Raw genomic sequence first — 72,089 nt, 5'->3', positions numbered from 1 at the left:
ACATTGGACAAATTTATTTTTTTGCTTTTTAATTAGAAAATTTTCCAAACTATGCTACAGAACAGAAAATAGGATAATGAATCTCCCATGTGCCCATCACCCAGTATGACAGGCTGAATGGTAGCCCCCAAAGACACCTGGGTCCTTAATCTATAGAATCTGGAAATAAAGTCTTGAAAATAGGGGCACCTGGTTGGCTCAGTCAGAGGAGCATGTGACTCGATCTCAGGGTTGTGAGTTCAAGCCCTACGCTGGGTGTAGAGATTACTTAAAAATAAAGCCTTTAAAATATATGTGTGTGTGTGTGTGTGTGTAGATATATACACACACACACAGAGATATACACACACACATATATATGCACATACATATTTATATGTTTATAGAATCCAGGAGTATTTCTTTATATAGAAAAAGGATCTTTTCAGATGTGCTTAAGTTAAGGATCTTGAGATAAAGTGATTATTCTGGATAATCCAGGCAGGTCCTATCACATAATCCCAAGTATCCTTATAAGAAGGAGGCAGAGAGAAATTGGACTTCAGACAAAAGAAAAGAAGGCCATGTGAAAGAAGCAGAGAGAAACAGGTGCTGTGTCGTCAGCTTTGAAGATCGAGGGAGGGGATCTGAACCAAGGGATGTGCTTACGATGCAGGCAAAGACCAAGAACTGGATTCTTGCCTCTAGCCTCCAGAGGGAGTGTGGCCCTGAGGACACCTTGATTTCAGCCCACTGAAAGTGATTTTGGAACTAACTGTAGGAGACTAAACGTGTTATTGTTGTTGTTGTTGTTGTTGTTGAAGATTTTTAAAATTTATTTATTTGAGCAGGGGAGGTGGGGCAGAGGGAGGGGGAGAAGCAGACTCCCTGCTGAGTGTAAAAAGCCTGATGCGGGGTTCAATCTCAGGACCCTGACCTGAGATCATGACCTGAGCTGAAGGCAGATGTTTAAGCAACTGAGCTGCCCAGGTGCCCCTAAATGTATTGTTTTAATCCAAGTTTGCAGCAACTTATTCAACAATCACCAGCACAAGTCAAATCTTGGCCACACATACTCCCTCTTCTCATATTTGTTTGCTCTATGCCAATAATATATAGTACGTACACAAATTGGAATAACAACTAAGTGTATTATTAAGATATTATTAAGACTAATAATTTATCCCATAAGAGCTATAGAGTCAAAGTACTGTACTTTCAAGTCATTTGAAATAATCCTCTCTGGTCAAGTCACAGGTCTAATAGACAAGTAGCTGTGTTTATTTCATTTTATTTTCAATTTTTAATTGTTTTACAGCTATGCAAAGGCATTACATGGTTTCAAAGTTAAACCTGCCAGAAAAGCACATTTAGAAAAGTCTGATACCATTTCTGTTTCCTCAACTTTACCTCTCTCCCATTATATGTAACCAATTGTACTGATATTTATCTTTTCATTATTTTTTGTTAAAAATAGAAATATTTCATTCTTCTGTCTTTCCTTAGATAAGGTGCCATTTTGCACTTTGCAAATTTTCACATAACAATGTATCCAGGAGATCACTACACAGAAATACTTAAAGATGTAGCATTGTTCCTCATTCCTTTTTTCCAGATACATGGTACTTTCTAGTGTTAATTAATTAAACCCATAGTCTATCGATGACAATTTGGTTCATTTTTCACCTTGTCTATTCTAATGGGTGCTGCAATGGATCATTTGTGTGTAGAATCACTTCATGTTTTTGTTAGTGTGCCCTTAGGGTAGATTCCTGGAAGTGGTTATAATTTTGACAACTATCAATAAATTCCCCTCCACAGGGGTTGTGCCATTTTTCATTTCTACCTGCCATGTATGAATGGGCCTGTTCACCAGCAAGCTGTGTTGAACCAGAGCAATGGTACTAGCAAGCAAGTGATCAGTGTGACTGAATATTTCCCCGAAGAATTAAAAGAACTTAATGACAAATCACCTCTATAAAAAATAGATCACAGCACAGATAAAAATGTGCCAGAAAATGAAAAAAAATGACATAAAGAGGTGAAGACTACAATGATCACGTTCAGAAGATAAGCGGAACAAAAAACAAGCTTGTCATAGAAAAAACAGTTATTCACAAAAGTGAAGACAAGAGACAAACCAGAGGACAATCAGCAAAATAAATGAAAAGGTGCTTAAAAGAAGTATAGTAAATAAAAGCTGTGGGGAAGAGACAAAGGACATTCAACCCATGCATATTTGATGACTTTGAAGAGGAAAACTCCACATACAGAACAGAAAAAATATATAATTCAGCAAAGTTTTTGTAAAATGGAGGCTTAATCTACTGATTGAAAAGACAGACCATATCTCAGAAGAAACTGATTTTGGGGCAGCTGGGTGGCTCAGATGGTTGAGCGTCTGCCTTCTGCTCGGGTCATGATCTCCAGGTTCTGGGATCCAGCCCCACATCTGGCTCCCTTCTCAGTGGGGAGTTTGCTTCTCCCTCTCCCTCTGCCTCTCCCCACCCCCCAGCTCATGCTCTCTCACTCTCTCTCTCACTCTCTCTGTCAAATAAATAAATAAGATCTTTTAAAAAAGAAAAGAAGGTAAGTGAGACAAATCTATTTATATATAAGACTAAGCCTAAAACCATCTTGAGATTCTGGTTATCAAACAGAATGTCAATGCCATGAAATCTGAAGACGAGAAATAGAACCATCACATACGAAAGTAGGGAAGTAAAGACGGGGGGAAGTGGAAAACGAACGTGCAAATAAACAAAGGGTTTCATCCTTTATAAAGTCTTAAAAATAGGCACGAAGAATAATAACAGAACCCGTCAAAATTGGGTTTATTAAATTATCTTGCTTTACGACCATGAAAATACTCCAGATAATTATAAAACAAAATTAAATTTTATGAAACTAATACTTTGATAACTAAAGCCCGGATCTGAGAGCTGATAGATTAAAGGAGACTTAAAACATAGTAATCCATTGAAATACATGGATCTTATTTGAATCTTTATTTAAACAGGGTCTTTATTATATCATTTATGATATAATTGGAAAACGGAGTAGAGGGAAGGAAGGAAGGAAAAAATGGAAGGGAGGGAGGAGGAGGAAGAGGAAGGAAGAAAGAGAGAGAAGACAGAAGAATGTGGAAAAAACCTAATTTCATCATAATGGGAAATCAGTCAAAATTAAAGCTTTAAAGGATTAAGTATACACAAAATTATAAAGTAATCCCTAGAAAAACTAAAAACTGCGTATGAAGATTCTGAATTACTAGAAGCTGTGTGCACATGAGCACACACACAGCTGCACACACAGGAAAAAATATTTCACTTAGCGAAATACACTAAAATAAAGGAAAATAAAGGACATATTAAAAAACCAAATAACGTAACATGACTAAGATAAATGTCATCATATCAAAATTGTAACAGGATAAACTCATCTATGAAAAGAAAAGCTCTCAGATGGGATTCTAAGTGGAACCCAACAGAATGATGCATATGTCAGAATGGTTGAAAATCAAAGGCACACACACGCAAATGCAGACCAGGGAAAGCAAGGGTCATGGTCCTAGTATCAGACGAGGTGGGATTCAGGTACCAACGTGTTAAATCCACCAAGAAAAGTGCTTTAAGAGGCAGATCTTAAAGTGATGCTTATCGGTGTGCTACATGACATCGGATCAAAATGCACAGAGAAAAATCTACACAAAACACACAAGAAATAAAGGCACATCAGCAAAAGGAGACCTACATACGTCTTTCAGATCATGACAGGTTGGGTGAGAAAAAAAAAATCTAAGTCACATAAAAGTGTAGATCTGATTAATTTGTATCAAACTCTGGACACTAAAAACTAAGCCTTCACCTTCTTTTCAAAGCCTGTGAATATGAGGCATTCTATTTATGGGAATTTACCCTGAATATCACAGGGAGAAAAAAAGAAACCACATTCACAAGAGTATTCATTGTGATATTATTTGTAATAGCAAAATGATGTAGAGAATCTAAATCCCATACATCGGGAATTGAATAAATGATAATGGTCATCCACTCAATGAAGAAAGATGCTGATGTAAAAAAAAAAAAGAAAGAAAAGAAAAAATCTGTATAAACTGATATGGACTAATTTCAATGACGTATTGTTAAGGCTGCAAAAGAAAAATCCACGATACAGAAGATATACCATTTGTAAAGGAAAAGGGGGGCAATAAGAATCTACTATATATGTGTTTATTTTTGCATACAGATAAATCAGAAGCTAATACAATGTGTCACCTTCTGAGTTTGAGTGGGAAGACAGAAGAAACAGGGGTGGGCAGAAGTTTCCTCAGAATATACCTTTTAAAATAGTTTTGACTTTTGACCTATATTAATGTTTTGCATCTTCAGAAAACAAAAGTAAATTGATACAAGTGGGAAAAATCCTAAAGCTTTAAAAAAAAAATGAACCTGACTGTGGGATCACTAGATAATTTCTCAGCTAAATTCCATCGAAATATTAAGCAAGATTAATGCCAATGCTATTTCAACTACTCCAGGGCATGGCAGGAATAAGAAGTAAGAATCTTCCACATTCTTTTCATAGAGCATAACACTAACATCTGACAGAGACGGCGCACAAAAAAGAAAATTAGAGAGACTTTCAATTATGATTCTCAAAATAAAATTAGTAAATCATTCATATTTGAAAATAGGTTTTAGCGTCACATTAAAATAACATTACCTGATGAGCAGGTGGGATTCAGAGCAGGAATACCGGGAAGTTTCATTATAGGAAGTAAAATAATGTATTTCAGCATTTTAATAAATCAAAGTAGAAATAGAAATAAAATTATCATCCCCATAGGTGCTAAAAGGCATTGGATAAAATTCAATACATATTTATTTAATAGAAAAGGAGAGATGAGTAATGTCTTAATATTGGAATAGACTATATACATATTTTTTTTTTAGAGATGGGGAGAGAGAGGTTGGGGGAGGAGGGGCAGAGGGAGAGGGAGAGAAAATCCTAAGCAGACTCCACACTCAGCATGAAGCCCCACACAGGGCTCAATCTCATGACCCTGAGATCATGACCTGAGCCACCAAGGTGCCCCTAAAATATATACATCTTAATGACATAAATGTGCTTATTTATTTATGTGTCTCTGCAGAGTTGTATCCCCTGTAAAAAGGCATTATCTGATGACATGCCAAGAGAAAGCCTCTTTCAAGACCTGGTCAACCAGAAGGTCCCATATTCCTGAGCAAGGTGGTCAGAAAAGGTTTAGGACACAGCATAAGTCAATGAGATCCTGGCCCTAGATTTTTGCTAGGGCTCCTGAGAAAAAAGATTTCCTCCCCTAAAGTGTCAGACCTTCAAATTGTGTATATAGGCACAGATCAAGCTCTGAAAGTTTTGTAGAATCCAACCGGACTTGTCAAGAGAATTGGTGTTCAGGGATTTATATCAAACCCAGATGTCGACATATCTCAGCATAGACTAACCATGGTCTAATTAGCCCATTTCTAATAGGACTAGAAAGGAATTAAGCCAGATTCAGCACTTCTAGAATATGTAAAAAAAAATTCCTGTAAGTCAGCAAGAAAGATAGGAAATACAATATAAAAAAGATAAAGGATATTAATAGTTTAATTCACATAAAGACTAGCCCAAATGATGTTCCACCTCTCTAATTATCAGGGAAAAACAAATTAAAACACTATTGCACTGTCTTGAGTTGTCAATAATTCAATAATTAGAAACTAACCACACACTAAAGTCTGGTGAGGATGTTGGAAATTCAGAGTCCTCAGCCACAGCTGGTGGGATACCAACCCTGCTCAGCCATTGGAGAGCAACCTGACAGTGTTCTTGTAACTGAGTACTTGGGATGCCCTAGGGCATGGCAGTTCCAAGCCTGTGTGCAAGTACCCCCCACAAAAACTACCTCACAAAAGCAAAGGGAGATGTAAACTGGTGAGCAGGCAAAGTATTGCTTCCAGGAGCAAGGGGCTAGACATCTAGGTGTCTGTCCAAATGTAAACTGTCAATAAAATAGAACACTATGCAATGGTCGGGGAATTAATTAGCTTCATGGATGGATATCAAAAATACTCTGTTGAATGAAAAAGGAACAAAGTGAGATTTAAAGCACAATGCTATTGAAGTAGGTTTTTCAAAACACAAAGCACTATGCGTTTGAGGCATATGCATACATATAAATAAAATGATGGTAGGCCAGTTGGAAGTGTCTATGGCAAGAAGAGGGGGAGGAAGAAGATGAAGAGGAAGGAGGAGGGGGGAGGGAAGGAGGAGAAGAAATGAGACTGGGTATCATAAGTGAAGGGAGAAGTAAAATTTTAAAAATTTAAAAGCCACCTACAGACTGATGTTATGTCATAAACTGAAGAACATAGCCAACTAGATTTATATGAGGTCAAAAAGAATAATTTTTAGGTTATGAAACCCATTCAGTTTTTTTAAAATTTAATTAAAACGCATATAAAGTGATGATAGTCATGATTTGGAATTACAAAAAAAAAAAAAACCAATACCAAAAATAATCTTCCAAAAATAAACGAACAGACTAAGGATGGCATACTGGCTGAATGAAAGGTTCTCAAGCCATTAAAACTTACTGTTAAGAATAAAAGTTGCAAATTAATATATGGAGAACCAGTTTTGGAAAGAGAGTGCAAAGTATCATATTTCACCTGAGTAAAATGTTAAACAAAAGATAAAAATGCACACAATAAAAAACCCACAGAAAACTTCAAAACTTGTGGGCCTTATGGATGCCTGTGGGATTATGGATGAAATTACCTTTAGTGACAAAAAGTTTTTTAAAATAATAACACAAATATGAGAATGAATATTGACAAAAACACGAACTAAAAAGAAACGGAGAAACATATCATAATTGGTTTTTATAGCAAGCTTCTCTGGGTTTTAGCTTGCTTCCTCATCTGATTGGTTTTTTAATTGTGGCAAAATATACATACCATAAAATTCACCATCTTAACCATTTTTAAGTGTGCAGCTCAGTAGCATTAAGTACATTCACATTGTTATACGACCATCACCTCCCTGCATCTCTAGAACTCCATCTCTGTACCCATTGAACAATAATTCCATTTTCCCCCAGCTCACGGCAACCACCATCTACTTTCTGTTTCTATGAATCTTTTTTTTTAAAGATTTTATTTATTTATTTGTCAGAGAGAGAGAGAACACAAGCAGGGGGAGCAGGAGAGGGAGAAGCAGGCCCCCCGCTAAGCACAGAGCTCAATGTGGGACTCGATCCCAGGATGCTGAGATCATGACCTGAGCCAAAGGCAGACGCTTAACCAACTGAGCCACCCAGGCGCCCCTGTTTCTATGAATCTTTGTCCTTTCGTGTCTGGCTTATTGCACTCAGTGTAACAGCATCAAGCTTCATCCATGTTGTAGCATGTGCCAGAATTTCCTTCCTTTCTAAGGCTGAATGATATCCGATTGCATATATGTACCACATTTTGTTTATTTATCCAGTGGCTTGCTTCCACCTTGGTTATTGTGAATAATGCTGCTCAGAACATGGGTGTGCTCATCTTATTCTTAAATGATAGCATTTGGGCTTTGATCAGATCCCCCCAAGCAACTCCCTCCAGAGAGATTGAAGGCACAGATCCTGGAAGGACCACAGAAGAGATGTGAATCAGGATGACAGAAAAGTCCCAGCTCTTAAATCCAAGAGGCACACACATGGTTGTTTCTATAGGTCTGTATATTTTAGATATTTTATAATCAAATAAGATGTAAAAATATGTAAAAAGTTCAGTATGATATAAACTGCCTTGCACAAAGCCTGGGCATTAAGAAACCGTCTTCCACCCCTTGCATACCTCCCAGATCTTCAACCGTATTTCATGGCGACCTCAGGCTCATGCCATCCCCCCACCTGTCACCACCTGTCCTGGTCATTCATTTTTTTTACCTGTGACCAGACAGACATACACTGGCTACTAAAACGGCCAAGCATTGGCTGAAGCCAGCCATCGGTAGGGAGCTTTTTGAGGACAACCGTCTGGACCAAATCTCTCTGCAGAGGAAACTGAGAATCTGAACAGAACAGCCACAGCAGGAACGGCCACCACCACCCAGAAAGAGAACCATGGTTGACTGGCTGGAAGTGAGACCCCGCCAGGCACAGGTCCTTGGCCCAAAGGCCCTGGGACTACTTGATGGCATCTCTTAGCAAGAAACACTTGCCGCGGGGCGCCTGGGTGGCTCAGTCGTTAAGTGTCTGCCTTCGGCTCAGGTCATGATCCCAGGGTCCTGGGATCGAGCCCCGCATTGGGCTCCCTGCTCAGCGGGAAGCCTGCTTCTCCCTCTCCCACTCCCCCTGCTTGTGTTCCCTCTCTCGCTGTGTCTCTCTCTGTCAAATAAATAAAATCTTTAAAAAAAAAAAAAAGAAAGAAACACTCGCCGCCGTCACCTCCCCCTCACCTGCTAGAATGGGCACTTTCCAGCAGAAAGGTTAAACAATGGAGTGCTTCCACCTTGACCCTGAGCCTGTGGCTCTGCAGGGCTGCCAAGAGCCCTTTAGGGCTGCATTGAAAAGCAACGAAAGCGGGAGAGTCTGCGAATCTTCCCTCTCTCTTCTACTGAACAATTCCCTTCTCTTCATTTCCTTGTCCCTGTGGCCTTCTCATAGGGCTCCAGGACTGTGAGCCCAAGATAACAGTGTACAAGTGAATGCGTTATTAGTCCAGCGGCCGGTTGGGGCTGCACCTCGGGGCAGAAGTCTAAGCATTTGAACCCCTGGTCTCTGTTTCACCCCCTTGGTCCTGTCTGATTCTTTCATTGCAAAACCGGTGTTGCTACTGCTCTCTCATCCCTGATCCTTGTCATCCCCATCATTGTCACCTTCTGATCAGTGTCACTACCCACTGCAAATGTGTGCGGAATGCCCAACCCCTGATGGCCTCCTGCAGAGCTGAAGAGTCACCCCAGCAGCTCTGCCTCGGCAATGCCTTGTAATGGAGTTGATAATGCAACGTACACTCGGGAAGGAAGAGAGGGAGAGAGAGACGGGGAAGAGGAAGGAAGGAAGGGAGGAAGCGAGGGAGGGAGGAAGTCATACTAGGTTCCTAGTTTTGGGGGCTCTGTTAATTCAACATACTCTTCAGGTTCAATGTCAGCGTGGAATTGGAGGGCTTTAAATGACATGAGAATTCCTATGCAAGTGGAGAGTGGGAGGTGAGGTCACAAGTGCTCAGTTTGAAGTATTTTTCCACATGTCTAGACCCCAAAATGGGTTAATACCACGGGCTCAGCTGCCCGACTGCCTGGGTTTGAAGCCCCGCCATGTAACTTAATCATTGTGTGGCCTTGAGCAAGTCATGCATCTCTTTAGGTCTTGGTTTATTCATCAGTAAGATGAAAATAATAAAATAAAAATTAATAATAATAATAATAATACATACTTGTGTGAGAAAAACTCAGTCTTTCCTCCCATGCATTGCCTTTACTCTTACACTATTCCCACACCCCTGACACTTCTGACATGGTGACCGAGTGTGTGGCGTTTTCCCCACACCAGGCAATTCTGGGACACGAGCTGGGTCCACTCAGTTCTGGCACTGTGTGCCTGGAAACAGCGCCACAGCCCCCAGGTCAAGGGCACAGTCCCACGAGACTGCCCACTCCACCCCCCCCTTCAGATGCCAATTTCAAGTAGTATGTTCCTAGGCTACCCACAAATTTCGTTGGAGTTGGCTATGAATCGGAAGTTCCCATGACCTCCTCCCCCTTAGATTTTTTTGCTAGAGCAGCTCCCAGAACTCAGGAAAACATATCTACCAGTTCATGGAAGGATATGGTAAAGGATACAGATGAACAGCCAGATGAAAAGACACATAGGGTGGGTGGGGTCTGGGAGCACAGGAGCTTCTGTTCCCGTAGAGTTGGGGGTCCATCGCCCTCCTGGGACATGAATATGTTTTCAACCTGGAAGTTCTCCAATTCTCCCACTATTGGGATTTTATAGAGGTTTCCTCATGTAGGCATGATTAATTATTAACTCCACTTTCAGCCCCTCTATCCCTCTCTAGGGAAGGTGGGTGGGGAACTAAAAATTTCAAGCTTCTAATCATGGCTTGGTTTTTCCGGTGACCGGCCAGCCCCCATCCAGGAGACCACCCAGAGTCACCTCATTAGAACAAAAGATGCTCCTAGTGTTGTTATCACTTAGGAACTTACAAGGGTTTGGGGATCCTGTGTCAGGCACATAGTTAGCCTCATATAAGCGTTAGCTACTATTCTAAGTATATGAAAGAATAGTGCTTATACTAAAAATTTCAGACATGGTCTCTTGGCATTGAATTTTGATTTCCTAAAATATATATCCAGATATCAAGGGCCCCCCCCCGAGAAAGAAATAAATTAAGAACAGTAATAAATGCTTTCTTCTCAAGAAACTGCATCTTTTATTATTTAATTTATATCATGGATCATGAAATGATTTGTATCTTCCTCATCCCATTTTCACACAGGCTTGGATACTCACAGATCTGGAAGTAAGGATTTGGGAACTGATCTCATGAAAGTTTCCTGTCTTGGTCTTTTAATTTTTCTCCCCATGAAGCTCAAGGTTACATAGCTGTTTGAAGACAGAATTCTGCCTAAAATTTCTGACTGTGTCAATCATCCAATCAAGCAATTCTTTCTGCTATAAACCAGATAGCTCTTTTATTTTTCAATAATAAGAGTAGAAAATTGTGATAAATACCCTCTTCATTCCATACAGTACTTACTGCTGAGAATAACTGAATAAGCTTTTTATCTGATTCTTAACTATTAAAAATAGAATGACCCCGCATTCTCCCCACCCACGCCTTCCATGCGTGGCAAGAATATTTCCTGCCCAATATTAGAAAATACCACTAAATTTTTGGGTGTTATGAGGGAAATTTTAGGGGTGAGAAGAATGTTCTAGATCTTGATTAGGGTGATGATTTTACAACTATAACCATTTGTCAAAGCATGTTGAACTGTATACTTAAAAATGGTTAATTTTATTGTATGCAAATTATTCCACAATAAGGCTAATTTTAAAAAAACTCATAGAACAGAGTTCTTAGAATGTGAAAATTTGATTAAGTATAGACATTATCTCAGTATGAATATAAATCATAAAGGTAATAAATCACCACCTACCAAAAAGACATGGTAAGTTCTAGAGTCTAGAGCATTAAAGGGAGGGCATAAAACAGGTCAAGCTTGGGAGTAAAAATAGCAGGAAAAAATAGTATAAGGCTAACAACCCATAAAATTAGTGACTACCACCTGGTGAAGGTCTCCAAGAGGCGGGCACCATCACATAATACAGGTGCATGTCCGCAAAAGATGAGAATTTAACACACTTTGCCTATAGCCCCAATGATATAAGTAATATGTAACCTTTCCAGTATGTGATAAGTCTCTGGCCCTGATACTTTCCTCAATAAATAGTTTATATTACTTTTATTTTTTAAAAGATTTATTTATTTATTTGAGAAAGGGAGAAAGAGTGCATAAGCGGGGTGGGGGGAGGGCGCCAAGGGAGAGGGAGACAGAGAATCCTCAAACTAACTCACCGCTGAGTGACACAGAGGGTGGAGGGTAGATCCCAGGACCCCCGAGATCACGACCTCGGCTAAAATCAAGAGTCGGACACTTAATCGACTGAGCCATCCAGGTGCCCCAAAAGTTTCTATTACTTTTAGATGAATGTGGTATTATTCCTGTGAATGGTATATTTGCATGTGTGTTTCACTTCCAGTAGATGAGGCATGTGGACTTCAGATAAGCATTGCCTAAGAATAGCTGAGTTTGGCATAAACCTGTCTCACAAAAGAACTGTTATGTTGAGTTCTTGATTTTCTCGCTCACAAGAAAGATGCAAGCTGCAAATGGAATTCTCGTGATTTCCTATAAGGAAATCTGAAAGATTTGCTTGTAAATGAATTAAAAAATCAGATTTACTTTAATAACTTGAGGGCTTGGCTGTTTGTCCTAAAGCTATCAAATGAGAGGTGGTGTGTAGAGGTGTCGAGATGGAGAGATGAACAGGTGCATGGTGACCTGTGAGGAGTCAGGATGGACAGGTATACCATGAACTCACTTTTCTCTAAATATTTGGCCCACACCCAAGTTTTGTCATTTTATTGTTTGACCCTTTCAGGGAGTAAAGTCCTTGAGTTCTTAACCTAAAGGCTTGCAAATTCTTCTAAGACTAAAGCTGGAAAATAAAGAAAAGAAACCTAAGGAGACAGGATAATGTGCATTTTGGCAGGTATTACGTGATGACCTTTCCCTAGGTCATAACGACGCGGCTCTCTCTCTCGATGCAAATGAACTCAATTCAAAGGGAATTTGCAAAGGTTAAATACTACAAAAATGAACTGAGAGTGCTTATTATAATACACAGAGTTATTATAAATATATGACATCTTCTCGCTGAAGCTTGTTTTTCAATGTAATCGAATTAGTGGAATGAATTTTGACTGGAAGGCGAGGGAGACTCAGGAATGTGGTCCTTTCACACTTGCCCTCAACTCTCTGGACACAGGATCGTGGCTCCTAGAACGAGGTCAGATCTGCAGAAGGCACCTGGCATAGTTAACAGCTGAAGTGGCTTAGAACTCCGTAATAGGCACGACCTGGGATTTTTCTGATGAACACCATCTAGAAGCGACCTTTTCTTTTTTCCTGACAAGCTACCTCTCTTGCAAACCACAATGTGGCAGGAAAGTCTCTGCTGCGGCATTCTCCGGAGAGAAGTCTGGCCTCCTACCCCAACAGGCTGGGTAACCCAGCCCCGAATTCCTCAGGTCAACACGGTGGCTCTTGAGCGCTTGAAATATGGCTGGGGCAAATTGAAGTGTGCGATAAATACACTGGGTTTGGAGGACTTTATAGGGAAAGAAAGGATGTCAAAGATCCCATGATATCAATTATATGTTGAGATGATCCTCTTTGGGATAGAGTAGGTTAAATGAAATAGATTTCTAAATGTAATTTCACCTGTGTCTCCTTATCTTTTACTGTGGATATTAGAGAATTTTAAATTACACGTGTGTCTTGTGTTATATTTCGTTGGACAACGCTGTCCTCAGGGGCTAGCTGCGGCTTTGCCACTCTCACCGTGGCCAAGGTTCCTCGGCCTCGTTGCTTCCATGCTGCTCAGTTGTCATCTTCAGAGACTGTCCCCTCAGATCTAGGAGGCTGCACCCGTGGGGTATGAGCGGTGCCTGCTCAGGGATTTGGTTTGGGATTTGCCTGTCCCTTTCCACCTAATTCATGCTTCCAATCACAGCTCTGCATGTAAGTCGTAATGACCTCCAGTTTCTTCCTGAGCTTACTTACTACTCCTTTTTTCCAGCATGTTCCAGAGCTTGGACAACCAGCTTAGCAAACCTCAGCTGAGCCTTCACACCACTTCCCTTTAACAAATGGATCTAAAATAAAGTATTTAATAGGAGTCCAGTTGAAGAAACAAAATACAGTAGGGTGCCTGGGTGGCTCAGATGGTTGGGCGTCTGCTTTGGCTCAGGCCATGATCCCAGAGTCCTGGGATCGAGTCCTGCATTGGGGTCCCTGCTCCCTGGGAGCCTGCTTCTCCCCCTGCCTCTCTCTCTCTCTCTGTGTCTCTCATGAATAAATAAATAAAATCTTTAAAAAAAAAATAGACTAGAATAAACGCATAGAAAAAAATTCTTTTTTTTTTTGGTCTAGATGAAAATTTTATGCTACATAGTTTTCCTTTGATTAAATATACTGTTTCATTTTCCTCTCCACAAAGAAGAATACCTGAGGGGTTTTTTGTACACTTACCTTCTTAACAAATCCATTTTCTCCTGGAACAAAATCCGGCCCCTTTCCATGACCCGCTAGTTCCTTCCTGCTCTGGGGCCATCAAACACCCATCAAATTCCGGGCCTTTCCGCTTCTCAAAGTACACCAAGGCAAGCCTCCAAACTGAGCTCCTTGATCCCCTGGAATACTCAGCTTTCCTGCCGTGACCCTACCCTCCCTCCTCTCTTCCCCACCTACTTATATTAGATGAAGACAATGCAACTAGTAATGCAAAAGAAATCAAAGGTTTTTCACAATAAAATAAACAGATAAAAATCTCATAGGTGTCACAAAGATTTAATGAGTGACACTCAAGGCTAGAGTCCTTATTTAAAAAAAATGCATACCCTGCACAAAAGATCCTCCTCTGGGAAGAACAGAAGGATGGCACCCTGTCCTGGGAAGTTAGTTATATCTGTAAACAAAGCAGAGAGCTGAGAAAAGAAGCTAAGTGTGGAAACATTTTTAAAAAGGGTAGTGGGGGAGACACATGAAAAATGTTTTATTATGGTGTTCTATTAACCAACTGGCTGTGGTTGATACTTCAAAAGTATCTTGTTTATTTACATATTTTACTTCTTAAAGATTTATGTCATCCTCTGTAAGTATCTTGTTTATTTATTTGCTAAAGATTTTGTGTGCACAAGCCGATCCTTTTGACATTATCCTTCCTCCTGACCAGCAGGACCCATGGTTGTTTGGTAGCCAGACTCTAGCTCAAAAGGTCACCTCCTCCGGGAAATCTTCTCTGATGCCCAATAGCCACTCTCTACCACAGCATCCTCCTGAGGTTTTCTGTGCAGCAGCCCCATGAGGTAAAAAAGATTTGCAAGGGGCACCTGGGTGGCTCAGTTGGTTAAGCGACTGCCTTCGGCTCAGGTCATGATCCTGGAGTCCCGGGATCGAGTCCCGCATCGGGCTCCCTGCTCAGCGGGGAGTCTGCTTCTCCCTCTGACCCTCTTCCCTCTTGTGCTTTCTATCTCTCATTCTCTCTCTCTCTGAAATAAATAAATAAAATCTTTAAAAAAAAAAAGATTTGCAATACTGTCATGCCTCAAATTAAAATATTCTTAAAATTACAAATACAATGTGTTATTTAATAATCAAAGAAAGCCTTTGTTTAAGTTTAATACACTTTTGTTAGCCTTGTTGATAATGGCCATTTGGTTGAGGTAATATTACTCATTAAAACACTAATACAGTTTAACCTGCAGGGACAAAATCTGTGAAGCCTTAAGTGGAGCCCCACTTGTGGAAAATGCAGGTCCCATTAGTGTTGGCATTATGGTCGGCCATGTTCCTCATGTGAATACCACCTGTCTGTGTGTCCTGTGATCCTCTGTTCGAATCCTGGCTTTGCCCTCTTGCAGCTGCGTGACCTCGTGCAAGCAGTCTGACCTCTCAGGGCCCCAGTTCCACATCTGTGAAAGGGAGTCCCAATACCCACCTCTTAGAGCTGTTGTGTGCGAAGACTGAGTGAAAACCCATAAGGCCCAGAACATAGCCCGGCACACAGTAGGTGCCGGAGACACGCTAGCTATCCGTGTCACACCACTGGAAGTTTGCACACCCTGAAGGGACCACGCGAGCTGTCTAGACGTCAGGCAACTTCCACAGAGCCCCAGGGAACATTGGTTGGCTGTTTTCTCCACGTATGGAAAACATGGCTCCTCAGCCACGGGCCACTTCCAGGCAGGGCCTGGCTAGGAGCTTCCTCCTCAGCCCACAGCTGCTCTTCTCAGAGAAAGGGTCACAGAATCACTCATTCCTCCCCCACGTAAGAAACTCACCAGGCCAGAGACTCAATGCTTCTCCCCACTACATCTTCCCCGTGGGAGAGAATTGACCCAAACAGCACCACGGCCAGCCAGCTTCTCAGTCATTCACCCTGGGACCCTCTTGAGACCGTCATGAAGCAGTCACTTTATTTTATTATTTTTTTAAGGATTTTATTTATTTATTTGACAGAGAGAACGCGCACAACCAAGGGGGAGGGCCGAGGGAGAGGGAGAAACAGGCCCCCTTGCTGAACAATGAGCCTGCCGATGCGGGGCTCGATCCTAGGGCGGCTGAGATCATGACCTGAGCGGAAGGCAGACGCTTAACAGACTGAGCCACCCAGGCACCCTGGAAGCAGTCACTCTAACAAGGTAAAAACAGAGAGAGGCTGCAACCCATTTCTTACAGCCTGGCTCTCCCTGATTGCTGAACCCTTTCCATTAGCATCAGTGGGCTTCCTATCACAGAGAAAAACACTCATTTATTAAATTCTTTATGCCCGTGTTCCCTAAGAAGGAATCATGCACACACACACAGAGGAGAAGACACACGGACACCACCACTGCCTAAAGCCTAAGATATTTATGATCTTAATTTTGGTGCACAGTGGGATAGAGCAGTGCAGATTCAAGGCTAACGGAGTTGTGTCCCCTGTACTTAGACCAAGAGGTGGTAGACAGGGCATTGCGAAAATGAACAGAGGCAATTCAGGAGACATCCACACTTTTGTTTCTTTCTTAAATTATGGGATCATAATGAAGGGCAAGTTGGTCTTAAGAAGCAGACTTCATCACCCACGTTGGAAGACCTCCTTTCCATTTGCAAAGTGCAAATGTTCCTGTGGCTAAATGATGTGTTCAATTACTTTTGCTCCACACTCCAAACTATGTATGAGACCCTCTCGGGTGTAAGTGAAAAGCAAATTTGGCCCATCACAGCTGACAAGAGTCAACTCAAGTAAATGGCTGGCTCACTAACTGTACACCCTTCCTCGGAGTTCTGATCCCATTGCTATTTTTTATTCTTTAAGAGTGCTACGTTAGGACTCATAAAGAGAGATGTACAGTGTAACCCAAACAGACCTCTCCGGTGTTTACATATCACTTTCGACTTTGTGACGGATACTCTCTTCTAAGGAAGCTGTAGCAATTCATTTAACACGCCCCGATCTGGAACTAGGGGAATATTAAAAGTGTCTAGCACGGTGCTGCTTGCATGGCCAGAGCTCCAGAAGTACTTGCTGATGGGCTGATTTGGAAACAAAACACCGCCCAAGGACACACACACGCAAGTCTCCAAGCCGCTGGGGGCACTGCCGCTGTGCTGTAATTGTCTCTGCTGCTGTAAAAGTCTAAGTGAAAACTACCCCATTAATATTAATTCCCAGCCAGCATTCTAAATGAATGAGGCAGCTGCACCGGGTGAGTTTCCTGGCTGTGTGTTAATTATTAATTTTTTTTTATCTCTTAGATTTAAGGCAGTTGGAAAAAAATATTTAGCTTCCTGTTTTTCTGTTTAATTAAAATCAGTTTCCTGTTTATCTGGAATTTCGTTTTTAATGTCTCACTTGCTCAGAGCCAAATTAAGAAAATAAAAATAAATTCAAGATGATGCTTGGCTTGAAGGTAGAGAGCTAAATTAGACGACAGTTTTTTGCCTGATGATCTCACATCCAACTTTACTGAAAAAATTTAAGGAGTCAAAAGAAAACTTCTACCACCTCCAAGAGACCATATCTACACACCTACCCACATCCCTCTTGTTAACAATGAATGTTCGACATCAGGTTATAAAAGATACCGTGGCTTATATTTAATGCGATGACTGATGTAGTTGAAAGCTACCATCTTGTTTGCTTTCCGTTTGTCCCATCTGTTCTTTGCTCTCTTTTTCCTCTTTTCATGTTTGCCTTTGGATCTCTCACTGGGGTATTAGCTGTAACTCTCGTATATTGTTATTGAACCGCTCCTTTTGGCTCCATAGTATTCTCTTTCACTTATTTATCTGTCTATCTTCTAGTAGATTTCCTGGAAGGGATAAGAACTCTAAAACAATGTACTTTCATTTCTATCCTCACTCCCAGGCTCTATCCTATTGTTGTCATAAATTTTACTCCTACTATTGTTTTAAACACCATACTGCGTTGTTAATATTTTTGCTCTCAACAAGAACTTTAAATAACGATAAAAGTGTTTTTAACTCACATAGTTACCATTTCCAGGGCTCTTGTTCCCTGTGTAGAACTTCAAGCAGTGTCTTATACACACAACTAAATCCAAAATGGATCATAGACCTAAATGCAGAACCCAACTCTGTAATACTTCTAGAAGAAACGTTAAGAGAAAAATCTTTATGACCTTGGTTAGGGAAAGATTTCTCAGAGATGACCAAAGCCACGAGCCATGAAAGAAAAAAATTGGATTTCCTCAAAATGAAGAACTTCTATTCTTTGAAAGACACTATTAATAAAATAAAAAAGCAAGCCACAGTCTGGGAGAAAGTACTTGCAAATCTCCTACCTGAATGTAGAACATATAATATATAATGTAGAAAAACATAATATAAATTATATTTATAATTATACATATATGTATTATAACTATTTAACAGATATATTATAAATAGAAATTATGTATGTCTATAATTAGAATTGTAAATACGAAACACATATAAACATATTATAAATAGAAATTCTGTGTAAAATATATAAATATCAATATAAATATAATTAGATATAAAATGTATAAATATAATAAAAATAAAAAACATATAAAATTTGAGTGTAGAACAGAGAAAAACTGTAATAAATTCTAATATGAAAACAAGCCTAATAAAACAAATGGGCTTAAGATTTGAATAGATACTAAAGAAGATACACGGTTGGCAAATGAGTACATTCACAGATGCTCAGCATCACTAGTCATTAGGGATATACAAATTAAAACCACAATGGAAGACTACTACGTACAAACTAGAAGTGTCAGTGATGTGGGAAGCAAAGGCAGAAGAAAAATTATTAAATTTCCTTACTACTTACAGTCCATTGACAAGTCCTTGAAACAGGCAGAGTGACATTCCCCTTAGGACTCAACTGCCTGGATGTTGACACTTTGCTAAAGGCAAAAGACAATCTTAGCCTGACGCCCAGGATCCTGTAAGTCTACTTTAACATATAAAAATTCCTTTGGAAACTTCTTTTATCTCTACCCCACCCCCCAAGATACATGTTGACAATCATGTATCTTGCCCCCAGGTATATGACTCACTGAAATACATCTGAAGGGTCTCATTGAGTAAGGGACGGGCAGAGCTAGGTAAGGAGAGATAGATAGGGGACCGTGTGATCAGGCTCACAGAAATCCCCGAAACGCTGAGGCATAACGAAACCAGACCACCCAGCCCGGGGGTCAGAGGTGGGGTCTTTTTATGGCAGTCACATTGTGACCAACAAAGAATAGCCAGACCCCAAAGAAGAAGTAAGCCATTAAGGATGTTATTACCAGTCCTTACTCAAACCAAGACATCACAAAAATGGTAAAGTCACAAGCTGCCTGGCCAGTTCTTTTGTTGTTGTTGTTAAAGATTTTATTTATTTATTTGAGAGACAGAGAGAGAGAGAAGCAGACTCTCCGCTGAGCAGGGAGCCCAATGTGGGGCTCGATCCGAGGACCCTGGGATCATGACCTGAGCCGGACGCAGACTCTTAACCCACTGAGCCACCCAGGCGCCCCTCCCTGGTCAGTTCTAAATAAAAGACTGTCAGTCTTCTAGGAGGCCCACGTTAGCAATCCCCTCGGGACCCCTCTCGCTCCTGAGAGCTTTATCTGCATCCTAACTTAATAAAACTCTATCTCTTTACTCACGCCCCTTTGCCTGTGAGATTCATTCTTCGACTCCGTGAGACAAGAACCTCGCTCTCCCGCTTCATCACTACTTACAGAATAGACTGGCCCTATCAAGTGTTGGAGAAGATGTAGAGTGACCGGAACACTGACTCACTGCTGGTGAGAACGAAAAATGGTTCAACCACGATGGAAAATCGGTTTGGCAATTTCTATTAAAAAGTTAACATCTGCCTCCCATATGCTCCAGCTGCCCAACTTCTAGGTATTTTCCCTAAGACAACCGAAAGCATATATCCATACAAAGACTTTTCCATGAATGTTCCTGGCAGCTTTATCTGCAACGGGCAAAAACTAGAAGCAATGCAAATCCCCAATAACAAAGGGGTGGGTAGACAAACTGCATATCCGTACAATGGACAGCTAGCCAACAGTGAGAAACAGTGAGTTGCTGGTATATAAAACAACATGAACGGTTCTCAGAATAATTCTGCTGAGTGAAAAAAGACAGACAAAAGTGTGTATACCAAACGAGTCCATTTATATAAAATTTTAGAAAATGCAAGCGTCTCTAGTGACAGAAAGCACATCAGTGGCTGCCTTGGGGCAGGAGAGGGTCATGGTTTGGAGAAGGGCAGGAAGAGGGACCAGAACAAGAGCACAAGAAACCCTTCAGGGGTAATAGCATGCTCATTACCTTGATGATGACAATGGTTTCACATGTCAAAGCTTGTCCAATTATACCTTTTAATTAGATGTAGTTTATGGTACCAGTTATACCTCAATAGGGTTGTTAAGATAGGTAGATCTCTCTGCTTCTCTGTAGTTTACGTGCAAGTGGGTACAATAAAAGATAAGTATGTTTTATTAAGTTAAACCATAGGAAATGGCCGATTTTATAGGCAAAAAACAAAAAACTGTCAATTTCATGTGACGCGACCTAATATATGTCAAGGCCACAGTGGGAACTGGTAAGTGCTATGTGGAAATGAAAAGAAAAGCAGGGAGAAGCAATCAGAATTTCCAGGCAGAGGCACAGTCTGCAAATTCTAAAGACGGTGTAGTGTGGCCGGCATCGATTTCTTTGAGACAGTGACGGGGAGCAAATTCAAAGGAGTGAGGGAGTGGGCCATGTGGATCTGTGGGGGATGGGGAGAGAGAACCTTCCAGGCAGAGGCTAGAGCAAGGTTAAGGCCCTACGGAGCGAGTGTGCCTCACCTGCTAAAGCAACAGTAAGAAGTCCAGTGTGGGCAGAAGCTGAAAATATTTTTTAAAAAGATGTTAAGGAGTTCACAGAACATAAGGCAGGAAACGAGCCTTTGAAAAGGCAGTGAAACACGCAGGAATAAACAGCAGGGACCACGGACAGAGTCAGGCTGGAGAGACCCCATCCTGGCTGCACACGGGTCTTGCCCAGGTCGGCTTCCCTCCCTGCCCTGCACTCCGGACAGGCACCCACACCACTATGACCAGCTTCGGGGGAGAACTCTGCTCTGGTTCACAGTCTTCCATTATTAGCTCCAGATTCACTCTTCCGGTGGGTAGATGTGTTCCACCAAGTTTTGGGATGTGTTCCCAGTCCTCCATGCCAGGGAAGCGGGAAATAAACATCTCAAATTTTTAGCTTTTGCAGCAGGAAGTAAGGCTCTGCCTTCCTTTCACTCCTGCTCTTTTGGAGCCATTCCTCGTGCATGAGAAAGGAGAGTAAAGGAGGTCCAGGAACAATAATAAATAACACCCAATTCCCCTCTCTAGCGGAGGGCTAGGGGAACGAAGTCATCTTGAATTTACCTACCAATGCGCCACCAACCATGCCCATCAGTGTTAGTCTTATGGTAACGGGCAAAACAAGACAGATATTCATAGACCACTGCAGGAAGCAAAAGAAAATAAGATGCAAGCTCTCAGATAGGAATATAAAACAGACAATAGTTTCCATTGGGTCTGCAAACTTGAATCAGCCATGGTGTGCGTTCCGGGAATTCAAACAGCCTCTTTCTGTATCTCCTGGACAAGGAAAGCCTGGCTCCCTGCAGACCCCTGGGCCAGGCAGCTCTTCTCTGTGAGCATCAGAGTGAGGATCACGGATCTGCCAGACTGCAAGCTTCTTCTTCTTTTTTTTTTTTTCCTTAAGAGTCAGGAGGTGTGACTTGGAGGAATGAGAAATGCAAGCCATGAAAGTGATTTTCACTGTCAGCCTTGAACGCAGTGTACCATTAAGCACAAAGCGGGGCGTGGGGGGAGGAGGGGAACAAAAGAAAGAATGGGGGACTTCTATAGCTGGGTTAAGTATAGAGTCTGGGCCAGCTTGGTGGACTTGGGGCTCTGTGCTCAGTAGCACACCTCTGAGCCTGGGGTGTGATGCTCTGCAGTCACTCCCTTGAAAGACTTAAATAACCTTATCTTTGCGTTCGTGGAAGTCCGACAGGTGTGGGCCCAAGGGCCAGGGCCTCCGTTTAGGTGCAACCCGCCTCCCAGGAACAGGTGTTGGGGCCATCTCTCTGCTGCCCTTGCCTTTTGGGGACCTGATCTCGGGCTGACAACCGGGCACCACAGGGTCAGGGTTGAGCATGCGCCCTGGGATCCTGGGAGGTCCACACTCACCCCTCAAGTATCCTGGTACTGAGAGATCACAAATGTAACTAGCAAATAAAAACCACCATGACCGGTGGAGAAAGACCGCGGGAGAAAAGAAAAATCTCCTTTCCTGACTTTTGAAGCAAAACCCCCACATTTCCACTTTGCCCAGTGCCAGGCAAGCTGTGTATCTGGCTCCATTTAGAGCTGATAAGCAAGCAAGGGACGGGCTAGCCAGGTCAATGGAGATTGAGCAGCAGAAGAGAGCTGGCAGGCAGGGCAGGTGGAGCTCCAGCACCCAGACAGTTGTGGAAGTGGTTCACAGCTTGCCTTCGGCATCCACGGTGTGGAAGACTTTTCATTTTCCCACCCTGCGCTCTGCATTAATTAAACAAAATGTCAAAAAGCAATTACAGTGTGCCACATCCGGGGTTGGGGCCGGGAGCTTCTTTACATAGTGTGGTGAGGGCCAGTGTCTCTTAAAAAGTGATATTTGACCTGAACACAAAGTAGCATCCGAATTGAAGCAGCCTGAAAGATCCGGGGGGTGGGGGAGTAGTATTTATTGCAGACAGAAGGAACAAAGCTTGCAGGGGAGACAAAGCTTAACCAACAGAGGTGTAACAGTGACGTGTGAGCAGGAATAGTTTCACCAAGTAATGACTGTGACTCATGGTATTTAAGTGAAGAAACGCTTCCTCTCTTTGACCTTAAAGTAGGAACTATTTAATCTACTAAGTTACAGGCTTGATCAACCCCTGATGGGTATTTTCATTTACTTTGTCCACTGGAGAGCACTGATGGACTGTTGGACACCAGCTGTGACCTCTATTAACTACCAGTTGAGAGCAAGTGCCTCTTTGTTACCTCCAGCTTTCCCTAAAATACCATTTGGAATAAATGTGTTCATTCAACAAATCTTGCTTAAGCACCTCTTATGTTCAAAGTCTATAAGAGAAACATTGAGGAATAAAACCTCCAGGTTCTTTGAAATCTAACAGTGGGCAAAAAGTACTGAACCTTGAGAGTTTGATGACTGCTACAAGAGATACAAAATCTAGCCTTGCATGTCTAGCTGGGGTAGAATCCCTTTTATTGAAGATTTAGTGGTGGGAGATTCAGGGAGCTGATCAAGAATCCCTCTATGTCAAGAACCAATTAATGTCAAGCTTAAAAAAAATTTTAATAGAAAATTCAGTATCCTGTGTATCATAAGTTTTCCAAATTCTTCCTTAATTTAGAAGCTTATCTAAACATGTTTTAAATATTAGATTCCAGGGGCACCTGGGTGGCTCAGTCAGTTAAGCATCCGACTCTTGATTTTGCCTTAGGTCATGATCTCAGGGTCCTGGGATCGAGCCCTGCATCGGGCTCCCTGCTCAGTAGAGGCGGCTTGAGATTCTCTCCCTCTCCCTCTGCCCCTCCCCCTGCTGGCCCACATGCTCGCTCTCTCTCTCTCTCTCTCTAAAATAAATAAATCTTTAAAAATTAGATTCCAAGTATGCTCATTTATTTTACCAATTTTCTCCATGAATCAATTTGCAAAATGGGTAAGACAAAAACAGAATTCTGTCAGAGAGACATTTAGCATTTTTTAAGTTCCCAGTTCTCGGGAACAATGCAATTTAAAACTCTCAAGGTGACTAACTCACAATCCTTATAAATCTTGTTCTTATGTTATGTTTGAAGAGTCCTAGGATTTAGACCTCAAAGTATTTTATAAAATACCTTATTCCATCCTTACATTCAGAAATAATAAAATCGAGGTCCAAAGAGTCAACTGGTTAAGGTAAAGCTACACCTTTCTCTTTCATTGTCCATCTAAGACTTGCTTCTCAGAATACATGTTGGCATATAACAAATCAGATAGGCCTATAAGTAGTTCTATTATCCAACCTGGCAATAAAGTGAAAGATGCAGAAATAGACATGAAAATAGCACATCTCCAGGAGAGCCTCTGTGAGCAGGACCCCACTTACACTAAGAACCTGTGGTAGACAAGCAAAATTATGAACCCCGAAGATGTCCACATCCTAATTCCCAGAACCTGTGAATATATTAGGTTACTTGCAGAAGGGAATTAAAGTTGTTAGTAGAATTAAGGATCCTGGAGTATCTGAGAGGGGATTGCATCTAGTGAGGTTAGTCAGGTAAGGCTTACCTGAGAAAGACACAGTTGAGCTGAGATCTCAAGGTAAATAGGAGTTAATGAGGCCACAGAAGCCAGGAGAAACCATCTAGGTGGAATAATAGTGTAGGCAGAAGTCCTGTGGCCCATGTAGCTTGGAGGGCATGAGGGACAGACCCACAGTGTGACTGGAAGGAAGACATAAAGGGAAACTGGTGTACAGAGAGGATAGAGAGGCTGGTAGAGAGATGAGTGTTCAAGGTCCTGTAAACCAGGTGAGCAAAATCCACCCTCATCCCGGAAACAGTGGCAAGCCTTGGAATGAGGGCCTCAGCTCACAGGGAGGTTAGAGACCATTTATTTTCAGGATACAAATTAACTTGGATAAAATGCATCTTCAAGGAAAGATGCAGAATAATCCAATAATGTGTTCAAACATATTGTTTTGGAAGGGTTGCTCTTAAATCTTGAATTTTGAATAAATGTAACTTAACAATAAATATTGCTCTTTGTAGAAGGCTATGTGTTATAACAATTCAACTTTTTTACAAGTTGAAAAATTCATAGCATTTCGGTTAACTGAGTGTATTTTCAGAAGAACTGAAAATAAGCTAGTCTGGACAGAATGTTAATGAAGTGCTCCCACTGGAATCATTGAGAGTGTGTGACAGACATGTGTGCTGTTCATTCTCCAAGCTCCGAGAGGACTGGGATCCAGTGTTTCTTGGAGATTCTGGTATGCTTTATGCATTACTTTCTGAACAACTGATGCAGTCACAGGACATCTATGGCTAAAACCCCAGGTAAAAGGACTGTAGAGAGGAGCACCTGAGCCCAGAGTGTTTTCCTACACACACACACACACACACACACACACACGTAGACAGCTAACAAATGAGTCAATCAAATCACACATGTACATATCATGAATGGATTTTATTAAAAACAATGAAATTGACACCATCCTAGGAAATCCAGGGTATATACGGTCTGTTTCTATGGCAACCAACAAACGGGCTATGGCCCTGATTCTCCAGTATAAGGAATTTCTTACGTGTTGGGATGATTCAATGTTTCTAAGCATCCCAAAGAACCTGATGAAATCTCTTTAAAATATAAAACACATAAACTGAAAAAAAAATATATAATACATGCACACACTCTATCTAAATCTAAAACAATGATCCTTCCATTTGTTCTCCTTCATCCTTGTAGCTCTGTGTTTTAGCAGAAAATGGGAGGGCAGATTGCACATGTAGTGGAGCTTTTCCTTCTCAAAGTTCTCTTATGCTCATTATTTACTTTGGCAGAAACTCAAAGATTTTTTCTAGTGCATGAGTTAGTTCAACTGAATCATTATTTTGGTCTGGATACATTTTTGCACAGTGGGCTTCACCTAAATGTAAAAAGGTTAAGATCAGGATACCTGTAAAGTAAGTATTCTTAACCTTGGCTGCATATTAACATATTTCAAAGTTATTTATGCCCAGACCAATTCCTAGAGATTCTCATTTAATTGTCTGATATTTATTAATAATACTTCTTATTCCTTTTTTTGTAGGATTTTTTTTTTATTTCAGAGAGAGAGCGCGAGCAAGCACAAGCAAGGGGAGAGGCAGAAGGAGAAGCAGGCTCCCCACGGAGCAGGGAGTCCAACACGGGGCTCGATCCCAGGACCCTGGGATCAGGACCTGAGCCGAAGACAGATGCTTAACCGACTGAGCCACCCAGGCGCCCCCAAAAATACTTATTATTTTTTATTAATTACTAAGCGGTACAAATGAATGAAAGCTATAGAAAAATATCTAAGCTTGTCAATTTAGAGATTAATGTTTTTAATTAATCTCATTCTTTAACTCAGGAGTGTAATATGACTTAAGACCCCCAGCTATGAGTTTATTCCCTGGAAGTTACAGGCAAAAAATTATCAGCTATGGGGAATAAGAACAAAAGAATGATTTATAGTTTTGTGGAATTTTAGGATATTTAATTTTAATTAAATAAGCCATATTTAGTTCCTTTGTTTTACAGATGTAAAAAGGAAACAAAGGAGACTCAGATAGTTTCCTTGGCTTGTAAAAGCAGTTGTTGATGAAGCCTGAACTACAGCCTAGTTCATCAGCCCTCAGTGTCTTATCTGTCTTGACTTGACAGTGATCTAGAGATATGGGGGCCCCTCCGCCACAAATATTGAATACCTGACTCTTCCTTGATTGATCTGCAAGCATTGCAGGGTGGGGAGGGATCTTTGAGCTGGTAAATCACCGTGACAGCTTTGCAAATACCACATTCACATAACAAGCAGCAACATTTTGCAAGAGGAAACTTGAACATCTCATCTAATTTAGATTATTTAGATTACTATAAATGGATTATTTAGATCATTATAAAGCTCACCAGTAATTTCCAACAAGCAAAAGTTAATTGGTGGTCAATGGATCCTTGCATCCCTCCTGCATTTATTGCACTAAGAACTAAGCAGACACATCACTGGCCATCAATCATTGGACACTTAATTTGCCTTTTGCCTAGCGTCCAAATTTATTTAAACAAAACAGCTCATTTGAACAAGTAATAAGATTCCTGAAAGAAAGTAACCTCATGTCGCTTGATTAGGGAAAGCGCTTGTAAGGAAACTTTTAAGCCCAATAGTTAACCAGATGGTTCATTTTGTATCTCTTTGGATATTCATGACTGTGTCACCTTCAATGTAAAGAGCAGGCAAATCTTCACTGACATCTTTTATGACTCCAAGATCAATGGAATCACGGGGAAAGACAGTCTTGCTTCATGTCTCATTTAGGCCCCCACCAAACTCATTTGTGTCCAGAAAAATCTGAGCTACTGAAACTCAGGGCCAAAGATACCTGAACATTGTTGAATTTAAAAACTACAAGGAGAAAACAAAGTATGGGGGCCGGGGAAAGATTGAATTTTAGATCCCAGGGACTAGAAATGAGGAAGTATAAAAAGAAAGATTGCAAGGACTGATTTTTCTTTTTTTTTCTTTTTTTGCTTTGTTTTATTCTTTGAATCTTGACTTATTGAAATGGCTAAAGGAACCTCTGCAATTTAAGAAAGAAATTAGTGAAAATCCAATGACCTTGAGGCACCTGGGTGGTGCAGTCACTTAAGCGACTGACTTGGTTTCAGCTCAGGGTCTTGAGATCGCGTCCTGTCTTGAGATCAAGTCCTGTGTCCAGCTCCTTGCTAAGACTCTCTCTCCCCTTCCCCCTGCCCTCCCCCGCACCAGTTTGTGTGCGAGTGCGCACTCTCTCTCTCTTTCTCTCTCATAAATAAAAATCTCTTAAAAAATAAAAAGAAAAGAAAACCCAATGACCTCAGTACAGTTATTTCTCATGGAGAAATCTCTTCAATATGCTAAATTATAATTTCTTTGCCACACACCAAAAAATAGTATGATATATTAAAATAGCTTTTCACTTGACTGGTAGGTATATTTACAAAAGAATGTTTATATACATAATATTCTTTCTTCGTCAGCTAAAAGCATGCACTGAGAGACCCTGTTCTCTGGACCTTCAACTTCCTGTGTACATATCAGATGTTGGATACAGAATAAGCAGAGAAAATTAAACATTTCTTAACCCGAGAAGTCACAGTCAAGCTGAGATAGATTCCTAATATTGAATATTGGGAAATGCTGAACTTTCTAAATTAAGTTGCATTAGTGACACTGGATGATCAAGTGCAGACTCCTTGGTAGGGTATAAAAGCCTTTAATGATCTGGCCCCACCCATAGGTCCAACCTTTTCTCCTCCCCCTGTGATACCACCCCCATTTCGCTCACCTCTCAAGTCTAGCTCCAGGGTGGCTCCACAGCTCTATGCCTTTCCCTTCTGTCCTCATCTACATAGAAAATGCCCCTCTCCTCCTCTGATTTGCGAACTTCTGCTCATCTTTCTGCCTGAACTCAGAGATTGCTTCTTCTGAATTTTTCCTTAATCTTTCCCTATTGTCTTCCCGCTTTATTTTCAGAGCTACCCTTACATCCTTGCACATGTTCCTATTAAAGCATTCATCCCCATGATCCACAACAGTGCCTGGCTGAAACTACAATGAATAATCAGAGTTATAAGTAACAGTTTAGAAATGTGACTCATCTAAAGTCTAGCAGCTGTATCAGGAATCTAGGCATTATAAGAGTTTATAGCTCTTGGGAGGTAGAGGAAAAATATGGTAAAAGTGATCTAGAGGGCTGGATGGGGTGAAGGACAGATTACAATTTTTATGGGGAGGATGGAATGGGCATCACTGAGAAGGTCACATAAGCGGAGACTTGAAGGAGATGAGGAAGGAAGGAAGAGCATGTCGTGGACTAGCACAGTGCCAGTGTGCCTGCCTCAGAGCTCATGAGGTGAAGATAGTGAGAGTGGTGTCAGACTCGGGGGCGGGGGGACCCTGCTTGCCATTGTAAGGACAATGGCTTTCCTCTACGGGAAATGGCCATGATTGGATGGTTTTGAGCAGAGGAATGAGAGATCTGCTTTGTTCCTTAAGGATCACTGCAGCTGCTGGGTTAGAATAAGTGTAAGGGCCAGGGCAGAGGCTCAGAAACAGGGTAGGAGGCTGTTCTGATAACCCACCTGACAGCAGGTGCAGCCACAGAGGCTGATCAGGGAAGAGCTGGAGTCTGGGAAATCCTGGCTCCAAAAGATGAAAAACAGTCTTGGAAAGAGATTTGGGATTTTCCAAGCAGGTACGTCCTTGGAACATAGTCTTTTTTTTTTTTTAATTTAATTTAATTTTATTATGTTATGTTAGTCACCATTTAGTACATCATTCGTTTTTGATATAGTGATCCATGATTCATTGTTTGCATATAACACCCAGTGCTCTATGCAGTTCGTGCCCTCCTTAATACCTATCACCAGGCTAACTCATCACCCAACCCCCTTCCCTCTAAAACCCTCAGTTTGTTTCTCAGAGTCCATAGTCTCTCTTGGTTCATCTCCCCCCACCACCCGATTCCCCCCCTTCATTTTTCCCTTCCTTCTCCTAATGTCCTCCGCACTATTCCTTATGTTCCACAAATAAGTGAAACCATATGATAATTGACTTTCTCTGCTTGACTTATTTCACTGAGCATAATCTCCTCCAGTCCCATCCATGTTGATGTGAAAGTTGGGTATTCATCCTTTCTGATGTCTGAGTAATATTCCATCGTATATATGGACCACATCTTCTTTATCCATTAGTATGTTAAAGGGCATCTCGGGTCTTTCCCCAGTCTGGCTATTGCGGACATTGCTGCTATGAACATTGGGGTGCATATGGCCCTTCTTTTCACTACATCTGTGTCTTTGGGGTAAATAGCCAGTAGTGCAATTGCTGGGTCATAGGGTAGCTCTATTTGTAATTTTTTGAGGCACCTCCACACTGTTTTCCAAAGTGGCTGTACCAGATTGCATTCCCACCAACAGTGTGAGAGGGTTCCCCTTTCTCCACACCCTCCCCAACATTTGTTGTTTCTTGGCTTGTCCATTTGTGCCATTCTAACTTGTGTGAGGTGGTATCTCAATGTGGTTTTGATTTGAATTTCCCTGATGGCTAATGATGATGAACATTTTTTCATGTGTCTGTTAGCCGTTTGTATGTCTTCTTTTGAAAAGTGTCTGTTCATGTCTTCTGCCCATTTTTGACTTGATTATTTGCTTTTTGGGTGTTGAGTTTAAGAAGTTCTTTACAGATCTTGGATATAAGCCCTTTGTCTGTAGTGTCATTTGCAAATATCTTCTCCCATTCTGTGGGTTGCCTCTTTGTTTTGTTGACTGTTTCCTTTGCTGTGCAGATGTTTTTTATCTTGATGAAGGCCCCAAAGTTCATTTTTGCTTTTGTTTCACTGGCCTTTGGAGATGTATCTTGAAAGAAGTTGGTGTGGCCGATGTTGAAGGGGTTACTGCCTATGTTCTCCTCTAGGATTTTGATGGATTCCATTGAGGTGTTTTATCCATTTTGAGTTTATCTTTGTGTATGGTGTCAGAGAATGGTGGAGTTTCATTCTTCTGTATATAGCTGTCCAATTTTCCCAGCACCATTTACTGAAGGGATGGTCTCTTTTCCATTGCATATTTTTTCCTGCTTTTTCAAAGATTATTTGACTCATTCTATGAGGTAAGCATTACCTCAATCCCCAAACCAGGCAAAGACCCCATCAAAAAGGAGAATTTCAGACCAATATCCCTGATGGATATGGATTCCAAAATTCTCAACAAAATCCTAGCTAATAGGATCCAACAATACATTAAAAGGGTCATCCACCATGACCAAGTGGGATTTATCCCAGGGATGCAAGGGTGGTTCAACATTTGCAAATCAATCAATGTGATAGAACATATTAATAAGAGGCGAGAGAAGAACCATATGGTCCTCTCAATTGATGCAGAAAAAGCATTTGACAAAATACAGCATCCTTTCCTGATTAAAACTCTTCAGAGTATAGGGATAGAGGGAACATTCCTCAAGTTCATAAAATCCATCTATGATAAACCCACAGCGCATATCATCCTCAATGGGAAAAAACTGAGAGCCTTTCCCTTAAGATCAGGAACATGACAAGGATGCCCACTCTCGCTACTGTGGTTCAACATAGTACTAGAAGTCCTAGCAACAGCAATCAGACAACAAAAAGAAATAAAAGGTTTTCAAATTGGCAAAGAAGAAGTCAAACTCTCTCTCTTCGCAGATGACATGATACTTTAGTGGAAAATCCAAAAGACTCCACCCCCAAATTACTAGAACTCATACAGCAATTCAGTAATGTGGCAGGATACAAAATCAATGCACAGAAATCAGTTGCTTTCTTATACACTAACAATACAACTGTAGAAAGAGAAATTAGAGAATTGATTCCATTTACAATAGCACCAAAAACCATAAGATACCTCGGAATAAACCCAACCAAAGAGGTAAAGGATCTATACTCTAGGAACTACAGAACACTCATGAAAGAAATTGAAGAAGATATAAAAAGATGGAAAAGCATTCCATGCTCACGGATTGGAAGAATAAACATTGTTAAAATGTCTATACCTTCAATGCCATCCCGATCAAAATTCCAATGATATTCTTCAAAGTGCTGGAACAAACAATCCTAAAATTTGTATGGAATCAGAAAAGACCCTGAATCGCCAAGGAAATGCTGAAAAAGAAAAACAAAGCTGGGGGCATCACTTTGCCTGAATTCAAGCTATATTACAAAGCAGTGATCACCAAGACAGCATGGTACTGGCACAAAAACAGCCATATAGACCAATGGAATAGAATAGAGAGCCCGGATATGGACCCTCAACACTACGGTCAAATAATCTTGGAACATAGTCTTGAGAAAGTCGCCAGCTCTAACTTAGACAACATATTTGGAAACTGATGTGTGGCAAGTATATTAAGAACACTAAAGCATCTCTGTTTTCCTGTCAATGTCCTTCTCTGTAATTATCTTTTTACATTTACATTTGTACAATTTGACAGGGATATGCAATCAAACTACAGTAATGCAGTGTTTTGTTTTATTTTTTTTTTAAAGGCTATATGCATGGGCACACAGGGATTAATTAATATGGAGCATGGTGACCTAGGCTCACACTTCTCAACTCCCAAATGTAGTCTTTTTGTCCCCAGGCATTTGTCCCCAGGCAAAACTTTACCTCTCCTCCTGCACTTCGGCCTTCCCAAGAAGGATCGGCTGGTATCTCCATGTGTTTCTTGTAACTTGGGTCCTGGCATGGATGGTTGTACTTGTTAAACATTAGACATGCAAACGTTGCCTATCTATCATACACAGGGTGAAACAAGGGAGGCATTGGCCATGGTTGTACATATGTCATTAATGGTGATCTCAGATCCCCACACTCATTATAAAACCAAGATTCTAAAAATCCATAAAAGAATATGCATGCTTAGCAATAGAAAGGAGTAACCTATCCATACACACAACGACATAGATGAGTCTCAAATGCATTATGTTAAGTGAAAGAAGGCAAATTTAAAAGTCTACACGCTGCCTGATTCCATTTAGAACATTCTGGAAAAGGCAACACTATGGGGACAGAAAACTGTATTAAATTCTACCTCAACTTTAAAACTTTTTTAAAGAATATGCATGGGACTAGTCTCAGGTCTAAACCAAATTTAAATTTGAAACTTACTTGTAAATGTCTAAAGTGATTTCTGTTGTTCAAGGAAGATATAAATTTAAAAAATACAAAGTCTAGGGGCACCTGGGTGGCTCAGTGGGTTAAGCATCTGCCTTCAGCTCAGGTCATGATCCCAGGGTCCTGGGATTGAGCCCCACATTGGGGTCCCTGCTCAGCGGGGAGTCTGCTTCTCCCTCTGCCCCCCCATGCTCGCTCTCTCTTTCTCTCTCACTCTCTCTCTCAAATAAGTAAATAAAATTTTTTAAAAATACAAAATACAAAGTCTATAGGATGGGATTTCCAGTTCACTAGAAGATGACCAGATCACTGGCCTGGAAGACTCCGCAAGACTACTACTGATTTGGTTTTTCCCTTGTCAAAGATGCCCCCCCAAAGTCCCAACTCATCTAAGAGGGCTGCCAGGGGTATTAAAAAGCAAATTTAAAATCCCCTTGTGTGATTTTCGTACAACTGCTAATTTGCTTTGGCAATGGCACAGGATCCCTGGGCTTTTTGGCCTGTGAGTAACTAATGTATTTGCAAGAGATTCTAAAGTCATAAGACTTGGACTGTCATTTGCTACAACCCCAAGACAGTGGCACATAATAGAAGTGTAAGGTAGTATGCGTGTCTCAGGGAAAGCCAGTCTAGATGAAATGACAGGACATCACATAACAAATAGTACATGAAAATTAGCTGCTGACGGGACTTTGCAGGTAGGAGATCAATGAGGGGTTGAATATTGTAGGCTTCGGGAGGAGCTAGGAACTGAGCTAAATCTGGAAGTTTGTGCAGAGACCATACAAGAGGACATTTCTGGCAGCAGGAATAACCAGTGTTCTAAAGACAATCAAAAGGAAGGAAGGTAGGAAATGACCTGGCACCAAAATTGCCTTTCCTCTCAGAAGTAGGGTAGTGTCTTTTCAGCTACAGGGTAAATCTGGTTTTAAAGGGTCTGGCACACCCTGAAACCTACGCTTGGCTTGCTTACATTCAAGAAGGTTCAGCTGCCAAACCTAACTCCAGCTAAGATCACACCCACCACAGAGCTCACATATCTGGGGATCACCATAGAGTTGGTTGACAAGGTATGACTGACACCCATTATTACAAGGCACCAGATAAGATGTTTTGGATTGAACAGGGGGAAGAAGTCTCAAAAACGTATTTGCTGAGTACATAATGTATAAATGACGTTATATGAGGTGTCCTGGAGTAAGTGGCATTTCCTCAGTTCTCTGGGGCTCTCCAAACACAAATGGCAATTTTCAGAGTAGAAATACAGTTCAGGTCAAGATAAAGAAAACTGAAAGATGTTCAAACTACTTTCTATCCTTTAGTGCAAGAGGAGCTTTCATATTTAACTTGCGTGTGCTCTCAGATGAAAGATTACTTTTTATTTTTTTTAATGGAAGGTTTGAAATTTGCGGTTACTGACTCACTCATGTTCAAGACTGTTCTGAGTTCTATGTCCTAAAGCAAAAGGTATATTTATGAAGAAGAAGGAGGGGGAAGAGAAGGAGAAGAAGAAGACGATGACTTGGCAAGTTAGAAAAAAAAAATAAGGATCAAAGAGAAAAGTCTAATCCTTCAAAATGTCACTTTTAGTTATTTTCTGTAAGACTCCACCCAGAATCATGGAGTGTGGGTTTGTTAAAAACAAAACAAAACAAAAAAACAAGCTAACATGTGCTGGTTTGTTGGTCAAGGGCATGGCGTAAATGTGAACTAGAACATTGGTTCATCAGATGACACTATCAGCTCCAGGAAGACTTTATTGTGGCATCAGCAGGGATGGGCTGAATCCTGGCCCTGTCCCTAGTTCACCGTGTGACCACAGATGGATTACCTCTCTGCACATCAATGTCCTATACCTAGAGCTGAGGATAAGAATGCTTGCCTCCAGAGCTGTCATTACAAGGAAATGAAAATATGTGGAGCTGTCCAGCTGAGCGCCTGGCACATAATCAGTACCAGTAAATCAAAGCTGTCTCCATGACAGTGTGAACATTTAATTTAGGAAAAGAAGGTAAGGATGAAATTATGCAATTAATACAGACCCTTTAACCTAATCTGATGACATGTGGAATTGATGAACAGACCACTCATCCAGGAAGAGACATCTCTGAGCAAGTAAGCCAGGGTTTGGAGGTCAGACAAGTTTAAATGCTGACCTGATCCATTGTCTGTGAGACACTGGGCAAGCCACTGAAACTCCTTACATCTGGGTTCCTCCTCTGTAAAATGGGGCTGATATGGGGATGTTGTGAGGATTACATAGGAGAAAGAACAGAAACTACTTAGGATAGGGCGGAAGCTAGCTAAGCCCTGGTTTATGGAAGGTGTTATTCATTAACTATGTGGAACTATGCAGGGAGCATAAATGTTCATTTCTGGGCAAATTTACCTTTTTACAAGTCTGATAAATTGGCAAAAGATCAAGGTGCGTATTCTTGGCCTTCTGGTGGAACAATTTTATCAGCTCTGCAATATAACCTCTGAAAGCTTTTCCAGATCACTGTAGGCTAGCCAGTAAGTCCTGGATTGATTGTCATCTTTGCAGAGAGTTGCTGCCGGGTGAACAGGAGATGTAATGTACCAGAAATAAAGTAAGCGACCCCCCCCTTCCTTTTCATCAGAAGGCAAGATTGATGGGCATAAAATTAGTGATATGTGGGTAAAAGAAGCTAAGAATCCTCCCTCGTGTAACTGACAGGGAAAGGTGCTGATTGTAGATATGGATCTTACATATCCATAAAGCCATAAAAAGGCATATTCAGTCAACTTAGTTCTCTAAACTGAGAGGAAAACTCAGGCCCAGCATGCAGACTAAGTGAAGAATATGCAAATTATATAGCATTTGTCAAATCTACCCTTAATTATCCTAGGGGAAAAATATCAAGGCTACTTCTAAAAGAAAAAAGAGAATAATTGTGATTTTCATCAGTTACACAAAATGATCCAGGTATATTTCATTTGGAACGAAAGTAGACATAGATGGTTTCACACATTTTAGAGCTTTTTAAAACTGTATTCTTAGAGTGAGGTTCTAGAGAGGGTTGGGTACATGGCACAATTCTTTTCCACTGGCTATATCTAATTATTCCTATGAATTTTCTTCTGGAAGGAACCCAAACATGGAAATTATGTATTTATTTTTTTATGTTTCTTTAAATTTAAATTCAATTAATTAACATATAATGTATTATTGGTTTCAGAGGTAGAGGTCAGTGATTCATCAGTTTTGTATAATGCCCAGTGCTCATTACATCATGTGCCCTTCTTAATGTCCATCATACAATTACCCCATCCCCCCACCTCCCTCCCCTCCAGCAGCCCTCAGTTTGTTTCCTCTTATGGTTTGTCTCCCTCTCTTGTTTCATCTTGTTTTATTTTTTCAGAAATTATTTAAAAGACAGAATAAGAGACAACCCTGGAAGGAAAAAAAAAATTAGAGTAAGTTTGCGGTTTCACATTTAGTCAGGACCACTTTCTAAAGTTTTTTAAACCAAGAAGTGGCTGCATTTTAGAACACAGTAATCATTGCTGTAGGTTTTGAAATAGCTTTTACCGTTTTTAAATTTTTTAAAAAAGATTTTATTTTGTAAGTAATCTCTACATCCAACATGGGGTTCGAACTCACAACCTCAAGATCAAGAGCCATGCTCTACCAACTGAGCCATCCAGGCTCCCCTAGCTTTTACAGATTTTATTTTATTTTTTAAAGATTTTATTTATTTATTTGAGAGAGAGAATGAGATAGAGAGAGAGAGAGCATGAGAGGGGGGAGGTTCAGGAGGAGAAGCAGACCCCCCCACTGAGCAGGGAGCCCGATGCGGGACTCGATCCCAGGACTCCAGGATCATGACCTGAGCTGAAGGCAGTCCCTCAACCAACTGAGCCACCCAGGCACCCGCTTTTACAGATTTTAATACAAAAGATGATTAAAACATGGACATGTAGGATTTTAAAATAACGTAGTAAAAGAGGTGCTCATCCTTGAATTTGCACCAATTCTACACTAAACCATTAGAGTTTCTCAAGACTGGAGATCTGTGTTCCTTAGTTTCCTTTCTAAGGAGAAGCCCACACCCTTGTACCTGAGAAAGGAGACTCTTCAGCCAAATTTTGCTAAACTACTCCTAATTTCTGAGCCCTTTCCTAAGAGGATACCCACTTTTTCATGCGGTGCCTGGGTGGCTTAGTTGGTTAAGCATCTGACTCTTGGTTTCAGCTCAGGCCATGATCTCAGGGTTGTGAGATTCAGCCCCGCATCAGGCTCCCCGCTCAGCACAGAGTCTGCTTGAAGATTCTCTCCCTCTGCCCCTTCCTCCGCTCATGCGCACATGCTCTTCCTCTCTCTTTCTTTCTCTCTCTCTGGGATAAATAAATAAATCTTAAAAAAAAAAAGAAAAAAAGAGGATACCCACTTTTTCTTTCCCGTTCTTTCTCTATCTCACAGTCCTTCTCTTCCTCCATTAGCTTTTACCTGAAAAGCTCTGTTGTCTCTATGGCACTGAACAACTGCCGTAAAATTACCCGCCAGACTTTTCAGGAAATAGGTTGAATCCATTTTGGAGTTAATTTGGAGAGTTCCACAGACTCCGAGGGAAAGAAAAGCATGAACACAATTTTAATTTCCACTCTGCTGATTACAGATCCCAAATGTAAAAACAAAATGAACTCATGCTGGAAGAAATACTAGACTTTAAACAGTTTATACTGTTTCCAACAGGTTTAGATTGGCCAAGGTGTCAGTTCTAGCCAACATTGTACATTTTCAAAGAGAATGATTTGTAAATGTAATTCCAGCTGACTCTAGGTGCTTTTGGAGTTTTTAAGGTGATTTCATGCAAATTATAATTAATAATAATAAAGATTGTAAAAGTGATTTGTATCATTGTGAATTAAACACCACACCAAGAATGAGAAATTAAAAGAACAATTTGGTATTTTTGTGATCAATATGAGTTAAATGACAGATATATAAGCTATCACCACTTATCTAATTATATACATATATAGATTGTACTCATGCAGATGACTTATGGTCTCTGGCCTTAAAAGATAATGGCAGCATTTTCTCTAAATGCTGTGCACACTGCCAGTCCCCACCAGTTCTTGCTTGGACTTTGTGGCATTGTTAACTTCCTACTCCTCCATAGAACATCATAGAACATAGACTGATCCCTCTACAAAACTCTAAAATTGCTATAAATGCCTATTTGCTGCTTGCTTTTTATATTTCTTCATCACTGATTAAATGAACTAATACCTGTAAATTGCTCAAAATGGGGTCGGACACAGAACAAAAATTCAATAAATCTTTCAACTTACTATTATCATCATTGTTACTAATGAGACACATTTGCCCCCCTCACTTAAGTTTGTATGGAAGTATGATGTTTTTTAATTTGGATTATGCTATAGTTAGGGCTTGAGTTTTCATGTCTTTGCCTCCTTTAATATTTTACTTAATTTCCATTAAAAGAAACTTGAAAAGAAAACATATCAAAGAAAATAAACTTCCATTATTATTTTATGCATTCAGTCTTGCTGGTTGGAAATTATGGAAAAATATTATGACTTAATGGTTTAATTCTGTATAAAATATAAGTGCCTTTATGTGTATAAACATTCATTTTATATTAGCAGTGCATAGTAAAAAGTCTAGAAAAGGAATAGATACTAGCTTCTTAACAGTAGTTATCTCCAGGGTTGGGATTAGAGTAGACCTATCTTTATTTTTTAAACAATATAGTTCCATAAAAATTTTAATGTTTCAGTAGTGTATACTTTCTTATAATCATAAAAACAATATAAAATTTTTTAAATACTTGATTCTCTTTCCAATTATATTGTTAAATACAATCCACATTCCCTTTAGATACCAACACTACTGTGTGTGTGTTTGTGTGTGTGTGTGTGTATGTGTGTGTATATATGTACAAATAGTACAGAACCCAAATCCCATGTAATAATGGTGCAGAGATTACTGGGAAGAATTACAAGTGTTTTCCATCTTGTTTAGAGCCCTTTATACCACTCTAACCCTGTTGTCCATTAAGGCTTGCTCCCCTTCCTCTTTCCTGAGACTCCCACCTACCCTGGCCTATAACACTTGGTCTCATCATTTGGGCCCAGATCCTGCCTCTATCTCAATGGACTTTGTGTTTGGAAGTGGACTCTGATGTTGGACCGTAGATGTTTCTCCATGAACTTGACTCACTCCTTCAGCTGTCAGACTTCTATGGGAACCCTATCCCTTGCTCCACCCTCATCATTGGAACTAGATTCCTGAACTAATTCATTCTTCAGGGGGCAGATTTTCTGGAAGTGTGGTTAAATTCTTGGGGAAAAAGAGGAATCGAAAAACAATAACCTGTGGCTCTTGTACTTTATGTAAATCCCCAAAGCCTAGAGAATGCCTGGCTTTAACTGGAAACATTACCTCTTGACCAAAGCATAGCCAACTCATGGTGATGTGATTTAGGGGATAGAAATTAAATCATATGAAGATGGAAGAATAGGCAGTCATTGCCCAGTGTTGCTCTTGGACATCCAGATTGTCTACAAATGGCATCAACAAGAATGAAAGATTTTTAAAAAGAGACAATTAGGAGGAGTGAGGTCCACCTCAGTGGGTTAAACCCAGTGAAGGGGTGGGTCATGGATCGTACCCCAAAGCAGCAAGGGGCCCTCCAAAAATGGTCACGTCTGCTTCACTATGGGAAATTTGCCTCCAAGACCACCACCCAGACAGAAGGAAAGTTTGCTGGCAAACTGGGCTCCCTTCTGAAATCCACCTCACAGTAGATACAGTGCTGAGCAAGGGGCAAACACATAATCAAGAAAAGTCTTATCACTCAGCACCTTGGCAAAATTCAAAGGTCAGGTCATAAATTATCAGTAAGTAGTTGTGATGAGGAAATCTTTTGCATCACTTTTCTAAACCTTTTCTAGGTCACAAACCTAGAATCTGATACCTGTTGTCATTCTTCCCGGGGAAATGTGTACATGAACACACAAGTTTGCATTCAGTTTCAGAGACTTCAAAGACACCCCTCCACCCTCTGCTGCTTGTAAACTCAGGGAATTCTTTTGAAATAGAAGCTAAATCCCATTCTGCAAAGTTAAAGCCTAGTGGGAAAATATCCTTTCACATTGACCATATAAAAGCAAGGAATTGTTAATACAGAATTTAAAAATAATCAGGAGGGAAATGATGACCTTTAATACTGCCTTATCAGATGGCAGGGTGAAGGTCCTTAGAAATAACTCATATCAATTGCAAATGATGTGTGAGCCACCCTCCCGCCCCCCAAAAAGAAGAAATAGCTCACATCTCTTAGTTCTAGCTTTCGAAGCTCCTAGCCAATAGAAATAATAATGATGGTCAAAGTAAAAATTGTAACTGTATACCTACCACATTCCAGGCATCAGGCACAAACTTTGTTTACTTAACAAGTAGTTACTGAGAATTTTAGGTGCCATATTTTTAAGAGGTGGCGGAGGTTGAGACAGAGGGAGAGAGACACTTAAGACACTTAAGCAGGCTGTACACCCCAGCGTGGACACTGACATAGGGCTTGACCTCAGAGATCATGACCTAAGCAAACCAAAGGTCTGAGGCTCAACTGATTGAGCCACCCAGGTGCCCATTAGTGGCCATTTTAAATAAGTTACTACATAAAGTTTGGAAGAAAGCTTGACATTTAGCAAGTACTCTAGATAAGTCAGCTATTACTATTACAGTCAGGATGTACAACAGTGCCAGTGGGTTTATATAAAAAGCCCCCCCCAAGACTCCTGATACCACCCCTCCCTGAAAAGCCTATGATCCGCCCCAGAGATCCACATGAGAGCCTAATATTCCCTTTACAGCTTATATTTTGGTTAAGGCTGCCAAAAAGTACATTTAGCATAAGCATCAAAAACACTGCTGAAACCTGGGATTGAACCAGGGACCTTTAGATCTTCAGTCTAACGCTCTCCCAACTGAGCTATTTCAGCTTGTTCTGGCAGCTCTTCCTGTATAACTATAAGGGAATAATATCTGTTTTACAACAGTAAAAAAAAAAATGTCAATATCCAGGTTCAGCTGGAGTTAGACATTTAACAAATAGCACAGAGGTGATGAAGCAAGGTCCCTGTTTCTACGCTTGAAGTAATAAATAATTTCACTTTTCTCCGTTATGTTCCTAACTGCCCTGCAATCTGTGTTTCCCATTTAAAAATATATCATGAGCTCTTCTCGTGTCAAAAAGCAAAAAACAAGAACAAAAACAAAAACAAAACGTCTTTAGTTGGCATTTCCATCTAATATATGATTAATTTCTAGAAAAATGGCAGCATGGTCCACTTAAGTATTTAATGAAGTATCAACCTCCATAAAAGCCATGTTCCCATAGACACGTAGATATAGCCAGGATTAGAAACCAGCTGAAGACGACAGCTCTGAGGAGACCATGAAGGGGAGATGGCAGACACAAACCAAGGGAATAGGATGGATGAAGTAAACTGATGGATGAAGTGGTAGCAGAGTAATGGGCTTCCAAGGAGGCCCATGTCCTAACCAAGCCCAAGAAAACACAGTACGTTGGGGTAGCTGGCACTGCTGGTAGAGAAGTTCTTTGGGGTGTCAGAAACCAGAGCTCGTCTGCGGTCAGCAAGTGGGGCCTGCTGAGCAGGAGGCTGGCCACTAGGGTGCCCACAAAATTCCCTGGAGTGTAAGCCCTGGTGGGTCTTCTGCAAGCCCCTGGCAGCTGTGCTTTTCTCCTCCCCCCCCCCCAGGTTTTTATTTAAATTCCAGTTAGTTAACGTTCAGTGTAATATCAATTTCAGGTATAGAATTTAGTGATTCATCACTTACATACAAGTGCCCTCCTTAATCCCCAACACCTATTCAACCCACCCCCCCACCTCCTCTTCAGTAGCCATCAGTTTGTTCTCTATAGTTAAGAGTCTGTTTCTTGGCTTGCCTCTCTTTTTTCCCCACTATGTTCATTTGTTCTGTTTCTTAAATTCTACATATGAGTGAAATCATATGGTATTTGTCTTTCTCTGACTGACTTATTTCACTTAGCATAATACCCTCTAATTCCATCTACGTCATTGCAAATGGCAAGATTTCATTCTCTTTTGTCACTGAGTAATATTCCATTGTATATTGACATACCCTCTCTTCTTTATCCATTTATCTGCCCATGGACATTTGGGCTCATTCTATAATTTAGCTATTGTTGATAAGGCTGCTATAACTATCGGGGCACATGTGTCCCTTCAAATTAGTATTTTTGTATGGTTTGGGTAAATACTTAGTAGTGTGCTTGCTAAATCATAGGGTAGTTCTATTTAGTTTTTGAGGAACGCTATACTGTTCTTCAGAGTGGCTGCACCAGTTTGCATTCCCACCAACAGGGCAAGAGGATTCTCCTTTCTCCACTTCTTCACCGACACCTGCTGTTTTCTGTGTTGTTATTTCAGCCATTCTGACAGGTGTGAGGTGATATCTCATTGTAGTTTTGATTTATATTTCCCTGATGATGAGGGTTGTTGAGCATCTTTTCATGTGTCTGTCAGCCATCTGTATGTCTTCTTTGGAAAAATGTCTGTTCATGTCTTCTGCCATTTTTTAAACTGGATTATTTTGGTTTTGCTGTGCTTTTCAATGAAAGAGAAACCCCTTCCCCTACCATACTTGTGGTGTCTCTCCAGTGCTCTCTATTAGCAAAGCCTAAAATTATGCCACCTGGCAAAGGAGATAGTGTTTTAGGGGAGCTACAGTATGTCCAAGCAGGACAAAGAAGAGTGGGAAACAATATATTGATTGATACCGGTAGAGTGTATTGATCCTGCTTTTGTAAACAAGATGGTATATGTGCATATATGTGTACATAGATAATATAATGATATTTGTTCACACTTATTATGTATTTACTCTGCATGCCAGGAGCAACTCTAGGTATTTTGCATGTATTAACTCATTTGCTTTTTATAACAACCCTCAACTGCAGAAATTATTAATATCACTATTCTATGAATGAAGAAGCTAATACACCACGCTATTAAATAACTTGCCCCAAGTCACATGGCTAGTAAAAGGCAGAACAAGAATCATTATGGCTTCATAAGCATAGGAAAAAGAAACAAGAAAAAAATATATATCTATTAAAAAGCTAACTGGATGTACAATATTAGAATGTATAATATTGGAATGTATAATATTAGAAATTCTGATACCTTAAATGCTTTATTTTATGCTTCCAGTGAATTCTACAGTTTGAAGCTAAGTTATCTTTGATGAGTTCAAGTCTCAGATTCTTTTACCCTAAATAATTTAAAAACCTATAAACTCAATAAATAGGGAAGGTAGGGTTGTAGCTAAATTCCACTATTGGTTTAAAATAGTTTCTATGTGATTTGAAATAGGAGACTGAATCTAACATCATTTTTCTTAGATACTTAGGTAGAATCAGTGTAGTAAGAATCTGGGGACTTGTCTCCCTGGCCCTCAGTTTCCTCATCTATAAAATGGAGATGACACCTGTCATGGGCTGAATTGTCCATGCCCCCAAAATTCAGATGTTGAAATCTTAACTCCCAGTACCTCGACATGTTACTCTATTTAGAGAGGACAGCTAAAGACATGACTAAGTTAAAATGAAGCTGACAAAGTGGGACCCCAATCCCCTCTGACTGGTGTCCTTATAAGAAGGGACTCCAGGGTGCTCCTGCAAGAAGGACCAGTGACAAAGTGACTAGAGCACAGCCATTGGCAAGCCAAGGAGAGAGGCCCTCAGAGGGAGCCAACCCCACCTGCACCTTGATCTAGGACTTCCAGCTTCCAGAACTGTGAGAAAATCCATTTCTGTCACGTAAGAGATCCATCCTATGCTATTTCATTATGGTAGCCCCAGTAAACTAATACAGTACCCAATGCAGAGTAAAGAAGGAGATTAAGCCAGGTCATATATATCAAGAGTACAAGATAAGTATCCAGTGATAGTGGTATTGGGAGTAATAAAAGATGTGAAGCCAAAGACAAAATTCTAATTTTTTTTCAGATTTTATTTTTAATTTCAAGGATTGACTCTCTATTAATCCCTTTGTTTTGTCCAGTATATTTTTATAGAAGAAAAGAAGCACACTTCTGTCCCAAATGGCAAACCTCCTGATTAATATTCAGGTACTTTGGGGATATGAAACATTTTCCAAAGTGCCCAAGTCTTTTGTCCAAAACTAGGGGTCTGATAATCAGAGATAATCACTGTAGTTACCATTTCTTTCTACAACAGTTTGGTAGAAAAATATATTTTTTAATAATAGAACCTTGCTTCAGCTCCTGGTGAGGCCTAGGATCATTTCTAAATGTTTCTTTGGAATATAAAACTAAAGCATTCTACGTCAGGATACCTTCAAGCTATGGATACCAGACATTAGAGTTCGAGAGGCCTGAATTTTTGAATGAAAAATAAAATGACAAACATTTTTTAACAAACCTTTCAATGTTGTGGGAAAACAGTTTTTACCAAAATGAAACTCCAAAAAAAAAAAGTCAGAATGAAGGACTAAGGGTCTTTAAAACAAACCTTCTCCTCAAGTCTATGACATTTCTCTTGAACAGTTTTGCTCGGACTGTTTCCCAGAAGCGGTTTTCCTCAGGATAAGTCACAGTGGTGTTACACTTTTAACAACCATAATGTTTGGGATTTCTTTTCCAAATTGACTTTCTTTACAAATGTATCCAGAGAGGCTTTCTCTCCCTATGTGGTTGGCCATTCCACTTATTCCAAAGCAAGTGAAACATTGGCTCTAGGAGGCAAAGACCCGAGACTCTAATTTATTAATTATGACACACCCTCAGCCGAGGGAATTAATTCATGGCATATCAAGTATTAGAAATTCTGACGGTCACGTATTAATAGGTACTCTTCACAAAGCTTCCTTCCATCTGCTTCTTATTCCTGTTTGTGTTCTTCCAGTGCATCAGTCCATAGTGGGATCCCCTGGGAGACCTGGCCAGGTTGCTCCAGGCTAGTCCAGGCAGCGGTGCGGGTATAAGCTGAGACCTACAGGGCAGGCCCTGCCTGCTGTGGTCTTGAGCCTTGCTCGATGGGACTGCTCACACTGGGGACACAGGCGCCATGGCCCCATTTGCTTCCCTGCCTGGGCGCTGCCTCATAAACCTGCAGTCTCCCGGATTCTCCTGCCCCCAGCTCCAAGAGCAGAACAGTGGGATGGACCAGAATTGTCTGGGCGTCAAAGTTTGAACCACGTGACCATTCCACCACCTGAGCAGGAATCTGATTCAAGGCCCATATATCCTTCACACTAGGAGATTCCAGATTTCCCCCAGAATATAATTTACTCCTAGAAAGCAGATGAAGTACCTTTTAGAAGCATGTTTACTATTATGGGTGTCTCTACTCATTGTGGATTGTCCATACTAAATGCAGGTTTGGTTGTGGTGAACATGACCTAGTTAATGGCCTTGATGTCATGTCTTTCACACAGTGGAACAAAGTGTCCCTTGGCCTCTGATTATATTCTTACCTCCAATTGGCCATATTGAGATCTTACAGTCAAACAAATCTTACAGTCAAACTAAGTTTTCTAGTTCTGAACTCCGCCATTCAGATCCCGGTCAGCCAGGTCTGACTTCTAGGACTCCATGGGTCATTAGCCATGGGTGGGACAGAAGTGACCATGGGGCTGAGGGGGTGGTTCTTTCAGGGAGTGACCCTCAGGACTCAGGATGGTTCCCCGGCACCTGAGAGACTTGTAGCTTCTACCAAAAGCCTTCATCCCCCTGCAGTGTTTCTCCCAGTATGTTTCTCTGTGGCTGCTGACTCACCATTGACAGGCTGTGTATTTTAAGCGAACTTCTCATTAGAGGTGCTAGATTTACACCATTGCATTTACAGTTGATGGAGCTAGACGTTCTTTCATGGCACAAAACAGAGCATCTCTCATGCTCTAAATCTCATTAGAATGAGTCTCTAACAGGCTCCATAGGACCCTGGTTTCTAATATACCAAGTCAAGTGTTAAAGAATTCCAAAAAAAGGAACTAGAAACTATGGTTTAAATACCAGCCTAAGTTAAAAATTGCTTCCACCTAGGGAGTTTTAATTGGCCATGATACTATTTTGAAGTTTATAAAAGTTTTAAAACAAAATAACAAGGAACTTCATCTGATTACAAGAAAAGGCTGTCCATCACGATTTTGCCATGTTAGGTGCCAGAGTGATTGGTTAGAACAACTGTGAAGTGCCTTGAGAATGATCTTCTAAAGTATGGCTTCCCCTCCCCCCACCCCCACTGTAGACTTTCTTACCTAAACTTTGTGAGACTTTTAGTTACCCCTAACTTGTACGATACAGCTGACCACAGGAGCCAGGTTATTTCATAAGCCTCAAAAAAACATAGCAATCCCTTTCCCACTTTTTTTTAAGATTTTATTTATTTAATTTCTCTTTCTATAGTTGCATTGGTAGTGTATAAGAAAGCAACTGATTGCTGTGCATTGATTTTGTGTCCTGCCACATTACTGAATTGCTGTATGAGTTCTAGTAATTTGGGGGTGGAGTCTTTTGGGTTTTCCACATAAAGTATCATGTCATCTGTGAAGAGAGAGAGTTTGACTTCTTCTTTGCCAATTTGAGTACCTTTTATTTCTTTTTGTTGTCTTATTGCTGTTGCTAAGATGTCTAGTACTATGTTGAACAATAGTGGCCAGAGTGGGCATCCTTGACGTGTTCCTGATCTTAAGGGAAAGGCTCTCAGCTTTTCCCCATTGAGGATGATATTCGCTCTGGGTTTTGCATAGATGGCTTTTATGAACTTGAGAAATGTTCCCTCTATCTCTGTACTCCGAAGAGTTTTAATCAGGAAAGGATGCTGTATTTTGTCAAATATATTTGAGAGAAAGAGAGAGAGCATGAGCAAGGGGGGAGAAGGGGAAGCAGGCTCCCCACTGAGCAGGGAGCCCCATGAGATGACATGGGGCTCCATCCCAGGACCCTGGGATCATGACCTGAACCCGAGGCAGACATTAAAGTCATTGAGCCATACAGGTGCCCCCACTTCCCACTTTTCTGCCAAGATCTAGAACCTTCAATTTGATCCTTGGTTAACTGTCAGGTGACCTTTGCCCCCTAGAAAGCAATATTTAAGGAAATGACATCCCCAAACTCACACTAGTGAATTTGATTATGAAAATTAATCCTTGGGAAGCCAAGGGAGGAACAAAACTGTAAGTAATGGTTGACTAAGTCTGAACACAAGGTTTCTATGTCTCAGGGCCCTCCCTCGCTAGCAAAATTCTCATTTTCCAAAGTAGGTCTTCAGACAGTTTCGGATGTGCCCCTTGACATTTCTTTAACATTTGAAATAACAAACTGCTTCCTAGGCCCTCCCTTTTTTTCTTAACCCCACAACCCATTAAAATATACAACGACATGTAGCTTTTCAGGGGCTAGCTCACAAGACAGACATGTGATCACTCTTCAAAGACACATTGAGAATCATCATTTTCTATCCTGTGATTATATCTTATTTTCTTCTTCTACATTCTTTTCTTCAACAGAATTCTCTTATATTCTGAGGAAAACCTCTTCTACTCTCATTTAAAGCCACACTCAAAAGCAATCTACCATCCACAAGACTTTCATGTGCAAGAGGAAAAACCATCTCCAGTGGAAAAGATCCTTGTGTTCAGCCCCTGAGAGACTCCTAGAACCACATCATGGCTTCCACAGTCCCAAATCCTCATGGCTAATATAAGGAAAACTCTGTGTGGGCCGGTGACCAGGGTTGTCCCCTTCCCTCTTGGTGCCTGCTCCTTCTCTAGGAGACTTTCAGGTGCCCCTCTGCATCTACTCTCACCTGCCCTACTTGAGCTCTTGACTGTGGAATCCAACATTTCTTTCTCTGATCTTCACCCCCCTACCCAGCTCAAAAGTAGCTACTAAGGCTGGGACCTTACATGATGGTGATAAACTATCAAAATTATTTGGTGGTGCTACACCTAGGTAAGTTGCCTCAAAGCAGTAAATCTCAGCCAAGGGAAATGCTGGTAATGGTGAAAAATTCAAGTTCATGTCAAGTTTTCATGACCAAGACTCTATTTGCATACACAAACCTTGACTTACTTGAAAACTTTAACCTGATTAAAGTTTAATCAGATTCTGGGCTTTCCAGCATCTCTACCATGACCTTGAAGCCTGTCTCACCATTTCTTGATGCTCCCTATTATGTGCAGGCAGAGAATTTTGAATGGTTTCAAGGTATTCTAGGATGTAGAAAAAAATTACACAAAGCCATTTAATATTTCATTTTGGTAATTCGAGCACCAGAACACCAGAACAATGCAATCCTTCTAAGTGCTCTGTGACCTCCTTTTTACAGAGAGCTCTAGAAATTGAAAAATTAAATGACTTTTGTTGGGATGGAACAAAAAGTCAATAACTGAGCAGAGAAGTACAGCCATATTCTGCAAGTCTTGATCTATTAATCAACTGGGACACAGCTCTGCTGTCTAAAAGAGACAGGAGACTAAAGATTCAGTTTGGGGGCTTTATAGGCTTAGAAGAGAATAAACATGTAATAAGACTACAGAAACTGAAAATACCCTGCTATTCAATACTTGTTCATGAGTGAAACATTTCAAAATTATAGTAAATCCCACCTAAAGTGCAATCGGAGATTATTTGCTTCAGAAATATTTATCTGATTAGAAGAAGTGTAATTAATGCCTTTCTAAGTTTAATGTGAATGATGGGTGTTCAGTCACATACAGCCCCAAATCCCAAGACAGTAGTTCTATGTAATTTATCATCAAATAGTTAATTCTTGTAAGTTATGGAAGAGAGAAGAATCAGAAGGCAACTCTGAAATTAGAAAGTTATACCCATCAAAAATAGGAGATTTTCTTTCACTTATTTAGAAATTCTAGATGATGATTTACTTCACTATTCAATTCACAATTGAGATCACCCATTTTAAAGCCAGCCCAGTCAGTTGCCTTTAGAAATGGATAAACAACTATCAACTGTGTGTAGCCTGGGTATCTCTCATGAAGTTGTATCACACAGTGGGGTTGGGGTAGACACAGCTTAAGGTGGATGACCCTGTGAGTGATCAACCAACTTATCAAGTGATTCACTCACTTACAGAAATATTTTTCTATATTAAATATATACTCACCAGAAATGTCAACTTTTGCTTGGATTGGTACACTGTTGCCCACAGCTGCAGCAAACAGATTGGTGTATTTTATTCTCAACCATACAATGAGGGATCCTGCCTAAGAACCACCAAACAAGACCCATGTATTGTTGGTGAGCCCCATTTTCCCCACCATGATGGTTGGTAGGTTGGCGAGGACTTAGTCGTGGCTGCTGGTACTTAGGTCTCCGCAATTACAACACAACCACACTTTCTTATGACAACCATTAGAACACAATGACATGCCACTTAATACATGCTTGACTTTGAGGCCAAAGAGCAAATGTTGAAAGCACACTGAGAATTTTACCCCCTTTCCACTTGGAACATTTGAATGAAAATGGGCAGAAGGTCGGTCCAGTTAACAGTGACACATAAATGCAAGCAGCAGAAGGAGGAGGGACTTCCATTTCTCAAGTCTCATTTGTGTATGTCCTTCCCATCCTGGGTATTTGATGGGAGCTCCAGACACCCTCCCATTGCAAGACAGCCTTCCCTTGGGCACTGGGCCCACAAACCTCACTGGGTAATTAGCTATTGGCCTGACGCCAAGGGTAGCTCTTATTGGAAAGAGATAAGATGGCACTGCTTCACTACTTTCTGAGAATTTAGAGGAATGTAGAGGGTATTTTCCAGTCCTTTTGGTTTGCCTGCTGCATCCAAATAAAGCCAATATGAGCTTGAATTTCCTAAGTTATAAGGGAGCCAAATAACACTTTACCATTTTGTTGTTTTTCCAGTAAGGTTTTTCCACAAGCCTAAGGAAGTCTGTTGTTTGTGTTAAGGTTGTTTTTAAACCTTAATGCCATGCACAAAATATACTCTGTTTCTCTTTGCTGGAGATACTAATTTAAAGCAGCATCATGCCCCAAATGGCTGAACGCAGACATCAAAAATGGGTTAAAGAAATAAAAGTGCACCTCACAAAGAAGAAATACACATGGCCAATGAACACATGAAAAAAAATTAGTCCCACTAATAATCATAAAAATGCAAATATAGTGATGATTTGGGTTTTTTTCCTATCAAACGGTTGAACAATTCATTTCAATGATAGTACTAAATGTTGGCACAAGCTAGATGAGGAAGACAGTCTTCTGTACTACTGGAGAGAATAGAGTAGAACATTTCTGAGGAGCACATTGGCTACCTATATCAGGGTCTTCTAGAAGGCAACGGAGATTTTGACCCAGTATTTCACTGCTAGGAGCCTGTGACAGAGAATTAGTTGGCCCCAAATATCTATTCTACCTTTTTTCTCTTAGAAAAAAATTCTGCTAGATTCATAGAATTAAAACTACATTTCTCAGCCACAACGTTATTAGAAAAATAAAACCTTAAATACAGTTTGTTTTGAAAAAATTTCTACATATTTAGCCACATGAAAAGAGTAAACAAATGTAAGCCAAGAGTTTAGCAACAAGTATCTCTAATTTAAAGTTATGAGTAACACTTTCTTTCTTTCTTTCTTTCTTTCTTTCTTTCTTTCTTTCTTTCTTCTTCTCTTTCTTTCTTTCTTTCTTTCATCTTCTGTACTTTCCCCCAAAATATCAATTTTAAAACCAGAAAAAATTTTATCAAAAAAATACTACTAAAAAATAGAGGCAAATGTTATGCAACTGTTAATACAGTAAGAATCCCTATCATATTACATGATAGTCATAGATCCCAACAGCATGACAAATAGTCCAGGACAAAGTAATGCATGCTAAACATTTTGCTCTTTAAATATTTATTTAAAAATTACTGTTTCAAAAGTAAATCGTGATTTCTTAATCATTATCAGCTTAAAATTTCCATTCTAGATAGAGCCACACCCTGAATAAATTATGGGGGGGGTGGTTCACGTTGCTTAGGGTCCACTCTAGGAGGTCATGTTTAAAGAAGCACAGGGGTGCCCAGGTGGCTCAGTCAGTTAAGTGTCTGCCTTCGGCTCAGGGCATGATCTCAGCGTCCTGGATTGAGCTCCACGTTGGGCTCCATGCCCAGCGGGGAATCTGTTTCTCCCTCTCCCTCTGCCCCTCCCCGACCCCCCCAACCCAGCTCATGTACTCTCTCTCTCAAATAAATAAATAAATCTTTAAAAATTAAAAAAGAAGCACAATCCAACAACCAACAGCAATGAAAATTGAAGTCTATTCTTAGCAGGTGCACCTCAAAGCACATCAAAAGGGTTAAAGGTCTCAGGTGAGTCCCTTCTTCTGCTTCCTAATTCTGTTGAGAAAACTCTCATACACCAAACCGTTACTCTCTTCTTAGCACCAACTCAAGCACCATTTTTTCCCCACTTGCCAGAATTTTTTCTTTATGTGTTTTTAATCTCCTTCCTGGACAACATGGCCTTCTCCCCCTTCACGATTAGAAGGTAGAGCAGACAATGGGGAGAAAAGGATCTGGCTAATAAAGGATTTTCTGTAGCATATGGGGAAGGGAGGAGTACTGTAAACACTGAGGGCTAGTGAGTTTTGTCCCAGCAAGTAACGAACAACTGCACCCCAAAAACAAGTGATTGAATCCCTTTGATGGCTTACAAATTAATTATATGGAGAGTGTTAGTCAATCACTTTTTCTGACATCATCAATACAAGCTGTGAATTTGGTCAATACAAGTCCTTCCATTTTTGAAAAATGTCTCAGGACAATATAGGAAACTTAGTCTTGAAACTTTTTAATGAATAACAAAATTCTGACACCACCCACACACAAATCACAATTTCTAATGAAGAAAGGTAGAACAAGTGAAATTACTGGACTGTCACCACATCATAAAATAGTTGGTGACTTAGAATTCCAAAATCACTTTTCTTGAAGCTAAGAAGAGACCTGTGCTATTAACCTAAAGTTATTAATAGTTTTCCGCTGCTCAACAGTACCAAGAATTATGACTCATATCATAAAGATATCATTTCACTGACATTAATGGCATTCTCAGGGTTGTATAAAGCATTGTATGTTCCTTTTAAAATGAGGGTAAAACTCTTTGCACCAATTTTTGATCTTCTTAAAGCTTTTAGAGGCACCTTATAATTCATTTTGTCTGATTGTATGTATATTAATTATAAGTAGATTTTAAAAATTACATTTTTTCCACCACACAAAACACAACAATACGAAGTAGGAAGAATAAGATCTTGAAGAACAGCTAGTCTCCTTCCCCTGTCCCTGAGCTGCCACTGCAAGCCAAAATTTGACATTTCACTTAACAATGACAAACTGTTCTTAATAAAATGGTCGCTACTGCCTCCGAGTGGTAGGTCATTTTCAGAGTTTATATTTCATTAATTTCAAGTCCTCTCAGCCTAACAGGAGAAAATTTTGAGACTGAAGGGGTATATATCGTTTCAAGTTTAAATTCTGAACATGATTTTGTAGTTTAAGGACATGAAGAGTATATTTTATTTAGAAAAGTGTATGGACAACTTGTAAGCCTGTGAGGTAGGCCGGCTTTGTCCATAAAATCTGTGTTCCACAGGGAAGCAGAGAGCTCTCATTTCTCATGTTTTCCAGGTAACACTCCTTGGTATCCACGTTTTGCTGGTGGCACTTACACCTCCAATCATCAGAAACACTGAGCCACCCAGTGTCTAGAGCTCTTCGCTCATGAAATGTGTCTGTGGAGAGAAAAGCATTATTTTAAATCATTAATGCAACAGACTGGAATTGTCTGTTTGCTATTTCTTTTTTCTTTTTGAAGATTTTATTTATTTGTCAGAGAGAGAGAGAGAGAGAGCACACAAGCAAGGGGAGCGGCAGGCAGAGGGAGAAGCAGACTCCCCACTGAGCAAAGAGACTGATGCGGGGCTCGACCCCAGCACCCTGGGATCATGACCTGAGCCGAAGGCAGACGCCTAACTGACTGAGCCACCCAGGCATCCTCTGTTTGCTATTTCTAGTGGTAGAGTGCAGTTTAGTTTGTCAAAAATGAGGATTTGGATGATGGTTCTGAGGACTGGTTTAAGCAAGTGACATGGCAAGTGGCCTTCCCACAAGTTGCACAAACTTGTTGAAAATTAGCAGCCAACAATATAGTTTGCCCAACTCAAACCCTACATAATTAGTACATTGGATTTTGGATGACATGGTACATCAAAGGTGCCTCTAGCCTTTCTTCCACTCTGAAATGAACCAAACACACAAAGGAAACTAAACAATAATGGCAACTCAGTCTTCGAGGAAAATAGAAAACTCTAAATATCCAAGTCATGGAGAGAGCTGGGAACTTTGGGAAGAGCTGGCAAAGCACAGACGTCTCCAAAATGACGAAACATCCATGGGACAAGCCAATGACCTCTTGTGTGGAACAAAAAGATCTATGTGCATCGCTGGGGAATACAGAAGCCTCCTTGAGTCCCACTCAACTCCACAGAGTGGCAGGCAACAAGTAAGAACAGTTAGATATAGATGAAGCAGCCAACCCAGACATTTAGACAAACAAGATGGATCCAAAGAATGCACACACAAAAAATGAAGACTGAAAAATGATAGAACTAAAAGAATGAATCTAATGGTTCTTTCTTCCTTTCTTTTTCTTTCTTTCCCTTTCTCTCTTTCTCTCTTTCCCTTTCTTTCTTTCTTTCTCTCTCTCTCTTTCTCTTTCTTTCTTTCTTTCTTTCTTTCTTTCTTTCTTCCTTTCTTCCTTTCTTCCTTTCTTTCTTTCTTTCTTTCTCATCCTCGTTTATTGCCTTCATACGAGTCTACTCCTTCGATGTCAAAGGGGGAGGGGCTGATCATGACTCCCAGGCATCCCACAAAGTAGACAGCTCACCTTAGAGGCAATCTTTACCCACTCAAAAATTCATCTCACATTAGCAGTGAGGATTTGGGCATCACCCCGAATCGTCATTTTCGTTACTCATAAGTTTAAGGCATCCAGTGGTTGTTTCTTTAAATAGAAAATAAAAATTTAAAAATCTAGAAAAACCATCTAATCTGGTAGTTCTCAACATGGGTGATTTTGCCCACCCCTTCTCCCAGGGGACATTTGGCAATGTCTGGAGATATTTTTGGTTGTCACATTTGGGTAAAAATGGATGCTACTGGCATCTAGTGGGTAGAGGGAGGGAGGTTGCTAGCCATGTCAGGACAGGCCCCACAACCAAGAACTGCTTCACCTAAAACATCAGTAGTGCCCGGGCTGTTAAACCCTGGTCTGATCTGATCACAGAAAAGGATGGGAATTACATATAAATAAGAATGAGAATGGAGAAGTAACCTGATGCAAAGGCATTTGAAAAATTACAGAACATGTTACTCAAATCTGAGCCAATCACTTTGAGAATCTGTATGTAATCAATGATTTTCTCAGAAAAAAAAGATGGCGGAAGGGTAGGGGACCCGATTCCAACCAGTCCCCAGAATTGAGCTGAATATCTACCACACCACTCTGAACACCCACGAAATCAGCTTAAGATGTAAGAAGATAGATCTGGATCTCTATAAACAGAGTATCACAGGCAGTTGCTTTCGAGGTATGAAGCAGGGAGCCGTGCTTCCTCGGGCACTATTCAAAGATAAATGGCAAGGGGAGGGAGCGGTCGGGATCCTGCCCCGTTGGTGAGCGATAGCCTCCCACGCTGGGGATGGGGCACAGACTCGCAGACCGGTAGCAGCGGGGAAAGGACTTTAGGGCAGCCCCCCGGACTGAAACCGGGAGCGGTGGGGCTGTGCACCTACGAACTGGGGGTGGCTGGCGGTTTTAGAAGCATAAAGGGCAAAGATGTGCCCCGACCTGGAGGCGAGGACTGGGAGCGCTGCTGAGGGGCACACAACCCAGGACGCTGCAGTTTATAGCAACACAGACAGAAGTGGAGAGAGTGTGGCCTGGAGAGCTCACTGAAGAACAGACTGCAATCCCTTTGCTCTGAGGCAGAGGGTTGGAAACGGTCTCTTCAGCTCTCACTCTTGGAAGAGACATGGAAACCTGCCAGAAAACAAAAGCCCCCCAAAACTAGTTTTCACTGAGCCCATCCCACCCCCCACAAGGGGCAGGGCAACTCTGCCCAAACAGAGTTGCCTGAGTGACAGAGTGGCAGACCCCTCCCCCAGAAGACAGGCTGGGAAAACAAGAGGATGACAACCCTAAGGTCCCTACAAAACAGATGCATCTTGCTTGGCTTGTGGTCAATAATTTGGACTCTGTACATTCCCTCAACCGCCCCTCAACAGAATGACTAAGAGGAGGAACCCCCAAAATAGGAAAGACTCAGAGATTGTGACTTTTGCCACAGATTTACAAATGGATACAGATATAACAAAGATGTCGGAAATGGACTTCAGGGTAACAGTCACGAAGACAATAGCTAGGATGGAGAAATCGATTAATGGCAACATAGAGTCTCTAAGGGCAGAAATGAAAGCTGAACTGGCAGAACATAAAAATGCTATCAATGAGATCCAATCTAATCTAGATATTCTAACAGCTAGGGTAAATGAGGCAGAAGAATGAACTAGTGAATTAGAGAACAAATTGATAGAAAAGAACGAAAAAGAGGAGGCCTGAGAAAAACAGTTTATAATCCATGAAAACAGAATTAGAGAAATAAGTGACTCCATGAGACGTTCCAATGTCAGAATTATTGGGATCCTTGAGGGGGTGGAAAGAGAGAGAGAGGACTAGAAGATAAATTTGAACAAATCATAGCTGAGAACTTCCCTAATCTGGGGAATGAAACAAACATTCAAGTCCTAGAGGCAGAGAAAACCCCTCCCAAGATCAAGGAAAACAGACCAGGCATGTAATAGTAAAATTCGCAAATCTTAAAACCAAGGAAACCATCTTAAGGGTAGTTGGGGGGAAGAGGTTCCTTATGTACAGAGGGAGGAATATCAGAATAATGTCAGCCCTATCCACAGAGACCTGGCAAGCCAGAAAGGGCTGGCAAGACATATTCAGGGTACTAAATGAGAAGAACATGCAGCTAAGAATACTTTATCTGGCAAGGCTGTCATTTAGGATGGATGGAGAGACGCAGAGCTTCCAAGACTGGCAGAAACTGAAAGAATATGGGACCACTAAGCTGGCCCTGCAAGAATATTAAGGGGGGTTCTATAAAAGAAGACCCCCAAGAGTGATATAGAACAGAAATTTACAGAGACAATCTATAGAGACGAGGACTTCACAGGCAACGTGATGACAATAAATTCACATCTTTCAATAATCACTCTCAACGTGAATGGCCTAAATGCTCCCATAAAAGAGCACAGGGCTGCAGACTGGATAAAAAGACAGGACCCATCCATATGCTGTCTACAAGAGACTCATTTTGAACCTAAAGATACATTCAGACTGAAAGTGAAGGGATGGAGATCCATCTTCCATGCCAGTGGACCTCAAAAGAAAGCTGGGGTAGCAATTCTTATATCAGACAAATTAGATTTTAAGTGAAAGACTGTAGTTAGAGACACAGAAGGACACTATATCATTCTTAAAGGGTCTATCCAACAAGAGGATCTAACAATTGTAAATATTTATGTCCCCAACATAGGAGCAGACAACTACATAAGCCAACTGTTAACCAAAATAAAGTCATATCAATAATAATATGTTAATTGTAGGAGACCTCAATACTCCACTCTCAGCAATAGACAGATTATCGAAGCAGAAAATCAACAAAGAAACAAGAGCCTTGAATGATGCACTGAACCAGATGGACCTCATAGATATACACAGAACATTCCACCCTAAAACAACAGAATACTCCTTCTTCTCAAGTGCACATGGAACTTTGTCCAGAATAGACCACATACTGGGTCACAAATCAGGTCTCAACTGATACCAAAAGATTGAGATTATTCCCTGCATATTCTCGGATGATAATGCTTTAAAACTGGAACTGAATCACAAGAAAAAAATTTGGAAGAAACTCAAACACTTGGAAGCTAAAGACCACTTTGTTCAAGAATGTTTGGGTCAAACAAGAAATCAAAGAAGAAGTTAAACAATTCATGGAAACCAACGAGAATGAAAACACATTTGGTCCAAAACCTATGAGATACTGCAAAGGTGGTTCTAAGGGGGAAATACATAGCCATCTAAGCCTCACTCAAAAAAAATAGAAGAATTCCAAATTCACCGGGTGCCTGGGTGGCTCAGATGGTTAAGCATCTGCCTTCGGCTCAGGTCATGATCCCAGAGTCCTGGGATCGAGTCCCGCATCGGGCTCCCTGCTCCTTGGGAGCCTGTTTCTCCCTCTGCTTCTCTCTCTCTCTCTCCCTCTGTCTCTCATGAATAAATAAATAAATAAAATCTTTAAAAAAAAAAAAAAGAATTCCAAATTCACCAACTAACTTTACACCTTAAAGAACTAGAGAAAAAGCAACAAACGACGCCTAAAGCCACACATTAGAAGAGAAATAATTAAGATTAGAGCAGAGACCAGTGAATTAGAAACCAGAAACATAGTAGATCATATCAACGAAACTAGAAGCTGGTTCTTTGAAATAATTAATAAGATCGATAAACTACTGGCCAGACTTATCCAAAAGAAAAGAGAGAGGACCCAAATTAATAAAATTATGAATGAAAGGGGAGAGATCATGACTAACACCAAGGAAATAGAAACAATTATTAGAAATTATTATCAACAACTATATGCCAATAAATTAAGCAACCTGGAAGAAATGAATGCCTTACAGAAACCCATAAACTACCAAGACTGAAACAGGAAGAAATTGACAACCTGAATAGGGCCATAACCAGTAACGAGATTGAAGCAGTGATCAAAAACCTCCCAAAAAACAAGAGTCCAGGGCCTGATGGATTCCCTGGGGAATTCTACCAAACATTCAAGGAAGAAATAATACCTATTCTCCTGGTCAAAAAAAATAGAAACAGAAGGAAAGCTTCCAGACTCATTCTATGAGGCCAGCATTACCTTAATCCACAAACCAGGCAAAGACCCCATCAAAAAGGAGAATTTCAGACCAATATCCCTGATGGATATGGATTCCAAAATTCTCAACAAAATCCTAGCTAACAGGATCCAACAATACATTAAAAGGGTCATCCACCACGACCAAGTGGGATTTATCCCAGGGATGCAAGGGTGGTTCAACATTTGCAAATCAATCAATGTGATAGAACACATTAATAAGAGGTGAGAGAAGAACCACATGATCCTCTCAACTGATGCAGAAAAAGCATTTGACAAAATACAGCATCCTTTCCTGATTAAAACTCTTCAGAGTATAGGGATAGAGGGAACATTCCTCAAGTTCATAAAATCCATCTATGATAAATCCGCAGTGAATATCCTCAATAGGGAAAGCTGAGAGCCTTTCCCTTAAGATCAGGAACATGACAAGGATGCCCACTCTCGCAACTATTGTTCAGCATAGTACTAGAAGTCCTAGCAACAGCAATCGGACAACAAAAAGAAATGAAAGGTATTCAAATTGGAAAAGAAGAAGTCAAACCCTCTCTCTTCGCAGATGACATGATACTTTAGTGGAAAATCCAAAAGACTCCACCCCCAAATTACTAGAACTCATACAGCAATTCAGTAATGTGGCAGGATACAAAATCAATACACAGGAATCAGTTGCTTTCTTGTACACTACCAATGCAACTGTAGAAAGAGAAATTAGAGAATCGATTCCATTTACAAGAGCACCAAAAACCATAAGATACCTCGGAATAAACCTAACCAAAGAGGTAAAGGACCTATACTCTAGGAACTACAGAACACTCATGAAAAAAATTGAAGAAGATACAAAAAGATGGAAAAGCATTCCATGCTCATGGATCAGAAGAATAAACATTGTTAAACTGTCTATGCTGACCAGAGCAATCTATATCTTCAACGTCATCCTGATCAAAATTCCAGTGACATTTTTCTTTTTTTTTTTTTAAGATTTTATTTATTTATTTGACAGAGAGAGACACAGCGAGAGAGGGAACACAAGCAGGGGGAGTGGGAGAGGGAGAAGCAGGCTTCCTGTGGAGCAGGGAGCCTGATGCAGGGCTCGATCCCAGGACCCTAGGATCATGACCTGAGCCAAAGGCAGACGCTTAATGACTGAGCCACCCAGGCGCCTCCCAGTGACATTTTTCAAAGTGCTGGAACAAACAATCCTAAAATTTGTATGGAATCAGAAAAGACCCTGAATCGCCAAGGAAATGTTGAAAAAGAAAAACAAAGCTGGGGGCATCACATTGCCTGATTTCAAGCTATATTACAAAGCTGTGATCACCAAGACAGCATGGTACTGGCACAAAAACAGACACATAGACCAATGGGACAGAATAGAGAGGCCAGATATGGACCCTCAACTCTATGGTCAAATAATCTTTGACACAGCTGGAAAAAAATATGCAATGGAATAAAGACAGTCTCTTCAATAAATGGTGCTGGGAAAATTGGACAGCTATATACAGAAGAATGAAACTCCACCATTCTCTGACACCATACACAAAGATAAACTCAAAATGGATAAAACACCTCAATGGAATCCATCAAAATCCTAGAGGAGAACATAGGCAGTAACCCCTTCAACATCGGCCACACCAACTTCTTTCAAGATACATCTCCAAAGGCCATTGAAACAAAAGCAAAAATGAACTTTTGGGCCTTCATCAAGATAAAAAACATCTGCACAGCAAAGGAAACAGTCAACAAAACAAAGAGGCAACCCACAGAATGGGAGAAGATATTTGCAAATGACACTACAGACAAAGGGCTGATATCCAAGATCTATAAAGAACTTCTCAAACTCAACACCCAAAAAGCAAATAATCAAGTCAAACATGGGCAGACGACATGAACAGACACTTTTCAAAAGAAAACATACACATGGCTAACAGACACATGAAAAAATGTACATCATCATTAGCCATCAGGGAAATTCAAATCAAAACCACATTGAGATACTACCTTACACCAGTTAGAATGGCAAAAATTGACAAAGCAAGAAACAACAAATGTTGGAGAGGGTGTGAAGAAAGGGGAACCCTCTCACACTGTTGGTGGGAATGCAATCTGGTACAGCCACTTTGGAAAACAGTGTGGAGGTGCCTCAAAAAATTACAAATAGAGCTACCCTATGACCCAGCAATTGCACTCCTGGGTATTTACCCCAAAGACACAGATGTAGTGAAAAGACGGGCCATATGCACCCCAATGTTCATAGCAGCAATGTCCACAATAGCCAAACTCTGGAAAGAGCCGAGATGCCCTTCAACAGACAAATGGATAAAGAAGATGTGGTCCATATATACAACGGAATATCACTCAGCCGTCAGAAAGGATGAATACCCAACTTTTACATCAACATGGATGGGACTGGAGGAGATTATGCAAAGTGAAATAAGTCAAGCAGAGAAAGTCAATTATCATATGGTTTCACTTACTTGTGGAACATAAGGAATAGCCTGGAGGACATTAGGAGAAGGAAGGGAAAAATGAAGCGGAGGAGAATCGGGGCGGGGGGAGAAGAACCTTGAAAGACTATGGACTCCAAGAAACAAACTGAGGGTTTTAGAGGAGAGGGGTTGGGGGGATGGGTTAGCCCGGTGATGGGTATTAAGGAGGGCACGTACTGCATGGAGCACTGGGTGTTATACAAAAACAATGAATCATGGAACACTACATCAAAAACTAATGATGGCAACTAAGTATGGTGACTAATATAACATAATAAAGTAAAATAAAATTCTAAAAGAATTATTTTATCTGAAAATGTGAATTACCAAAAGAAACTGTAGAAAACAAAGAGCTTCTAACCAAATTATCATGGAAGAAATAGAGAAATTTACAAGAAAAGACAAAACAGTCTTTTCTTGTAGAAAAGACTAGAGAGAGAATTCTATCAACATTTTAAGGAACAGATTGTTTCAATGTAATTTGAATTGTTCCAGAGCATAAAGTAAGGGAAAAAATCCTCCTTTTATTTTTTTAATCAGAGTTAACAAGTTAATACCAAAACCTAACAAAGAAAACCCATGGAAAAGAAAATTATAGGAGAATCTCAATTATAATTATCAATGTATTAAAAGAAAATATTAGCCAGAAGATTCCATTAGTATTTTAAATCAATAGCACATGATTCCAGGTGGTATTCATATTGGTGATGAAAGTTTCAATATTAGGGAGTCCAATATAATTTACCACTTTAATAAATCACAGAAAAATATTATGATCATCTTCATGATTTCTGAAAGGCAATTGTTAAAATTAACATCTGAAAAAACTTCCAAATCTATCCTTTAAAAAAAAAGAACATATAAATATTTTCATATCATGATTTTATGTACCATAAAACTTTGTGAGATACACATACATACATGTATATATATGGTTATAGTTATAAATATATGTATTAAATATATGTTTTTTCATAAGGTGAACATAGAGAAAAGAAAGCCTCTTTCCCAAGATAGACTATTCCAAATATCTCCTAGCCCAGGATACAGAAATTATTTTAGAAGTGTGCACACAACTCAGACAGAACCAAGTAAGTGCTCTCACCTAGAATTGTAGGTTATACTTGGAAAGAGGCTTTTTCGGTCATTAGTATGACTCTAAATTTGCGAATTCAGAGCCTGACCGAATCTTTAGAGGTGTACAGAATCCAATGGGATGTATTCACAAAATTATTAGGGTTTTGGTCCTGCAAAATAAGAAGGATATGAAAGGGGCCCTTGGGTGGCTTAGTCAGTTAAGCGTTCGACTCTTGATTTCGGCTCAGGTCATGATCTCAGGGTTGTGAGATCAAGCCCCACACTGGGTATGGAGCCTGCCTATGATTCTCCCACGATCTCTCTCCGCTCTCTCCTTCCCCCTACTTCCTCTTAAAAAAAGAAGAAGAAGATGGGGCGCCTGAGTGGCTCAGTCGGTTAAGCGTCTGCCTTCGGCTCAGGTCATGATCCCAGGGTCCTGGGATCGAGCTCTGCCTCAGGCTCCCTGCTCGGCAGGAAGCCTCCTTCTCCCTCTCCCACTCCCCCCTGCTTGTGTTCTCTCCCTCGCAGTCTCTCTCTCTGTCAATTAAATAAATAAATAAAATCTTTTTAAAAAGCATCCATCATCTCATATAGTTACAATTTTTAAAAAAAGAAGGAGAAGGAGGAAGCTGTGAATAAAACTCAGAATAGAAGCAAAGTGAATCCAATCCAATGTTGAAAGCATCTGGGCAGGGGCTTATATCTCTAATCTGATTTCATAATTAAATAATGTGTAATTTGAAGAGGGCTATAAGGCCTCCCATTTGACACGCATGGACTAAAGTCTCTCTTGGTTTAGCAGCCATTAAAGAGGGCTTTGTCCCATCTGGATGATGAGAAACATACCATTCCACCACGCTACTCCAAATCTTATACCCTGAACAAGACTTCAGGCTGTATGCAACTTCATTAAATATGGAAAGACAACCAAGCTGTACACATTGGATATTTTAAGCATTGGTAATGCTTAAGAGAATGTGAGTACTCAACAGCTTAATAGCTACTCCAAAGTAAAAAGGCATTTGGGTAATTGATTTAGACTTGCATTTTTAGGATGAAAGGAAAAAGAAAAGTTGACTAATGTTGTAAACAGTATAAGACCATTTAGGAGAATTTATGACTCTCCCCATATGTACAATTCTAATGTACTTGATTTATCAGAGTAGTATCTAAGAACTTGGGAAGGTTTGTATGTTAATCAGACATTTGAAGGACTTCAAAGAAAATTAAGTATATTAAATTTATAAATGCCGTTTAAATGTTTAAGGGAATTTTATTAGATTATATAAGCACTCTTAAAAGTGACTGTTGAAATTTGCTAGCTTTATAAATAGATGATAAGATTTGTAATTTTATTTGTAAAGCATAGGAAGAATTAAGCTTCTACATTTATAACTTACTACCGTCCCTAATGTGACTAGAAAGGAATTTATAACTTATTAAAGTTATAAATTTTACTAAAGTCACATTTTAATTTTGTATATGCCAATTAGTCTCTGAGTAATCTTGTTTGAGTACAAACTGCCCCATTAATGGCATCAAAACACTCTGCCCATGGGGATCACAAGCAGCAAAGACCCACTAGCCTGGGGCCCCAGGGCCATTTGCTACCAGAGAGGGATTCTGCCCAGGAAAAAGGCCAGTCGATGCAAAGGGCACCAAGAGATGAAACGATGACCTCTTTAAACTTCTGTATCCCACCATGTCTCAAGTCTGACTGCCCTGAATTTTTGCGAGTCAGTACAGTCCTCCTTTAGGCTTAAATTAATGTGAGTTCAGTTTTTCTCACTTGCAAATAAAGCCTCAAGTGTTTGCAGCTCCAAGCCTCTCCCCTCTTGTGACCTTCTCTTCTCGCCCGGCTTTGAAATTGACAGGTGACCTTAGGGCAACAAATCTTTGATGTTATGGGTCAGTTTACCCAGACAGAGGTAAATTGTTCACAGTCCATTTTTCATGAGACTAGAAAAGAATCAGGCAAGTTGAGTGCTTTTTGTATGTCCGTGGAACTCCTACAGCTAAGAGGGCGAAAAAGACAGGACACCCGATAGGAAAATGGACAAGAAGGAAATGGGCACATGGACAAGTGGACGATTCTATGCAATTCACAGAAGAAAACTGACCCCGCCCTAGTATCGGAGAAAGGCAAATGTAAACCACCCTGAGTACTATATTAACCCATCAGATGGTCAAAAATGCACAACTTGGATAAAATCATTTGTCGGTGGGGATGTAGGAAAACAAGAGCCCCTGCGCATTGCTAGTGGAACCATGGCTTGAGTGTTCATTTGGAGAGCGATCTGGCAGGATTTGTGAAATTGGGCACATGATTGCCCTCAGACACAGTTTTTCTACTCCTGAGTCTATAGTCCCCCCCCACCCAGTTCTCTCCCAGATGCCCAAGAGACCATACACTAGGGGGCTGACAACAGTGTTGGTGGTTCCAGGAGTTAGAAGCCACAGGATATCTGGGGCTCCTGCGTGGCTCTGTCGGTTAAGCGTCTGCCTTCAGCTCAGGTCATGGTCCCAGGGTCCTGGGATCGAGCCCCTCATCGGGCTCCCTGCTTGGTTGGGATCCAGCTTCTCCTCTCCCTCTACCTGCAACTCCCTCTGCTTGTGCACGCTCTCTCTCTCTCCCTCTCTCTCGATGTCCATCAAAAAATGTGAAAGTAACAAAGATGTCCATCAAAAAATGTGAAAGTAAAGATAAGTAAAACGTGCATCATCCGTACACTAGATCGCTGTACAGAAGGAAAGAGAGGGGAAGGAAGAAATTGGTTGCACATAGGGCAATATGGGCCGATCTCAAAACCATGGGTTGCCTGGAAAAAGAAAGTACAAAGCAATTGGTTTGGGGCACAATACCTTTTAAGTACATTTTCTAAAACAGAAAGCAATACTGTATGTTTCTCATAGCCACACATATAAAGAAACTTACTGAAAGTCATTTGGGAAAGCATATAGTAAATACACCAGACACAAGGAAGGGAATGAGGCTGGGGACCAGGTGGGAAAAGAGAGGAAAATAAAATAAACTAAAATAATATAAGAGGGACTGCAGCAGAGAATGATGGTGATGATATGCCATGAAATTAGGAGCATGATCAGCTCTATTCTATGCACCTAATACATCTTCATGATCATAATTTGAAACTGAAAGAAGAACAAACTGAAAGCCAATGGAATTAATATTTCCCCCAAAGGAAATGTGGGCATATAAGCTCAACGGCATGGCCAGCAAGCACCACAATTTACCGTGGAGGTTAACCATGGAGTAAAATGGAAGTTTATGAAATACTATTTTGTGGCCATGACAGAGAGGAAATGGAACTCGGAATTACATAGAAACTAAGATTGCCACCACATAAAAAGGAGAAAAATACACGAGAGCACAATGAAACAGAATCAGTTGTGTAAAGAAGGAGACGAGAAGTAAAATTTCCTGTAATAAAAAATCATTCAAATATTTTTGAAAATAAGACCTAACACAATACATGAGTAGATATTCTGAACAAGAATCAGAGGCGCCTGGCTGGCTCAGTCGGAAGGGCACGCGACTCTTGATCTCAGGGTCATGAGTTCAAGCCCCACGTTGGGTGCTGAGGTTACTTAAATAAATGAAAACTTTAAAAAATATACATAAAAAATAAAAACAAGAATCACATCACAACTGGCCTTCTTGGAAGCCAAATATGGGTTTTTTACTTGCTTGCTTATTTGTTTTTAAAATGATAGTAGCTGGTCTTCTGCCCCATGCCCCCAAGCAACCCCTTCAAGTACTGAAGGCCCGGACGCTGAGAAAGACCTCAGAAGGGATGGGAAGAAACCTGACAAAATGTGGACACCTCTTTTAGCTAGATGCACTTACATGAGTATCTGCGATGTTAATTTCCTATACTCTTTTGTGTCTTTAAAATATTGCATAATTAAAAGTAAAAATAAGTCAGTGTGATAAGACGCAACATGCTGAGCTCAGAACCTGGCCTGGAGAGCCATGCAGAAAACTTTGGTTCTTTTCTGTATCCACGCTTTCATGCTTCCTGGATTTCTGTGGCACCTTCCAGGAGGCCTCAGGCATACGTCATCCCTCACCTGCCAACACCTGTCACTCCTTGCCCTGCTCATGGCTTTTTACCAGTTCCAGACTTGCCTGTTACCATTGCTAAAATGGTCAAGCTCTTGCTGGAACCATTGGTCATTTCCGTTCTTCTCAGTGGATGGTGGAGCAGACCTAGCCATCTGGAGCTGAAACTCTGTGAGGGAGAACAGAAGGGAGGCAGCTCCCAGGGCAGCAGCCAACCAGGACTTGGCCCTGGTTGTTACCCCAGAATAGCGCTGACCCGGTTACTATTCCTACTGCCACCACCACCGGCCACCCTGATGCAGGTCCCCCAGGCAGCGGCACTTTGTTCTTGGCCTCTGGGGCTTCCTGACGGGAGCAGTCTAAGATGCCTCGACCACCCCCTATGACGTTGGGATGTTCTAGTAAAAAGGGTCAAATGTGGGAAAGAAAATTCTGGAACTTGACCACCAGCAAGAGCCAGATATGGCTGTCGGCGGCCTCTCTCCTAGTCCTGCCTGGAGGAGCCTCAGTCTGTGGTTCCGGCACAGCCTGCTGGAGCCCTTGAGCTGGGAGCCAGGGTGAGCGAGGAGGAGGAAGAGAGGGTCCTCTACCGCCCTCTACTGAACGGTCTCCTTGACTTCTTCCCTAGCCCATGAAAAATCTGGCCTCACTTCTTGTCACCTCCTGGTAGATACCCCAAGACTCAAACATAAAATGACAAGATACAAATGAAGGCATCATTAACCCCGGATTACAATAGGTGCCATGCCCTGCTTGAATCCGGGGTTCTTGAACCTTGGGTCTTTGTGTCCCTCTTGAGACTCCTTTGGTTCTATTGATACCCATCACTCTCTGACTTCTCCACCTCCTTTTCTTCCTCCTCTTCCTGCTTCTCTCATTCTTCATTACCTGTCTAATTATCGACCACATACACACACATGCTGAGTTCATAGAAATTTCCTAGGCTTCCCAGAAAGTGGAGACAGTTGACAGGTTCCCTGCTTCTGAAAGAGCTTCTAATTTACTTGGGAGAATAAGAACCCCATGAGATGCCGTGCGCCTGTGCTGAGCATCAAGTGAAAGTTGTGTACAAGCCCTGAGTGATACCCAAGTCTTAGGGCATTTAGAGCATTCTTGGACAGTGCCGGAGAGATTTGTCCACCTCCTGACCAGGCAAGAATTCAGTCCAGGGCTTCAAGAAAGTGGAAAGGTCATTGAGAAGGCTCAAAAGTCAAGGTGGTCATGGAAGATTTTAATGGCGCAAGAATTTCTTCCCTTTTGACCACTCAATTGCTGGCATTTTTTTCAGAGCTAGAAGCTAGAAGGAATGCTGTAATTACACAGAATAAGAGGCATTGATTTCAGAGAGGGCCTCTGACATACTATCCCGGCACTAACCCAGAAATAGATAACAATACCCAAGAAATCAACCTTGCTCTGATGGAGGGATATGCCAGATGAACAGGAACAGGGATGCCATGTCCTCTGGAAGTCCTAATGAAGCTGTTACACAAATATCATCACAGAACTACCAAAGAGTTCCCATCTCCCCAGTTCTGTTCCCACATAGGTTCCAATGAGCCATGTTAAAACAGGAAGTAGTCATTTTAACATTAGTCTCAGGATGTAATTTCTGGGCTGAGTCCCCACTGTTTCCCTCCAGAAGGGCTAGTACATAGCTGCTTAGAATGCCATTCAAACTAACAGTTCAGATGCCCTCATGTGAGCAGGATGTTCTTCCTTTTAAATGCCAGGTAGCTTATACATTTTAGGATCCTGGTTTGTTCCTTACTTATCTAAGTTATTGCTGAGAACATCTGAATAAGGCCTAGATTCATCTTTCTAACCAACAAAAACAGAAAGACCTGGATTTACCCCCTACGAATACACACCCCTTCCATGCCTGGCAAAGAACATTTCTGTTCAATGTTAGTTAACAACATGAGACATTATGGGTGCTAGAGGTGAAGAACAGAGGGTGAGGACAGGGCTTAAATCAGGGCACGTAAAAGACCAGGAAGAACTATTATAAGGACAAGAGCCTTTCATGAAAATAGTGTCACGGCCACCCGCAGACAGCCTTCAAGAAGCACACAAATTGCAGAGACAACTGATGAGAAAGAAATGAGTGAAAATTGCACAGGAGGTGGATGGCATTTCAATCCATAACCTTCCTATTTTGGGGGGGAAAGCTAGTTTCTGAAGCATAAAAAAATGGTTCGTGTTCATTGAGAGTCAATGTGAAGTTTTTCCTGCCAGTAATAGTTTGCTTATTTTAATTTCTAGTGGTTAGGAATGTTCTCTCTGGATAAGATTTACAAATATTTAACCTGATTTTATAATAATCCTCTCATCCAAAAAAAAAAAAAAAAAAGAATGTGCTAAATCAAACCAGGAGGCAGCTCCAATCATCTCTGACAATGAAACTCAGAGCAATTTTTTGTATTTCCCTTGAAGGGATGCCTAGGACAATTTGGAGTTCCTATGATTTAATGTAACAGGTGGCCAGATATTTTCAGTATCTGGCCCCAAAGTTACAGGATTCAGTTTACCTAAGAATAGGTGTGGCTAGAGACTCTAGAAACACTGCCCCCCTTCCTCGGCTTCTAATGGTTTGGGATGGGTTTTCTTGCTCACTTTAGGCTACTGCAGATTTTTAAAAAAATTTCAGCAGAGGTTTTTGTAAATACAGGTAAAGCAACAAAAGAAAACGAAAGAGTTGATCAAAAGCGGATGAGGGAAGCTAATCCTTATTTAAAGGAAGCATTACATAATCAGCTCCCAGAATAAAAACACTTCTATCTCTGATCACAAGGTGGCAATAGTACCCCACTCATTTAATACAGATAAAGCCAATGCTCGGGGGAACTTGCAAACACTCACTAAAAAGGTGAGAGTGTGTATACTGCAGGTGCATGACACCTTTTCCCTGTTCAGGCCAAGATTTTTTCAATGAAATCGAATTAAACTGGATGAATATTCACTTCATGTTACTCTCAAGCAAACCCAAGGATTCTGTCTGGGCTTCAGTGTAAACCTCCCAGCATTACTTCAACACACAGTCTGTCTAGTCTTCCAGAACAAGATGGAAACCTGAGTGGGGCCCTGACACTGTCTGGGGTTCAATTGGCTTGGAAGGCTCCAACAAGGCATGGTTTTGGAAGCTTCCCAGATAAGAATAGTCTGAAATGGGTTCTTTGTGGCAAATTACCACAATGGCAGGGGTTCTTTCAAGCCAGCTTCATTCTCTCCCGTTCTCGCAGACAATAACAGAACTCCAGCTGGCCTGGCTTGAACCCCAACCTCCCACCAATCACACTGCCTCCATGCGGCCCCTACTCTGACCCCTCAGACTCGATATCCTCCCTGACTTGTGGCTGTGATGCTTTGACAAACGGTTTTGGACTGCCAGCCCTATTCCCTCTGGGCGGTAGCTCCTTACCCACCTCCCTTAATGTCATTCATGCTTTCTCCCTGGGCTGTGTCTTTCTGCTCCCAGCCTGCTCGTTAGATGGGGACACTGGCATAACACACCCACTGGAAGCCCACCCACTTGCTGAAGCCAAGCCTTAATTTTTACATTTTTTTAAAGTGCATTTCAATGTGAAGCAATTAACTTGAGTCCTTTTCAACAACTACCAGAATAGAGTATCATTAAAAATACATATTTCTTCTTTTTTAAAAAAGATTTTATTTATTTATTTGTCAGAGAGAGAGAGAGAGCACAAGCAGGGGTAGCAGCACGCAGAGGGAGAGGGAGAAGCAGGCTCCCCGCTGAGCAGGGAGCCCGATGCAGGGCTCGATCCCAGGACCCTGGGATCATGACCTGAGCCGAAGGCAGACGCTTAACCGACTGAGCCACCCCGGCGTCCCAAGAATATATATTTCTTCAACTTACCTGGCCTAGTGATAACCTAGTAGATTGCATATCTGTTTAGCTCAATGAAATTTTGTATGTATTTTTCATTCATTCAGAACATAATCTCTCATTTTTCCCTCCAATGAGAAGAAAATATAGACCATTGTGCACCCACCTTCCTTCTCACCAAGCTCATTCACTCCAGCACATCTATGTTCTTTTAACTGCTCCACGCTACCTCCCTTAAAAAGTAGCAGCCCCCTGTGGTTCACCGGAGCCGTGCTAGTTGGTAATCCAAAGTTAGAAATTTACCAGCAGAATGTTCTCAGGCAAGTGACCTAGCCTAGCTACAACAGCACCAGCTCAAAAGGTTCTGAGTCATACATGTGGCAGAGGCCAAGCATAGAACAGGTGTTCACTGTTCACGTTCTTACTGTCCTGTACATCTGGCAGGAGTTTCTCCATATGTATACAGCATGTCTTTTTATTCTGATGCCTTGACATCCAGGGACTTGCTGGCCCTGGAGAGACTGCCCCTCTCAGAGCTGGCCAATTCCCAGAGAGGGTTCCAGACTCACCTGAAAGTATGCCTTTCACATGCAAACCAACCAATCCAGAGCACACATCTCCACTACCTCCTTTCCTGGCTTACACAGGGCTCTCACAGGGGGACTCTATTACCCCATCCTAATACCCTGAAGACAGGGACCAGACAGCTAGATACAGCCCCTACACTCAGAGCTTGCTCAAATCTTTCAAACTAACCAATCCTAAATCTGCACACCCTGCCTTACCTGTTTCTTCCCCCAGAAACCACAATAAAGGCTCTTGCCCACATTCCCCCCCCTCTTCTCTCTGCCCCCTGCCGAACTCTGGGGCTTCCCCACGTGGCCTTGCATTGCGTGGCATGTCCCCTCCTCTTGGGGACTGTGAGTAACAAGCTCTCTGTTCGGTTGCAGGCGTCTCCTGGTCTGTTGGCCTCACCACCCCTGAACAGTAATAAAACCTATATTAAACATATTTTAACAAGGTTCAAGGCAGCCTTGAGATATTGATATTTTCCATGCTGTTAGAATAAAATCTAACGCGATTGCCAATACAAGGTGTAGGATTATTATTTTATGTCTGTTGTGAAACAAACACCCTATTGTGTGATTTGGGGAATAGAATAATTTAAGATGATCTTTCCCTTTTCTGATTTCACCACCTCTTAGAGGAAGGTGATACAGGTGCAACATAAAAAACAGAAATCACAGGACAGACCATGATCACGGCAGTTAGAGAGGTACAAAGAAATCACAGGAGAGCAGTAAAAGTGAAGATTTATTCGAGGACGAGTTTGCCATTGCTGATGGACTCCAACATTTTTATTTTCTCTTATGTATTCTGCCTTTCTTTATTTTATACAACTAAGCCTTTCCAGCGTTAATGTGGAGATGGATAGACTTAAGAATCACTCTTCAAAAAACACAAGCACTTTCTCGATTAATTCAAGGCAACCATGCCTACCTGACAAGATTTTGATGCCTCCGTGAAACAGCTTTTGAATCTTCACAGCACACAATTCCTTCTAAGACAGAAATGAAGTGTCAGAACTTGTTTATACGTGGAGCACTCAATTACATAGGTGGGCAACATGTATTTGGCTGCCAACTCACCTGGCCTGGTGACAATTTAGTAGACCACCTGTCTGTTTAGCATCAAGCTTACCTGGCAATGAGCATGAGAAGCATTTAGAGATCTTTTAAAATCCTTCCATTTTATCATTTGACTGCCTCCATGGATTGTCTCTTTTTTCACCTAAGGGTGATGTTTATGATGAATAAAGTTTTACACAAAGATGAGGATTCACTTATCATTAATATCAATAAAGCATCTGCATGTCCCTGTGATGTCTTACATCTTGCACAAGATGACTGCAGAGATTCCCAGTGTAGGATTTCTAGGTGGCCCGTGAAGACTTCTGCTGGAGGCTCACTCCCAATGGCAAGTATCCTTCCTGCCTTGTCCCTGTTGCTCTCTGCCACTTCTTTGAGGTCAAAATAACCCTGACATGACATGGCTTGCCATCCACTGACCCCTTCCTTCTACGCCCATGCAAATGCTCCTGAGGTCCCTGCTAAGTCATCCCATGCCCTGTGTGAATGAGAAGAGTGGTACGTTTGCTCTCAACTCTCGGGGCTGCCTCTGGGCATCTGTCCTAACACACACGTAACATTTGCATCCCATACGATGAGAACCTGCTTGTACCTCTCAATGAACACTGGGTGCCCATATCCAGGACTGTTCTGCAATTAGTAACGTAGGACCTAAGTTTGTGACTGATTTGCGTTTTTTTTATTAAATAGGATCCCAGGTTATTCCAATCATCACCTCACTTGTTATCACTTACATCCTGACCAACTTCCTGAACAAGAGCAAAAAGGAGGACCATGACGCTAGCAGAACGGAAACATCCCCAGACCTCAGCCCCTAATCGCGGGCTGGGATTTGTGTGCTGAGAGCTCATGTAGGTTTTTACATCCCTTTCCTAGTCCTTCTAACTGTGGATATATTTTTATTAAGAAAGGGACAAGGGAAGATGAAAAGGCATGAATAGGGGCACTTGCATCTACATTTTTGGAGTTCAGAATAATGCTGTGAACATTCCTGGGGGTGTCAGTTAACAATTGCGGAGGCAAATAACAACATATGTCATTATGAATAATCAAATAAGATTTTTATTTTATTTTATTTTATTTTATTTTATTTTATTTTATTTATTTGAGAGACAGAGAGCATGAGTGGGGGGAGCGGCAGGCAGAGGGAAGAGCGGACTCCCCACTGATCAGGGAGCCTGAGGCGATGTGGGGCTCAATCCCAAGACTCTGAGATCATGCCCTGAGTCACGAATGCAGACACTTAACTGACTAAGCCACCTAGGCATCCCTCACATAAGGTTTACATAGGTTTATTCTTCAGTACTACCTACTTGATCACAGTCTTTGTGGAGTCAAAGTAATAAGATTTAAAACCATGTGTTAGATATATAATATTAACTTTTAACAATGATTTTTGAGATCTTCTTAACTTTCTGACTCACATAATTATAACATGTTTATTATGCCTTGTCTTCGCCAAACACACACACACACACACACACACACACACACACACACACACACGACTTAATTTGGTGGA

At 40.9% G+C, this 72,089-nt stretch overlaps 2 non-coding genes across 2 annotated transcripts; both read right to left on the bottom strand.

Moving 5' to 3' along the window:
• Positions 1–40,265: 40,265 nt before the first annotated feature.
• Positions 40,266–40,338, bottom strand: TRNAF-GAA (transfer RNA phenylalanine (anticodon GAA)). The gene has a single exon. It is a non-coding gene; the product is annotated as a tRNA-Phe (tRNA).
• Positions 40,339–53,273: 12,935 nt separating this feature from the next.
• Positions 53,274–53,423, bottom strand: LOC112808120 (U12 minor spliceosomal RNA). Its single transcript, XR_003204273.1, has one exon. It is a non-coding gene; the product is annotated as a U12 minor spliceosomal RNA (small nuclear RNA).
• Positions 53,424–72,089: the final 18,666 nt, after the last annotated feature.

The sequence above is a fragment of the Callorhinus ursinus genome, unplaced genomic scaffold (assembly GCF_003265705.2).
Source record: "Callorhinus ursinus isolate GAN/ISIS: 27379988/994484 unplaced genomic scaffold, GSC_fseal_2.0 scaffold2, whole genome shotgun sequence".
NCBI lineage: Eukaryota > Metazoa > Chordata > Mammalia > Carnivora > Otariidae > Callorhinus > Callorhinus ursinus.
This window is presented reverse-complemented; position numbering and strand designations above follow the sequence as displayed.